General features: G+C 48.1%; 1 protein-coding gene across 1 annotated transcript; it reads right to left on the bottom strand.

The window, feature by feature from the left end:
- Window positions 1-45,035: 45,035 nt before the first annotated feature.
- Window positions 45,036-66,913, bottom strand: DIPK1C (divergent protein kinase domain 1C). Its single transcript, XM_065890432.1, has 6 exons — window positions 66,769-66,913; window positions 65,830-65,900; window positions 61,720-62,058; window positions 52,426-53,100; window positions 49,551-49,715; window positions 45,036-45,236 (listed from the first exon to the last, which is right to left on the bottom strand). Exons 1-6 carry the CDS (start codon window positions 66,911-66,913, stop codon window positions 45,036-45,038), a joined length of 1,596 nt encoding a protein of 531 aa, XP_065746504.1.
- Window positions 66,914-71,510: the final 4,597 nt, after the last annotated feature.

The following is a 71,510-nucleotide window of genomic DNA, read 5'->3' as shown; positions in this document are numbered from 1 at the left end:
TATAAGACTGCAATTGGCCATGTGGTCTCTTTTCCAGCAAACCCATTCTGGGTGCCTGGCAAAGACATAGGAGTATAAATGTATTGAAACAAATGTCAACAATGATATTTGGTCCATATTACAAATAAATTATCTAATATATAAAAAGAGGGAAACAGAAATGGAGCTTCTCTCCTAACTAGTATTATTCTGGCTTTCAAACATTTTAGAAATTTAATTTGCAAAATGTGATATAATTGTTGTGGTAAGATATTTAAAGAAACCAAAATCCTCATTAATATTCCACTGAAATAATCCTTCATTAAAAAAGAGCCAGCAGAGAGTCAAGTATAAGTTGAACTTAGATTTTTTTAGTGTGACTCACTGCTTTTGCTACTTCACTAAACCACTGCAATTAAAGGCAAAAATGAATACAAACTTTACTTCAAAATTGTAAATATAATTCTTGTTCTTGAAATTGTGCCCTATTAATTTACTGTATAGCTTTACTGAAAAAGTTTCTATTTTCCAGAATTATCTCTATTTTATAATTATTTTACCATTTTCATAGGGAAATACATCTGGTTTAAAGCCTATTTTGAGTGTGCCTTTCTCATTCTAAAACTAGTATGATAGATAACTAGTAGACTGCAGTAAAAAAACAGTATGTCACTTTGTGAGGGCGTGGTGAAAATATTTGTTTGTGAAGGTGCTCTTAATAAGGATATATATTTGGTCACTTGGTCAGTCGACCACAACCTGTACTCATTCTTGAAACCAGTCTTCCTCCTGCTCCGTGGAGCTTTAGGCTGCCTTCCTGCTACTGTCCACTTATCATGTCTCAGGTAATACAAACTTATTTTACTATTAGACTTAGCAAATCCAATGCTTAAGTAGTGTGTAGTATCTTCCAGTTCTTTATGTAAATTATCTTGATAGCCCCTCCTCCACTCCATTAGTGTCTGAAATTTAGAATTTATAGGAAAGTACTTCTTTAGATAAATATTAACTTATATGGCAAAGCCAGCTTATGTTAGAATCAGTCTATTTTCTGGTATAAAGTAGGTTTATTTTTCATCTTACAATATTTATCCTAATGAAAATTTACCAGAAAATATGTATACACATATAACATATAAAGACATATACATATATGTGTGTGTGTGTGTGTATATATATATATATATATATATATATATATATTTAATTTACTGTAAAGATAAAGTGATTGATTGATTAATTATTTACTACTCCATGTTCAGAGACGAGAGTCCAGACCAAACTGTTGTGCTCAAATTCACTGGAGAAATCAGTGAAGATTTTGGTTCATTATAAAGAAGATTTTGGTTCCTTGTTTTAATTTATATGCATTGTGGAATACCCCTTACCCTGCCCCAAATCATTCTTCACATTCCAATTGTATGTCAGTTTTAGAACCATTACAATTTTAAAACCATAAACAAATGATTTTGTTTGCCTATGTATAGATCAGCCATGGCATTTAAAAACCGAGTATGCTGAAATTAATGCTAAAAATCACCTTCATAGAAATGTAAAAAAGCTTTTTTATACCTTTCATATTTTAAATTTCACAGTATTTGTTGCTTACTATGTTACTATTTTAGTGATATTTTATTAGATATTACTATATTATACATTATATTATTTATATTTTATTTGTTGCTTACATAGCAAATAAGTAAAAAATACGGGTTAGTCAATGATTAGCTTTTATCTGACTAACCAGTTCACTAGCCAGTTCTTGCTTTCTTTTTCAAATTGCTCATCATCTGCTGTTATGCTGGAACTGACAATATATTGGGTATTTATTGATACTTAAGAATGGTCAGTATTGATAAATGCTTAAAGATGTCATGGTCATTATCTATTGATGCTTAAAATATTTATGCTGTATCCTACATAGTGTCATAGTGTCTTATTTTTAAATAAAAAAACTATTTCAAATAGATGTATTTTTCTATGTCAGAGTGACTATATAGGAATGGAAAGGCTTAGATAAATTACAGATTCTTTTACCTCTGTGGTTCCATTTCTTAACATGCATTTGCTGCTGGACCCACGTAAACTATTTTAGGTTCTCACCACTTTATAGAACCTTTATTCTCGAAGTCTTTCATTCTTTCATACAACAGACATTTATTTAGTATTTGGCATGTGCCAAGAGCTATTGTAGATGCTTGGGATATATCAGCGAACACTGGCAGGGAAAGACAGACAATAAACATAACAAATAAATAAATTATATAATGTATTAGAAAGTGACAAGTGTAGGAACAAAGAAAAATAGAACAAAGTAAGAGACATGGTTTAGGTAGGCTTCCTTGGGCAAAGACATGCAGGAGGAGAGGGAGTTAGCCACATGGATATCTGAAGGATGAGCTCTCCAGGTCTAAGGAACAACCTATATGTTCAGGGAGACATCAAGGAGCCCAGAGTGGCTAGAGTTAAATGGGCTGGAGAGGAGAAGCCAGGAGATATGACCTTATCAAGAACACATACTTTGACCCTGAGTGAAATGGAGTTGGGACCAGAGGGGTGACACATCTGGCGTAGATTTCAGCAGCATCATTCTGACTGCTGTGTTTAGACTAGACTGGGGTAGAGCAGAGTTCAGGAGAAGAAACAGGGAGACCCGCTGAGAGGCTGTTGCAGGAATCCAGGCAAAGATGAAAGTGGCTGGTAGCAGAGGAGGAGGTGAGAAGTGGCTGACTCTGGATATGTTGTGAAGGCTGAGGTCCACAGGATTAGGGATGTGAGAGAAAGAGGTGCTGAGGAGGGCTCCAGGGCTTTTGGCTTGATCACTTGGGAGGATGGAACTGTTATCAACTGAGATGAAAAGGAGCAGGCTTTGGAGTAAGAGGAGGACTGAGGATTGACCATTTCATAGCATGGAGGTCATTGATGACTCTGACAAGCAATTTCTGTGTCATGATGGAGGTGAAAGCCTGACTGGGTGAGTTTAAGAGAGAAGGGGGGCACGGGGGGGATTGGAAATCACGAATGTAGACTGCTCACTTGAGAACAGTCACCGGTGGACTTTTCTAACTCATTTTCATTTACTCCTTAACAATATTATCCTATGATTCCCCCTTTCTTGAAACACTGTTCTCCCGTGGCGTCTGTAATCTTACATCTCTGGACACAATTTTTCTGTTTCCTTTACTCACTGGCATTAAATATCCCAAAGACCTTGAAGGATAAACAGTGGTTATGCCTGACACATTTGGGACACGGGAGGAACAGTAAGGATATTCCAAAGAGAAGAACTAAAACGAACAAAGGCCCGATGAGGTTACATGTGTTTAAGGAACAGTGAATACTGATTCTGGTGTGGTCAGCATGTGCTTCATACGGGGACCAGAATGAGTGTAGACTGGACCACGGTGATCAAGGAGAGTTTTAGGCATGTCGAAATCATCTGGAGACTATTCCAGAAACCTAATCCAAGGAGCAGAGAGTGGAGAATAAGACAGTACTAACAGACCTAGAAATAGCTGGTCAGGGAAACTGGCTGTGGATGGCACATGCTGGAGAGGTAGGCTCAGAGATGAAGCTGGATTTTCAAACTTGACCAGTGCAAGAAGAGCATTCCCCTTTAAAAATACAGAAATGAAGGAGTGGTACGGAAGATGTAACAGGAAGATGACTGATTCCGTCCATCATAAACTGGGTTGGACTGAATCAGTAGACAACTAGATTAAAATTCAGGACATGGTATCGTTTGGGGAGTCGTCCACATAGAAATGTTAGTTGAAGGCATGTGTGAGCGTGTAAGCAGCAAAGAGAAGAACACAACTGACAACTTTGAGGACAGGATATCAGTGCATAAGGAGTGGGGGAGAGGGAGAAGGTGCAGAGAAAAGCAGTCAGGATAAGGTCAGAAAGCAGAGGTGTGGAGTTCCAGAGCCAAGGAAAAGGAGGGTGTGTGGTGGCAACATTGGTGTCAGTAAAAGCCCAGGAGAAGGAGGCCTGAGAGGCAGAAGGCTTCGGTCTCAGAGGTCCCTAGTGGCTGCTGCGGTGCAAGGGTGAAGCACAGAGGATGGTCAGGTGTGCAGGAAGCAAGTGCTGGAGTTTTCTGTGAGAAGTTCGGCTGTGAAGGGAGGACGGTCATTGGAAGAGATGGCAAGATCAAAGGAACATTTGTAATCTGAAACAAAAGTGCAAACACTTCAAAATAACCAGAAAAAAAAGAAACGCTGAGAATATAACAAATTAATAGGATTTTTCAATTTTAAGCTTTTCATCTGTGATTTGTAAAATTTCTGAAAACTGCTACCACTAAATATTAACAGAAACACTCATAAACAGTTGATCATCTTAGTTTATCAGCTTGTGTTTTTAAGAATGCTCATGATTGATTTTTTTTAATATTACATGTATCTTTCATATGTTTTCTGCCAGTGAAACTTTTCCTAGTTTCTACAAAAAATAAAATGCATTAATGTTTTATTGCATTCCACAGAGATCATCCTTGCTGCTTTATATTATTAAATTTCTGAATTTAAATATTCAAGGAATATTTTACTGTTAACATTCAAAGATGAAAGAAATTATATATAGTATGCAAGTAATATTTTGTTCCCCTAGCTTTTATCCAGAGGATCGTTAGGAATTATTTACATTTGGTAGCCTACATTCCTGTATAAAAATCAGAAATCTGCAGTCATATTCAAGGAGAAATCTGGCAAAACATAATTGGCTCTGTGGTTTATTATATATCTACTTATCTCATCATTTTGGAATAAAATATTTAAATCTCTGAAGAACAGGAGTTAAGCTGCTTTAAAATAAAATCCTGGGTCTTCATGTAGAGGGAACATATGTCAGTATAATCATTTAGCTAAGATGAATGACATAATGGAATCTTATAAACATGCTGTTTCAACCATTATAAGGTTTTATTGCTAAGAGTAAAAATTTTATATAAATAGTCTTTTTCAAATTCATTTCTAGCTCTGCTCCTTACCAATACTGCCATACTGAAAAAAAGAAATAAATATGGGACTTTTATGAAGCAAAGACAGCCTCACTACCCTCATTTCCCTTTGGTTCTCAACTTGGTAAATTCTTGTTTTAGTCTGAATCAGAATTTGAAAACTAGCTTCCTTTCTGGAGTTCCTGTTTTTGATAATGGCAAGCTAGGTTATTCAAACTAACCCTCTCATGGAAAGCAACTAATAATGCTGGATGAATTTTTTTAAGTTCATGAAAACATCCAAGAACCAAAATGACATAAGGAATTACAGTCTAAACACTAAGAAAAAAACAGAAAGGTAAACAGAATTCAAAAGCACTTTTGCTTATAAGATATATGATAGTCCAGAGCTGAAACTAAGCTGTTTTGATGCCGTTGAGGAGTGAGGGGAACAGAAATGTAAAAGTCCAGAGCCTGCAAAGACGCAAAGCCTAACTGGAGTGCCCACCACACACTGCAGCACACACACTTTGCCGGGATCCTGAAGCCTGTGCCCATGGCAAAGGTGAGCCGCCAGTAACTAGCTCCATTCTCTTCACCCCCAGCAGGCCACCAGGGTGCACCGCCTTAGTGGGAGAGGAGTAGGCAGAAAAACATCCCTGTAAAGGGGCCCCCAGTGGATTTCTGCCCAAATTTATATCACCAAGGTGATCCAAGAAACCTCAAACCAAGAATTTAGTTTAAAATAATATCAGAAATATAAAATTATCAGAAATACCAAAACCTTTAGGGAGAAAAACTAAACTTTATTGAATTATATTAAAGAATATCCAAGTAAATGGAGAACTATGTCACGTTCATAGATTGGAACTCAATACTGGAAAGATTGAATGTGATTTTGTTCCAAATTTCAACATGTTTGTTTAAAACTTGATAAACATTATAAAATTGATACGGGAATGCAAAGGCAAGAATAAACAAAGGCTCTTAGAGAAAAACAAGAAGAAGGGAGAACTTGCTCTCCAGATAGCAAGATTTATACAAAGTTGTAATAATTAAAATGGGGGACCTCCCTGGTGGCGCAGTGGTTAAGAATCTGCCTGCGAATGCAGGGGACCTGGGTTCGAGCCCTGGTCCAGGAAGATCCCACGTGCGGCGGAGCAACTGAGCCCATGCGCCACAACTACTGAGCCTGGCGCCCCTAGAGCCCGTGCTCCACAACAAGAGAAGCCACCGCAATGAGGAGCTCACACACCGCAACGAAAGCAGCCCCCGCTCACTGCAACTAGAGATAGCCCACATGCAGCAACGAAGACCCAACACAGCAAAAAATAATTAATTTTTGAAAAAATAGCCAATATGATACTGGTATGCAGATTAACAAACCACTGGAACAGAGTCCAGAAATGGGCTGATACATATACGATTTCATACTGTCACTGTTTATAATAGCTCAGACACAATCTAAGTGGCCATTATGGATCTTCCAAACATAAAGAAGCAAGACATGAATGAGCTTCCATTCATCATGCGTAGTCCAAAAACAGGACAGATTCAGCCATCCTGTTTAAGGATGCATATATAAGTGTAAAAATTATAAAGAAAGGCAAGAAATTGTTTAAAAATCCAGTATAGTAGTGCCTCATGAGGGAGGGAAGGAATTATGACTGGGGCAGGTAGATGATAGGGATGGTAGGGAGGTCCTTCTGGAACAGTGGTAGTATTCATTTTACTTCCTGTCCTGGGTGCTATTTATTTAAGCATTGACTTTATAATTATTCATTAAACTGTACCTGTATGTTTATGCACTTTTCAATGTGTGGGTTATATTTCATGTGGTGTGTGTGTGTTTTATTTTGAGAAAAATAATACCAAAAAAATACCCTCACACAGTGTAGAAGCCTGAAGGGTCTTACCTTTGGGGCTGTAAGGTAGTAAAATGGGGCTGTAGTTCATAACAATTGCATTCTGACAGTTCTCTGAAGGATGGTGGTCGCCCAGGGCTCTCAGAATGTAACAATGGCTTGAAAGCAGAATGAGGGGCTTTATGGGGGGTTGTGGGGATGTGCAGTGAGGGCAAAGGGCAACAGGAATGCAGCATGAATTGTGGGGTCACAAGGTTGTTTAGTCCTATGAGGCTCACCTTTTCCTGCCTAGAACAATGTGGGGTTAGGATGTTTCTTCATGGTTTTCCATCCAGCAATTCAATTTCTAGAGGTTTATGTCGACAGAATCACTGGATAAGAAATCAACTATGTTGGTTGCTAACATTGTTTTAGATGGTAAAAAATTTGGAAACATTACAGATACCCATCAAAACAGTATTATGTCCTTATAATGGATCCCTACACACTATTAAAAACTATGCCCATGATAAGTGGAAATGCAAGTTGCAAAACTGTATGTGATATGAACTGATTTTTATTTTGTTAAGTGTGTGTAGTCATAGAAAATGGAGAAATACATGCTTAACTATTAAAAATAGTTTTCTTTGGAGAAAGGGTAAAATACGGGCGATTTTTGCTTTCTATTTTATACATGTCTGAATTGTTTGAATTTTTAAATAGGTGTTTTATAATGAAAAGTTTTTTATTTTGGAATAAAAAATATGTTTTATTGTCATTGAATGCAGTATAAGTGCACCTGTAAAAAGGATTTCATGGAACTAGTTTTCATTAGACCTGCTAGGATGCAGCAGTTCACTTAGCATTTTCTTCCTTTGGAGGTGCTTGATGAGTTTGTTTTTGGATGGTAACAGACTGCAGTTAGAAGACTCGTAACATACATTGAACACTCTTTGTGTATAAGGCAATATTCTCAATGCTTTACAGTAATAATTCATTTTCCTTCACAATAGTCCTTTAAGGTACACACTGCTCTTGAGTCTTACAAGCACTTGCACGCTCATTTGCCCGAGGTACAAACCTTTCTTCAACTAGTCATTCTCAGTCTTTTCTCTCCTTCACTGCTCCCATGTAAACTCACCCCCTTTAGGAACATTTCTCATTTCACTCAGTGCATCTCAAGGTGGAGGGTGAGGGTTTAGAGGTGATGCATGGAACTTATAAGTTTGAAAAAGCCCTTCAAGATCTAAGGTGTGTAGGAGGGGAGATCCTTCCCCCTTCTCCTCTCTTTCCCTTGAAAATCACTCTTCATTGGTTTGGGCCAGCACCCAGTTTACTGCTCTGAGAACTATTTGAGAAACCAGTGTAAATAGTTATCAGCAGAATATTAGTTCATTATGGAGTCATAATCCTAGGTGAGAATTAACCTGAAATGTAATCCAGGGCCTTAACAAAGGCCCTCAGTAATCTTGAGTACAGATAAACCTGTGACTTGAGTGAGTTCCAAAAGCCACCACCAGAGATGACAAAAGTGAAGACAAGTTGAAGTCTGGTGTTTTCCTGCCCGTAGCTGCCAGGAAAACACCATCGACTGGCAGTTTGTGACAAGGGCTTAGAGGTGTGATAGGATCAACAAGCTATGAAGTCCCGCATCCTACATACACTACTCTCTTTGTGCCATCTGTGTCCTGTAGTAATATCTTTCCTGTTAATTGGAATTGCAAATAAGATGTTAGATATGAGGATGTAGGCACGCACAAGGCAATGCCAGTAAAATGTTAATCAACGACCAAATTTAAAGAGGTTGGGAACGCGTTCAAATTCTGGGCTCAGAGAACCATAAAATGCACCAGCCTTTGGGCCTGCCTGGGACCATTTTGAACACTTGGGCTGAGCTGAGCTGGCCTGGAAAGTGCCACAGAGCCAGTGGGGCTACAGGCGTGCCTTGGAGAATGCAATGGGTTCTGATAAACAGAAATGCAGATGCAATAGAAGATTCTGAAACTGGCAAATCCAAACGTGTTTAGGGAATTGGTTGGATTCACACGCAACTTTTCGGAGCACAACACATCTATTGTGTGAATTGAGGTGCGTTTATACTGTACAACTCCATCTCAGGTGGCAGAGAGGCTGGATAGCACCTCAAATAAATGCACAAAATTCAATCTGTATGGACCTACTGTGGGTCCAGACAGATGAGGCCTCAAAATGCCTTTCAATTGCTACTGGTTATTTGTATCAGCCTGGATAAGGGTTGTTAAAGGACTGGTACAGTCTTCATAACAGTGGTTCCCCAAACCAGTGCCTTTGGTCTTCTTTTGTCAAATTGAGTTTGGGAATCCCCAACAGATAGAATCACTGACTCTGAGGTTCAGTCTGAGGATGCCAATTTGGGGTTGGAGCTTGTAGCACAGAGTTTGGGGAGCACAACTATATCTCAGCCAGCGACACAATCGAGATGATACAGCTGAGCTCTCTAACGAGGGGCACCTGTTTAACGTAATGGGGGTACATGTGGAAGCTGCCTTCCCCAATGGCAGCAAGACTTAGACTTTCCAATTCTGTTCCCAGGCAGAGCGCAGGCCTGCCATTCAGACAAACGGTGCTTACTGTGCCTTCCTGCCCTCTATTGTGACAGAGTCTGAAACCTGGGAAGAAATGACAGACCTATGATTTTCACAATTTCTTAGGATTTAATTGGTGTCAAAGTCTGTTCCTGTAGTAAAATAGGCTGTTTTCAAGAAGTATTTGCTCAGCTTCTTGTAAGGAAACTTAGTTCGTCCTCCCTTCATTTATCATCTGACACCCACCAACAAATCCTCTCCCCTTATTTTTCACCTTCCTACTCTGATCCCCCAAAGCCAGCAATTAATCTTTTTTTTTTTTTTTTGCGGTACGCGGGCCTCTCACTGTTGTGGCCTCTCCCGTTGCGGAGCACAGGCTCCGGACGCGCAGGCTCAGCGGCCATGGCTCACGAGCCCAGCCGCTCTGCGGCATGTGGGATCCTCCCGGACCGGGGCACGAACACGCGTCCCCTGCATCGGCAGGCGGACTCTCGACGACTGCGCCACCAGGGAAGACCAGTAATTAATCTTTGACTTCCCCTAGACAGTGAGGAGAAGGAGTGAATCCCAGTGCAGCCAGCACACCTTCTGTTAGAAAGCTGGAGATAGCCGGGCCCCAGGGCTGCAGGGAGCTGCATTTCTGGGCTAAGTCCAAGGAGCGTTGCTGCATAAAATTACCCAGAATCCAGACCAGGGCCCCAGACTGTCAGCGTGGAAGCCGGGAGCACTGAGGGGCAGAGAGCAGCGGCAAAGCCAATGTCAGAGAGGACCTCCTTCCTCCCTGTGGGAGTGGTCATCTGAGAGCACAGACAGCGTGCTTCTAATGATTGCATATCTCAACTATCCTTTTAATTAGGTGTGAAAATTACAAATGGCAGAAGGTTTAACATTTGGGCTTTGATTATTCTGATTTGCTAAATAAAACCACCAGAGAATTATCTAAGGGAAAAAATGCCTACATTAGAACAAGTTAAGCCACCCAGTACAGTTTCTATAAATATTTGTTGAGTGAATATGTGTTTTGTGTAAAATACTATATAAGCCATATAATGCATTACAGCGAGTTTAGAAAATAAATGGAAAAAAATTACTCATAATCTAACCACCATAACACAGCTATTATGGGTTTTGTCATTTTTCTTTTACTTTTTATGTACATTTTGTTTCATTCTCATCATGCAGTTTGATTTTTTTTCCAGCTTAACTTTATACTGTGATCAGGGTCCTATGTCCTATCTATCTATCTATCTATCTATCTGTCTATCTCCTGTAGGTTCTTTCTCTGGAGAACCCTTCTGGGCACAGAGATCCTCATCTTTCTTCCTCCATGGTGCTCTCAGAACTCTTAACACCAAGCCTAAGTCCACCAGGCAAGAGACTGAAAAATACTTTTCTAGGGACTCTAACCAGCTCAAGAGGAAAATCCTAAAACACAAATACTGGTGTCCCAGGTTCCCAAGTTACAAAGCTCAGCAAATCTCCCCACAGTGAGCCCTAGATCCACAAAGCCCACCCAAATCCTCAGAGCTACTGATCAGCTTCTTAGTCCCTGATCCTTAAACCTGAGGATCACCAGACATCTGCCTCTCTGACATAAAAGATGGAGAGCAACAGACAGGAGGCAACCATGTGGAGGAAGCAGAGATTCTGGGGGAGGAAGAAAACTTCTTCACAAATACTATTATTAGCATTCTCAGAGAGGTAAGGGAAAATATTTCACTGTAAACAAGATACTGTTTTTCAGGAAAGGAAACCTCAGAGAACAACAATAAAAAAACTCAGATATTAAAATATGATAGCAAAATGGAAAACTCAGTAGAAGAATTAGAAGGTAAAAGTGAGGAAATATCCAGAAAATAGAGCAAAAAGAAAAATATGGAAAACCAGAGAGAAAAGATAATAAAATGGAGAATAAGTTCAGGAGTTCTAATATCTAAAAAGGAAATAGCTATATATATTATAAGATATATATAAGAAAAGAACACATCAAAGAAGTAATTCAAGAAAATTTCCTAGAAGTAAAGGACATGAGTTTCCTGACTAGAAAAGCCCACTGAGTACATAACACAGTGGATGAAATTTCCCATCATTGTGAAATTTCAGAACATTGGAGGCAAAGAAGACATCCTACAAGCGTCCAGAAAGAAAAAATAGGTGACATACGAATGACGAGGAATGAGGAAAGCTCCATAACTCAACAGCAGAAGTGAAAAGACAATGGAGTCCAATTCTCCAGCATTCTGAAAGAAAAATAAATTTCCAACTTAGAACTCTGTGTCCAAACTGTCAACCATGTGTCAGAGAGATCAAAGACATTTCAGGCATGCAAGGTCTAAAATAAATTAACTCCTGTGTTCCCCTTCTCAGAAAGCTACTGGGCCTTACAAGCCGAAAATGGGAGGGGACCTCCGAGGGCTTGGGAAAACATTTATCCCAGTATTCCCAATACTATTTCCCCCACACCCTGTCATGTGGTGTGGGTGGGCTTATCTTGGAGGGGGCTGAAATTGGGAGAAAGTTTCCTTGTGAGTAATATAAACTTTGGTCAGAAATGTACACCTTTCAGATTGGCTCATGGCCAACAGGCCAGGACTGCTGAAAGAAGACCAGCATCTCTGAGAAGAATTTTTTTTTTTTTTTTTTTTGGCGGTACGCGGACCTCTCACTGTTGTGGCCTCTTCCGTTGCAGAGCACAGGCTCCGGATGCGCAGGCTCAGCGGCCATGGCTCACGGGCCCAGCCGCTCCGCGGCATGTGGGATCTTCCCGGACCGGGGCACGAACCCGTGTCCCCTGCATCGGCAGGCGGACTCTCAACCACTGCACCACCAGGGAAGCCCTCTCTGAGAAGATATTATCATCATCTCCTTGTACAGAAAAGGAGGCAGGATAGCATTGCCAGCGAGCTGCAGAGCCAATATTTGAAACCAGGTCTGTCTGACTCTTTCCACCGTTCTATGCTGCTTCTTTACCTTGAAATTTCTTAAAGGCCCCTGTGATGGTTAATTTTATGTGTCAACTTGACTACATCACAGGGTGCCCAGAAGTTTAGCTAAACATTATTTCCGGGGCTGCCTGTGAGCATGAGATTGGTGTTTCAGTGGGTGGACTCAATAGAACAGATTGCCCTTCCCAAAGCAGGTGGGCATCTCCCAATTTACTGAGGGCCTGGATAGAACAAAAGGCAGAGGAAGGGCAAATTCTTTCTCCCTCTGCCTGACTGGTTGAGCTGGGACATCTCATCTCATCTTCTCCCAGCCACGGGTTGGGGCTTATACCATCCATTCTCCTGGTTCTCAGGACTTTGGATTCAGACTGGAACCACAGCACTGGCTTCTGTGGATCTACAACTGGCAGACGGCGGATCATAGGGAGGCTACTATGCCTCCATAATTACGTGAGCCAATTCCTCATAATAAATCTGTGTGTGTGTGTGTGTGTGTGTGTGTGTGTGTGTGTATAATACAATAAATATATATTATATATATATATATATGCGTATATCCTATGGGTTCTGTTTCTCTGGAGAATGCTGACTAATATAGCACCTTTCTTCAAAAGAGTTCTGAGTTCTTTCATGAATGTTCTACATTTATTTCTTTCTACTGTATCCTGTGATGGGAATTGTGACCCTGCCCAGAGCATCCTGATTTACAGGGAGGTGAGGCAGAATACAGGTAAGCTGCTGCCCAGGGCAGTGGGGTGTTTCTGCTCCCTCCCACGGGGCTGGCTTCTCTCCATCGCTGGCTCACATCAGCCTCTCCCTGCCACGCCCCGAGCAAGTGCATTACTAATCCAAGTTGAGAGCATTGCACTTTCCTCTTTACGTGGAGCTTAAGATCAGAGGTTACTAGTCCCCCTACCTGGGAAATTCAAATACACATTCATCGCGTGTGAAATATTTTTAATTGGGTCTCACAATCACATAAAGAGCAGGAAAACGGCCAGACAGAGGAGAGGGGCCAGCAGAACCAGGGACATAAAGGTCAGGTCTCTCCCAATCATTAACATTGCTTAAGTGTCCGCAAAGAACAGCCGTTTTTGTTTTGTTTTGTTTTTCCCCTTGAACCTGGGCATGGCCATCCCAAAGGCGCCGAGCTAAAATAAGAGGAGAAAACAGGACTGGGCATATTGATGAAACACCCACATTTTATGGACTTTTTTACAAGGTACAGTTCTTACTCGATTTAATTCACCTTGAAACTTTACCATCGTGTGCTTTCAGGCTATTACTCCTCATGCATTATTGAGACCCTGAAGACAGCAGACAGCACTCGGGTTCTCCGTGCGCTGGGACTGGCCGGGAGGACTGCGCAGTGGGGCGGCGGGAACTCTGAGCAGCCCCTCGCTGCACGCACAGCCTGTGATCTCACCCGCTCCCCTCGGGCTTCGTGCCCCTCTCTGCGCATTCCCACACACTTGGCCTCCCTGCGCTTCCTCCTCTCCCACCCCTGCCTCACCCTTCGGCTTGGACACGGAGACTTGTCCACCCAGGCGTCCTCCTGTCCACCATCCCTTGGTTCCAGACAGGCCGCAGCAGGTGAGGCCCTCCAGTGTTGCCAAGTGCTTCTTTCTGTGCAACTCCCAGGTTTGCCAATGCTCTCAGGGCAAAGAATTCCATGCTGACTGTCAGCGTTCTGTCCCCTAACCTAGAAGTCAACTTGCCTTCCTCAACTTAACACAGGTGACAGACCCAGCTCAGGGAGGCCAGGGTCATGCATCCAGGATATTGATTTGGGCATCTCGTGTCACAAGCTCTGGGACACAGTGAAACGAGGCTCATGAGGGTCCTCCCATCAGAGCCTATGGCCTGGCAGCCCCTGATCTGTGCACAGGTGGCATCACCCACAGGGTAGGTGGGCACCTCGTACCTGGCGGGTCACCAGGGAGTAGAGTCATGGATGATACAGCTGAGCCCAGAAAGATCAGTCCACAGTGTCCAGAAGGGGAAGCCGGAGCCTGGAGGTCAACATCGCAAGCTGGATTTGCCCAAGACCACTCAGGGGGGCGCCAGGAAAGCAAGGACTAGGAAGCAGACCCCCAAGCCATGGGCGCAGGTCCTCCCACCCCACCGTCCTGCTGAGGCTCACAGTTAGCTGCCAGGAGCATCGTGCATTCGCTTCTAGGCCAGCTGCGGCGCATCAGGCATGTGCCAGGGAGAAGGAGGGGTGGATCCCAACACCCTCAGAAACAGAGGAAAGGAAGTGCTTCAGGCCTGTAACACACAACGTTTTCTTATCTCTTAGACTTGCAAATGTTTGCCCAGCCCCAGATCTCTGGGCACCTACTTACATCTATTATAAGAGCTCGCAGGGTGAGCGTGGTTGAGTACTTAGGGTTCCAGTTTATGTATTACGGTCTCATGTTTCCCAACTTGAAATACCACAGTTAATGTATCAACATTAAAAACGCAGTACTCTAAAAATAAAAACAAAAAAAACGCAGCACTCAAGGTATTTACTAATGTTTAATTTAATCTTACACATCTCTGGCACCTGGAGTAATTAGGAGCCTGGAGAAAAGAGTGACTAGCAATCACTCAAGTTTTAGAGGGCCCTGCAATCGCAAAAAGCATTTTTAAATGCTTTTTAAAATATGCGGACTTCCCTGGTGGCACAGTGGTTAAGAATCCGCCTGCCAGTGCAGGGGACACGGGTTCGAGCCCTGGTCTGAGAAGATCCCACATGCCGCGGAGCAGCTAAGCCCGTGCGCCACAACGACTGAGTCTGCGCTCTAGAGCCCGCGAGCCACAACTACTGAGTCCATGCACCACAACTACTGGGCCCGCGTACCACAGCTACTGAAGCCCGTGTGCTTAGAGCCCGTGCTCCGCAACAAGAGAAGCCACCGCAATCAGAAGCCCGCGCACCGCAACGAAGAGTAGTCCCCGCTCGTCGCAACTAGAGAAAGCCTGCACGCAGCAACGAAGACCCAAAGCAGCCAAAAATAAGTAAATAAATGTTTAAAAAATGCATTTCTCAGCACCTCTCCCATGAGAAGGTAGCTCTTCTCCAGAAAAGTAAAACTGGGTAATTTCCACAAAGTATTGTACGGGTGAGGGAGTTTAGAACTCTCCAGATTTACAGTCCAGGTTCACCTTGTGTAAAATTTAGAGGGGCACTTCCTCAGCACAGAGCTGGGCACAAACCCAGAATCAAGGGGTCACCCTCTGCAACTCATCCCATTAGCAACAGAAGAAGGAAACCCCTCACCCTGGTAGACTTTCGTACGCAGAATGCACAGATCAGTTGTATTATTTTTCTCTGACATGGTAAATCCTAACTTCCTCATACTTTTTCATGTCATTCTATAACATTAAAATAGTTTAGAGGGCCATAGTCTTTCAAATGACACGAATGTCCTTGCAGGAGCTGTGGCTCTCTCTCTTCGGCTGTACAATCAAAACAGCTGTGGATCTGAGGGTACCCTGGCGGTCCCAGAAGGAGCACAGCATAAGTCTGTTTCTCAATGTCCCTTATTTTAAAAGGGGGACGTAATGCCTAACATAAAAGGAATGCATTGCTAATTGTGGAATTCCATGTATCTGCAGGGCTTGGGGAGGCTGGAAGACGGATCCTGTCCTTGAACATCTCAACTCAGACAGTGCAAGCTGGCCCTGAAGATGACAACGGCTCCTACAGGCTAGACTCCTTGACTGTACCAGAGGAGGATGGTGCTCAAACGTGTCAGTCTGGGCTGGGACCCGCATTTCTTACACGTTCCCAGGTGATGCTGCTCTGAGAACCACTGGGCTGCAAGCACCTTTTTCAGGTAATCTCACGTGCTTGTAAAAGCACCTAAACCTGCCTTCTCTCTTTACTCACTGTGTTGACAAGCATCGGATTTGAACCATGGTGTGTGCTGCAATGCCCACCCGCAATATTGTGATTTACAGCAAAAATGTATATTTGGCCATTCGGATGAGAAACAGTATGAGAAATATATATTTGGTCATTCATCCACAGTTCCTGGCTCATAGGTCCCAAAACCCTTGGAATTCCCTGAGCGATAAGGGCAGTGAGATGATATTCGGTCTCTCGTTCTCAGTTCCTGAAAACACTTCAGGGAAGGTGACTTCTGGATCCCACGCAAGCGTGGGGGCTGGTTGCCATGTGAACCGTGTGATTAGAGAATGGAACTTTCAGTCCCACCCCCTGATTTCCTGGGAGGGGAGGGGGCTGGAGGTGGAATCAATCACCAGTGGCCAATGATGTAACCAGTCGTGCCTGTGTAATTAACCCAAGAGGACAGGGTTCAGAGAGCACCGGGTTGGAGAACACGTGGCGATCTGGGGAGAGTGGCGCCTGGAGTGGGCATGGGAGCTCCACAACCCCTCCCGGTACCTTCCCCAATGTACCTTTTCATTGGCGGTTGATTCTTATCCTTTAATATCCTTTTGTAATAGATCGATCTAGTGAAAAAACAGGTTTCCCGAGTTCTGTGAGCCATTCTAGCAAGTTAATTGAACCTGAGGAGGTGCTCATGGGGACCTCTGATTTATGGCCAGTCGGTCAGAAGCACAGGTAACAACCTGGACTTAGGATTGGCGTCTGAAGTGGAGGGCGGGCTTATGGAACTCAGACCTTAGCCTGTGGAATTTGATTCTATCTCCTGGTAGATGGCATCAGAATTGAGTTGAATTTGTCAGCTGGAGTCCAAGAATTGCCTGTTGGTGTGAGGGAGCCTCCACACGTGTGCTGGAATTGGGTCTGGGAACCCAAAAAGCATCCCACCCCCATATTTTCTGTATTTAAAGTGATTTAGGCCAAATAATTTAAGGGGGAAAAAAGTGTTTAAGGTGAAAAAGAGAGACTATGAACTGCTTTGGGTTTTGTCTTTAAAGAAAATTCCTGGGCTCTGGAACTGTCACCTTTAAGCTGGAATCATGTCCATCTATTCCTGTTGAGAATCTCACGCTCCCCAAGCAGTGTGTTCTTTTTCTGCTTCCTAATCTTAAAACTCACACTTCCTAGACAACTGCTGAGCTTATCTTGTCTTTCCAGCCACTGAATTATTTAAGGGCTGTTACTGATTTTTTTTTTAAAGGAAGAGCAGAGAAATATTAAAGAGCCCCGTCTACTAGAGGAAAATGACAGCAGATACAGAAATGATTTGAAGTTCGAGCACATTTCTGTGCTTTAAAAAGCCAGTTCCAGGCTGGCCCACTTGCCACACAGTGACCCCTGACTCTACCCACAGCTGCATTTGGGGAACAGAATCAGAAGAAACATCGTCCCTCAGTTAGCGGTCCTTCTCCTCCCTTTCCACTGGTAAGTTCTGGAAGTTCCTCATGCAATCAAAAAACGTGAAAATGAGCTGGAAGTTGATAATAGAGAAATGAAGATAAAAAACAGAGGAGGCGGAGGGAGGGCCATGGGCCCTCCGAAGACAGCACAGCCGTCATTCTGTGCAGGGAAATAAATGTTCAAGAGAAGCCATTTATCAGACTCAGTCATATTACACTTACCAGCCATCCAGCCATTGGAGGTAGTGCTGCCTGTGCTGGACTTGGGGGTGAGAAAGGTGGAAACTAGAAGGACCAACACAGGCCTTACCTTCAGGGTCTTACAGTACACGGGGAGGGGCCAGAATGATGGCCCCACTAACACGCACCTACCTAATTCCCAGAAACTCTGAGTATGTCACCTTATGTGGCATAAAGTACTTTGCAGATGTGATTATCATGGAATATTCGTGTGGGTCCATTGTAAGCACAAGGGCCCTTCTAAGGGAAAGAGGGAGGCAGGGGAGTCAGAGAAGGAGATGTGAGGATGGAGCAGAGGTGAGAGAAAGAGAGAGAGATTTGAAGATGGCATGTTTCTGGCTTTGAAGATGAGGAAGGAGCTGTGAGCCCAGGAATGAGGTGACCTCCAGAGGCTGGAAAGACCCAGGATCCCCCAGAGCCTCTAAAAGGAACACGATCCCACCGACACCTTGATTTAGCCCGTAGGACCCATTTCAGACTTCTCCAGAACCCTAAGATGATTAATATGTGTTGTTTCACAGGTAAAGTTGGTGGTAATTTGCTCCAGTGGCAATAGGAAACTGATACAGAGGGACAGGGAATTAGAAAACGTCAAGCAGCCCGAGGCCCACACTCCCAGCCCAGACTGGAGCACCAGCCTGAGTCCTGCACCCCCAGCCCTGATCAGGGCCTGGGCACGATAATTTGTTCCCACCTGGGGACTGGGGGGTTGGACACCGACCTGGGTTTCCATTTGTAGTGGAAGCACCCTGCCCAAGGGTTTTCTTCACCCACAAAACATGTAGTTGGCCCCTTCACCTCCATTGTTGACCAAAAATCTTTAGAGACTTAAAAGGCCTTATGCTAATCTGGGTAGATTAGAGATTGTGGAAATTCCAGTGCAGTATTTTTCAGACCTTTCCCTACCACCCCATGGAAATGGAGTCTGAGAAACAGCTCCTCCAGGGAAGAACCCACTTAGGATTCTCCATCAGCCCAGGAAAACAGACTGCACAGCACCCGTGAGGGAGGATCTGGCTTAGGGACAGAAAGATTTATTAACAAGGGACACTCTCCAATAGTACTATGAATACTACATGTGGACAAGCCCTATATTAAGCATTCGGAATAGAAGAACATGATTTAAAGCCATTCACTGAATGAGCCAAAAATAATTGCCCAAGAGGCTTGGGATAAAAGCCAAGAAAAGCACAGAGCAAAGCCCACAGAAATACATGAAGCCCTGACATACATTTGCTTCAAAATTTGTAGCTTACCAAACAATTGCAGTTGGTCCTCCCTTTCCTGCTCCCTATTTAGAAGGAGACCAAAAGGAGGAAATACATGGCCCCCAAGTACAGGTCAGGAGGAGTGAAGAACTCCCAGTGGCTCTGAGCATAACCTTGGTTCAGCCAGTCTCTTTATGTGGCAAAGAGATCAGACTTATTTGCTTTGGAGGCTGCAATAGGAAGTGTGGCGACAGGAAAGTGGACCAGGTGTTACTGAACTCTACCTATCATTCGTTCCCCAAGCTGCCGAACACCGTGCTGGCCATGGGGACACACAGGTGCAGGTGGCAGTTCTGTGCCTTCCACACCCTACCATGTGATATAGGGGGTGGGAGTGGAGTGGCTGGAAAGGTGTAAGCCATGAATTATGATCTGAAATGTGGAGGAATGACATGCAGCCCCAGAGGGACATACCTGGTGAGCAACTGGTGGTCTTGTCTTACTCTGCAGACAGCCGGCCAGAGTGTGCAGGTTGACAAAACTTTGAGGGAGAGAGTGGGAGAAAAGAATGGTTGGCTAAACTTAAGAGGAGATATGAGGGAGATAAGAGGAGATAAGGGATGGGAGAGAAAAACTAGGAATGAAACAGCTGCTGTAGGGAAAAAGAATCTTGGAGAAAGAATTTTTTTTTAATTAATTAATTTATTTTGGCTGCGTTGGATCTTCGTTGCTGCATGCGGGCTTTCTCTAGTTGCGGCGAGCGGGGGCTACTCTTCGTTGCAGTGAGTGGTCTTCTCATTGTGGTGGCTTCTCTTGTTGCAGAGAGCAGGCTCTAGGCACGTGGGGTTCAGTAGTTGTGGCACGTGGGCTCAGTAGTTGTGGCTCACGGCCTCTAGAGCGCAGGCTCAGTAGTTGTGGCACACGGGGCTTAGTTGCTCCGCAGCACGTGGGATCTTCCCGGGCTAGGGCTCAAACCCGTGTCCCCTGCATTGGCAGGTGGATTCCTAACCACTGCGCCACCAGGGAAGTCCCGAGAAAGAACGTTTTAAAGAGGATTTTAGGAGTTCATGTGATTTGCGATATAATATCCCTCTCCAGCATAAGTAAAATCAACATTACTCATCCATGCTGCTGGAGTTTGTGAGGGAATTTTGGGGTGCAAAGATATGCAAGTGTATCACTTAACATTAAATTTAGGCTGCATATAACAGGAAAATCCAAGACCTTTCTAACTTGGGATCAGATGTCATCTGCAAGCTCCTGCTCGGAGCCCAGCACTAACCATGCAAAGCCCAGGCCCCTGACAAGACCACATGCAGGTGCTCAGGGCTACGCTCATACCAGGGCCTGACTCATGAGGGAAGGCGCCGTCTTGGAGGTGGGCCTTCCTGCCTGTTCCTGCTGTTTCGAGTTTGGCTTTCTAAACTCTAACCCATAGAATCTGTGAGCATAAAAGAAGTTTGGTTTTTATACTACCACAGCCGTAGCAACCATGAGGGAAAATAAACATATTTATAGTATGTCTTTGAATATATGTAGATCTTTGAACACATGTAGATCTTTGTAGGTCTTTGCGCTTATTTAAGTCTCATTTATGTCCCTTCTTAAAATTATGTCTTTTGTTCATAAAGGGTGTACACATCTTTTATCAGATTTATCACTAAAGACTTTTGTTGTTGCTTTTGCTATTATAAATAACATCTCTACCAAGTACATTTTCTAACCATTGTTTGCTTCTAGCAAAAAGACTAACTTTCATATTAATTATATTTAACTCTTAATTGATTGATATGTTTTATTCCTTAATTCATTCCTTAAATTCTTTCCAGTATTTTACATATGCAATCATGCGATCTAAAAATACTGACATTTTTATTTCTTTCTTCTGACTTTTATAACTTTTATTCCTTTTCCTTGTAATGTTGCATTGGCTCACCCCTGCAGTTAGTACAGTGGATTTATTTCTGCCGTGTCATTTTGTTTTCTGTCTGCCTTCCTTTTTATTTGTCTTCTTACTTCACCATTTCTATTTTCTATTGGATTTATCAAATTTTCTTTAGTTCCCCTCCTTTTTTTCTCCCGATCGGCAAGTTACAGCTTGTATTTCTCATCTATTTTAACATGCATTCTTAAAAAGCAATTTCTTTTAAACGCTCTAAATGTTAACCCCTGATCTATATGCCCCTCTGGGCAGGCCCAACACCCTGGAATAATCTTCCTGGCTCACTCTGAATCAAACTGCTCTGAAGGACAAGGCATCAGGAATAGCTTCAGCCTTTTCCAGTCTAGGAGATTCTGGTTTCTGGAGCTCTTTCCAAGCAGTAATGCTAGGGAAGACAAGATGATGGGCGAGATGTTATATATTGATTTATTACCTAATGCTGATTGCACTCAAATCATTGATCAGCAGTACCTGGCGATTGCCTCTCCCTTTCCTACTTAATGGTCACAATATTTTCAGAAAAGTGGTTAGCAGAGATTGACCTCTGACGAGTTGCCACTAGACTCCCAGTTTCAAATGTCTTCTACCTAAAAGTCCATGATACATCCCCCAATCTTTCACTAAAATACTGGGGAGTGTAATCATCAAGGTTGCCATTCTCCTTAGCTAAACTAAACAAACACAACTCACATTTTCCTAGAGTTGCATCCAGGTGGTCAGAATCCATTTCAATATTTATTATCGAAACAGGAGACTGGAATTCCAATTTAATAATAGGACAACAGCTTGACTTCTCCCCTCAAGGTCTGGCTGACTTGAATTTCCTAATTTAACTCCTTTAAATTTTAGTAGCTAAGCTAAATTCCTTTCTCTCCCTTTGCACAGTAGGTTTCTCCATCAATTAAATCTTCTGCAATTAATTCTTCCCACTCAGACTTACATTTAGTTAAAATTTCTATCATTTTCTGGAACAAAACCACTCCCTCAGAATGTCTTCATTCCCAAGTCCTTTCCATTTCCACATTATTTTTTGTCAGTTATTTTAGTTCCACCTTGTTTTCAAGTTTCTCAAAATTCATCATTTTTAACAAACTGGGCCTTGCATTGCCCATTGTATTTTAGGGGTTCCACTTTCTTCTCATTACCCCTTAGTAATTCTCTCAGAGAGGGTTTGGCCTGGCAAATGTCTTAGACTGAAAATGTTATTTTACCCTCATTCTTGAATGGTAAGGTAGCTGAATATAGAATTCTAGGCTGACAATCATTTTCTCTCAACATTATTTACTGGCATTTATAATGACTGATTAAAAGTCTGTTTTTCGTCCAATTGTCATTCCTTTATAAGGGACGTGTGATTTTTCTCCGAAGGTTGTTTATCTTTAATATACCATCGTTTGTTTATGATGAGTCTAATGGGGAGTTGTTTTTATTTTTCCTGTTCAGGACATCGTGTGCTTCTTCAACTTGAAGACTTAGGTCTCTCTTAAATTCTAAAAATCCTCAGTCTTTATCTTTTCAAATTGTTTATCTTCCCTGTTGTCTGCATTTCTTTCTTCTGAAGGAAACCTTGTGGGATCCTTTCTTTCTGAGCCAGTTGATATATTCTGTAGATATGGTGAAAGTTTTCATTCTGTCTTCCATGTTGCTTCTCATATCTTCATTCTCTTTAACTCTCTGTTCTGTAAGGTGACTTCTTCAGATCTATTTTCCAATTCGTTAGTGATCTCTTCAGTGACATCTACCTTGTTCTGTTGCCCACTATTGAGTTTTCATTATAATAACTGTCTTTCTTATTCCTAGAGTTTCTACTCGTTCCTTTCTAAGTCTTCCTGCACTCGTTTCATTGCCTCCCCTCCCTTTCGAGATTTCAAGCATATTTATGATGATGTCTGTTCCAGATGGCTCTGTCATTGGTGCTTCCTGGGAGGTTCCTTATCCCAGTTGCTACATCTGATTACTCTCAAGTGGTAGTTTGTTTCTTCACATCATGTGTACTATTTGGCTGTGAAATCAGCTTCAGTATGAGCTGTCTCCACATGCAGCCCTGCACCTACCCTGGGATGTGGGAACATCCCTTGGGACTCCCTGGATTTCATCATTTCCGGACCAGATTCACATGTTAATTTCTCAGCTGAGGGTTTCTGCACCTCATAGGTGGTGTGATTCAGACTCTAAACCTGCAAGTAGCCCAGAACTCTGCTGACTCTTTTTGCACACATGACCCAGAGTGAGTGGTGTGTCTCTGAGCCATGTCCTCAGTCAGATGAACAGAAGTTTCTTACCCCTGCTCACCCCCAACCTTCAAGGTGATTAGCTCCCTACTGTAGGGTCCTTCCCTGGCTCCCCAGTGAATGTCAAATCCCAGCTCTGTGCCGAGAGTGGAAGAAGGGCACCTGTGTCTCCTCTCCTTCCTTCTTGCAGGTGGAAGCAGAGGTCCGAGAGCCTCACTAAGTTTCCATCCTGGTGCTCAGCTATGGCTTTGAGTTCCCTTCTTTCTGGCACTGGGGAATTTTCAGCCTGGATCAGAGTTTCCAAATGTGTTGTTGTTTTATCAAGCACTTTTGTGTGTTTTTGGAGCGGGGCCATCATGGAGGGGGGTGGTGTCTCCCATATCAGCTCCATCCACCATGTGTGTGTTGACCAGAAGTCTGAGATCAGGGGGCAGAGTTGGAATTTTCAGTTAATAAAATAACCAAGTCCAGCTTGATACGAAAATCCAAGGATGCTGTCCTAGTGCCAGCAGTTCACTCTTTAAGCCTGAAAACTGCTCTGCTCCCCTGGGCTGTGAGGAAGGGGCAGTCTGTGCATCTCCCTTGAGTTCCGGGGTCCAACACTCTGTGCCCAGCCTACGTACTCAGACAGCAGCAGCTGCTGTCTGCTTATGCTTCACAGATGTCTCCTCTGTTGCTCCTAACTTTCTGAAGTCCGTGTGTTTATAAACCCCACTTAAAAATGCAGAGACTATGACCCAGTGAGATTAAGTCACTTGCCCAAGGTCATTCAGCCAGAAAACAGCAAAGCTGGGAATTCTATCTGAGGCTTGTCTGAGCCCCAAGTCCATGTTTTTGACTTCTACTGCTCTCTGGAATCTTCCAAATGTTTGCTGAACAAATGAGTGTAGAAGAAGGGGACCTACTCTGCACAGCCTCAGTGATAAAATGAGGTTAACGGGCAGAAGCAGCTAAATGGAAACTTACTTCGATTCACATTAGAAATTTTTATACCGGTTAACACATCCAAATGGGCCTCCTTGGATGGTAATGAGCTCCCGGTCATTAGAAGAGCTCAGATATTGACTGGATAACCTGCAGAGATACTGCCAAAGGGAATTCCAGCCATCAGCTGAGCTGAGTGATTAGACTGGAAGGTTTTAGGTCCTCTGCAATCCCTGGATTCTGGGACTCTGGGACTCTAGCGAAAGCTGTTTTCACATCTATTCAGAGCCGGCCATTCACTGGACTATAATGCCTCTTTGATCTAATTGATGACCCAAATAGCTTTAAGCAGCTCTCAGCAGGTGGCCCAGCCATTGTGCAGGGTATCCAGTTCAGAGCTGCAGACACTGGGAGTGTTTTCTCTCTACGGTGGGCACGGCCTGGCAGCCCCCCAGTGTCAGGCTAAAGGAGATCTTTGGCTGGTAGGGCCCCAGCCTGTCCCCACGTGACGGTTCACGACCTCACCAGGGAGCAGAGGGGAGTAGAACTGAGAAGGAGAAAAAGAAGAAAAGAGAGAAGGGGGCAGGGAGGGAGAGCCTTTTGAAAGTGTTTCCCAGCAACTGATTTTGATTACCTTCCACCTTCACCCCTGCGGAAGGAAGCTCACTTTGCTTGTGCTGACTCAGGGGCTCAGGTGACAGTATTGATGCCCAGTTAGTCCCCAGTCCAACGAGAGAGATTAGCTCCCTGCTCTGGGGTCCACAAGGCAGGACGTGCCTATCACCCAGGTTGAGGGCGAAGCCCCGAGCGAGCGTGACTGTCCAGCAGACTTGTTTATGAGCAGGGTTGCTAGATCTAGCCCCGGCACTTTCTCTCAGCCACACACAGAGCTCAGTGCCCTGTGTCTGAGTCCCGCGGGACAGGGCCTTAGTGGGAGCAGTTATGGTTCCTCCACCGTGTCCTCTTATGCTGGCTCAGCCTCAGTGTGGCTCCATGTAGCGCCTTCACCGTCGGCCTCCAGGGGCCCTGGCCTCCATCCCTCCCCTCCTCCCAGGGTCGTTGACCTTGGGAGTTCAAGGGGAGGGCCATAAATGTTGCCATGGCTCTTGTCTTAGGAAGGCTCTCCTTCCTGAAACCTGCACATGGACTGACATTCCAGAATTAACATTTTAAAGAGGATATTGCTATGGTCTGAATTCACAGGTTGAAACCTACCCTTTAAGGTGATGGTATGAGGAGGTGGGGGCTTTGGGAGGTGATAGGTCATGAGGGTGGAGCCCGCATGGATGAGATTAGCATCCTTATAAAGAGACTCCAGAGAGCTCCCTTGCCCCTTCCACCTTGTGAGGACACAGTGAGAAGACGGCTATCTAAGAACCCGGAGGTGGGTCCTCACCAGACACCGAATCTGCCTGGCTCTTGGACTTCCTGCCTCCAGAGCTGTGAGCAGTGGAACCCCACTCAGTGGAACCTGTTCTCTACAGCAGCCTGAACGGATGCAGACGGCTATAAAGTGCTGACGACTTTATCCTGATCAGTGCTCATCTTCAGATCCGGGCTTTACTCTAGACGACTGCCTACAACTACTTAAATAGCGAACATCTCCTTCTGCTCATGGAGCCTAAGATCTCTGCACTAAAAATCAGCTTTTCTGTGTCATCTTGATCCAAGCGCTGGGACAGACCAGGAAGGAAGAACCCTAGAGAGAAGTAGACCCACACAGTTCCAGAGATGGAGATTCCCATCCTCCTGCAGCGCTCCCTGCCCCGGGGGCCTGCTGGGTTTGTCCCTTGCAAAGTACACTTTTATTTCTTTCAGGTAGATGTGGTCTTGTGAACCACTCAGGAACCATTTAGGAGTGGATCCCTGTGTTTTTGTGGGTGAGACTCATTTGTAATCCGATAAGCTCTCCAGGCAGCAGCTAAAGGGCTGGTATTGACCGAACTCCTTAATGATGCAGGTGGGCCCCAGTCGGTTTCTCAATCGGCTCCTAATGGCCCTGTAGCATTGTTCGTCTTGACCCTGCAGCCTGGCCTCGGCTTTTCCCTGACTCCTGTCGTTTGACTTGGACGAGAGCCAGGCCCCTGGGCCTCTCTCCGATGTTGTTGGTGTCTAGCCACAGGGCCACTTTCTGGCTAAAACCTCCAGAGCACCAAGGCAGGACATGGAAGGCCCCAGATCAAGTCACTGCACATGGAGGCACGAGTCCCCTGGCTACTTTAGCCCAGGAGCCACAGCCCCTTCAAGCAACTCTGCAGGCCAGACCTGAGCCAGGACAACAGGCGGGAGTGGCAGCTAGAAAAGGGGCCCCGGAGCCCCGCTCCCCAGCTTCAGAGCCAGTGTCAATGGGAGCGTGTCCCCCACCATGACCGCGTTGCTCGGTTTGGGTAACAGTCCTTGCGTTACCGTGTTGTGTGAAGAGAGTCGTCCATACAGCCGAGAGACAAGTTAGGCCATTCCTAAGTAGGAAAACCGAGTGCTGGGACGGGAACAGCCGTGCATGGAGTGCTCTGGTTTGGAAAACACTGTCACAGTCGTTTCAGCACCACCCCTGTGCCAGGCACTGTGTAGCGCTGGGGAGCAGACAGCCACTTGCACAGGCCCTGGCAGCTTGGCAGGCATTGTGCCCAGTGCCCTTCAGAGGCCACAGCATCCGATCCCAGATGAGGAAACTGAGGCACACATCCACGAGTGGTGACATGCACACTTCAGCACTATACCTTATTGACTTCAGACCCCTATGAAGTTTGGGGGCACTGGATTCTACCTAATAAAACAAAAACAAACCAACCAAGAAAAACAGAGCTCAGAAAGAGGCAGTGTTCATTCAAGGTGTTGGACCGCACCCTGCAGAACTGCAAGCCTTGTAGTTGCCCAGCCTTGAGACCAAAGAAAGAGCCGGGAGACAACAACAGAGACGTCAATGGCTTAGTGGACAGGGGACCTAACACACCCAAAACAAAGGGTCCTGGAGCGACGCCCCACCATTTACGGTAGACGGCAGGCAGGACATGGCAGCAATCTTCGCTACTCGGGGAGGAGGCTACAGTTTACAGGGGAACTGATGTCAGGTGGGCTCATCAGTTACCAGGGAAACCAGCAGCTGGGGCACGTCCCACACAGCCCCGCAGGTTAATGACCATCAGGGCAGATGTTTCCCTTTAATAAACTAGCTGGTTGGAGTCGTTCTGGCCTGGGGATTAGAACAGTCACTAGCTGGGGCAGGGGACAAGTGGTTCCTGTGAGTAGTGTCGGTGAGGCAGGGAGTGGTTGGGCAGGGGATGTACAGAGAGCAAGAGAACAGCCATCTCGAGTGGCCTGACCCCCGGGCCAACAGCAATCTGGGTGCGGGTCTTCAGCGCCCCAGGCGGCTCCCCGCGGCCATCAGACCAGCCTGCGGCGCTAACCCAGGCCACTCCCACGATGGGTACGCAGGAACCAGGGCCAGTCCTCACGAATCATCCCGGCATCCTCCTTAAGGACACAGACTTGAGAGGGTTCTTTGAGAGACTCCACCCCGCTCCCCAGGGGCCCTGCTGGCGATAACCTGCCCGGGTTCTCCTCTTGGGTTTGTGCCGGTCCCACAGCGCATGTGCCCTTTGGGACACTCTTGAGAGAAGAACACATTCCCACACACTCAGGGTCGGGGGCACGGGCGCTCACGTCTAAGTCAGTTCCAAGCATTAGCAGGTCAGCTCGAAGGAGCTTCTCATCTTAAATGACTTTATTTGGTGTCAAAGAGAAAAACATTATTATTCAAGTATTGCTTTTAGGAAAAGAATGTCTCTTTTTAAAATACAGTTATTTAAGTTCCGTGACCTTCTATTCATAGTCTTGAGGCACTTTTTAAAAATACTCCCTTCCCTCCGACCTCATCAGAAAGACTTGTGGACAGGCTCCCGATGATTTGTAATCTGCTGGTCTCCATTTCAATATTTGCAGCTGCGACGCTTAGCAACTCCCCCCATCGTTTGCGTTAGTGAACTCTTGCTTCACAGAAGAATAAAGTTTCTCAGAGCAGTGTGGTTTTAGGTTAAAAGGACAAAAGAAAACAAGTGAAAATTGAGTATCTCCTTTGGGAACTTGATAGCTCAGCCCAGAAACGATCTTCGGAACAGGTCGAAGCAATGATGATAATAACTACCATGTGACCCAAGACGTTCACGACCGTCCTTTCCCGCGAGCCTCACTGTCACACGTGGAGGTAAGCAGAGCAGGACCCTCAGGCACATCCCTGCAGAAGCTGGGGGGCCTTTGTCCCTGGGGCTTTCCTGCCCTTCCCCTCCCACTCCCAGCCCTGAGCTTTGCTTTCTAGCCCGGGAGTCCGGAGTCCACTAAATTCCTGGGGAACCCAGCATCCTCTGCCTTTGTTTGCACAGCCCAGGCCTCCTCTCAGCTCTACAGTTCTCCTTCTCATCAAACAAAATGCTTATCACTCCGTGCAGCTGGTTTGGCTTCTAGTTAGGAAGTCAGTGAATTTGCTAAATGCCTGCGTTTGGTCCTCCACTCAGAACAGTGTTGGGGTGTGCTGACTAGTGACCACCCCCCCCTCCAGAGGCCCACATCCTAATTCCTGGAACCTGCGAACGCTTCCTGATGTGACAAAAGGCAGATGTGATCAAATTAAGGACCTTGCAATGGAGAGATTATCCTGGATTACCTAGTGGCCCTAAATAATCATAGATGTCCTTAAAAGAGGGAGGCAGGGGCTTCCCTGGTGGCGCAGTGGTTGAGAGTCCGCCTGCCGATGCAGGGGACACGGGTTCGTGCCCCGGTCCGGGAAGATCCCACATGCCTGCGCGTCCGGAGCCTGTGCTCAGCAACGGGAGAGCCCACAGCAGTGAGAGGCCCGCGTACGGCAAAAAAAAAAAAAAAAAAAAAAAAAGAGGGAGGCAGAAGGAGATCAGACTATGGCAGAGGAGGAGGCGAGGTGATAAGGGGAGGTATGCGGCCACAAGCCGAGGGGAATCGGCAGCCACCAGAAGCTAGAGGAGGTGAGGAAAGGGATTCTCCCTGGGGGCTCAGGAGGAGCCAGCCCTGCCGACACCTTGACTCCAGCCCAGGGAGACTGATTTTGGACTTCTGGCCTCCAGAACTTAAGGGAATATACTTTTGTTGTTTTAAGCCACTAGATTCGTGGAAATTTGTTACAGCAGCTGCAGGAAACAAATGCAGGTGTATGATATGATAGTTTACACTCCCGGAAATGCAGTATTTGCTTCCGTAGAAGCAAGTCCTTGCAATGAGGGATTCATCTACAGGTGGTGGAGTGTTCGGCAGGAGAAGGGCAGATTGGTGAGGGGCGTCCTTCAGCCAGCAGACCCTGCCTCAGCTCACTAGCATAAGGCTGGCCCCCCCGGCCTCCACAAAGGACTGCACCAAGATCACTTTGAACAGGCCAGCGCCAGCCAGCTTTTAAAGACGTCCCACTTGATTGTTTTTCTGTACCAACATTTGGCAAACCAACCTAGCTGATCATCAGAATCACACGGGGAAGCTTTTGTAAAAGGTCGGGGGGGAGGATTCCAGAGTCGCTGCCAGAGATTCTGGTTTAGAAGGTGTGGGATGGAGCCTGTACCTTTGCTGTCTTGGAGAGTCTTCACGCTCAGCCAGCTTGGGGAAACACTGCTGTGCGTGCACCAATATTCCTTCTTCTGAGAGCATTGCCTCACTCTATTTTTATAGCTAACTGCGCATCTACTGCTTTCCCAGATCAGATAATACTTAAGAAACTGTTTAGTCACGCTGAACACCCCACACTTCTAGCACTCAGGAAATGCGTGTTGCCTTGATTGCCTCCTGAGGCAGGATTTCACCATCAGTTCCAGAGGCTGGTAATGGGCGCGGCATGGAAACCCTTCATCTCGCTCAGCTAAGTTCCCTATTCTTTAGTTTGTCTGGCTTATTCATCCAAGGTGTTTATTGAGCACCTGTTACGTGCCAGGAACTCGGAATATAAAAGTGAATTAACACATACAAATCCCCGCCCTTTAATCCACACGGGGGCATCCCATCCTCTCACCCACCAATCTGAAAGGCCCCCTAAAGGGGTTGACCACTGTGTCTGATTTCTCCTTTCAAGGATGAGGAAACCCAATCCATCCTTTTATTCTTTGACCATCTTCCAGTCCAGCCCTGACTGCAATCCACCCATCAACCTTATGGCTCTTTTCTGCATCCCCCTCCAGATTCCCCTTCTTCCTTCGTGAATAGGTGGAGCACAGAGGATTTTTAGGGCAGTGAAACTACTCTGTATGATACTGTGATAGTGGATACGTGTCCTTGTACATTTGTCAACACCCATAAAGTGAACCCTAATATAAACCGTGGACTTTGGTTATAATGATAATGGATGCTGGTTCATCAGTTATGACAAAAGCACCACTCTGGTGGTGGGGGGGTTGATAGTGGCAGAGTCTGTGCTTTTGTGGGACAGGGGGTATATGGGAACTCTCTATACTTTCTGCTCAGTTTTACTGTGAACCTAAAACTGCTCCAAGAAATAAAGTCTTTTTTTTTTTTTTTTTGGATGTCATGGCTTGGTGTAGAGCTAGCATGACTCAGTTCAATGCAGACTAGTTCCTGCAGCTCATACTAACCCATGTTATCCCAGCTGGCACCTGGACTTTTTCTAGAGGCAATGCAGATTTTAAAGCCGAAAAATGATGAGATTAATGGGTTTTAGGAAGATGGTTGAATGGGGATTAGTTGAGCTAGCAAGGAATCCGGGGACCCATCAGGACTGTGTGGCAGGCCTCCTCCTGCCTCAATGCTCCCAAATCATTTACCTTAGAAACATGCGGGACCAGCAGAATTCTTTCACAGGCCCAAGGAAAACTCCAGTCTACTTTCTCTTATCCCTGAATTTTGCCATAATAGATTCTAGGCATCCTCGTTTTGAGAGAGGAGGAAGCACCTTACCCGTGCTGGGTTATTAACAGAGATGAGTTCCACCCATGAGTTAGTGAACTTGGTCAGGAAGCCTTCAGGGTAGAGCTGGCATGCATGGCAAAGCACCCATGTATGACTGGTAGATACTTGGCCACCCTCCTTAGGAATGAGGGATAAACTCCAATCATTTTACATTAGGCATCCAGAAAGGGTCTCATACGACTGTTGGTCTTTCTCTATGGCATGCTTCTCTTTCCCTGCTCAAATGTCTGTCTCCACCATTTTTCATTTACTTTTTTAGTTTTTCTTTTCCCAACCAATTTCTTTGTTTAGGTCTCACTGAGTCTTCTTTTATTGATTCCCATTTATTTCTTCCAAGGAATCAGAAAGCTTAATGTCAATTTCAATTTCCGAACCTGGGAGCAATTGAGAAAAGTGCTTTCTTCAGATCAATACTTCCTCCTGACTTGACATTGAGCTATTAATGATTACTTGGTGTATGATTTCACTGGGAAAAAAATAGGAGCCAATAAATCCATGCAATCAATGGATATAGAACTAGCTGGTTTTCCCTGAGATAGGTTTTATGGAGAGGCCACAAACGCTCAAAAGAAGCCGAAAGACACTCTAGTTCACTGCACTCCCATTATCCACTAAGCTTATCACATCCAGAAATTAGGTCCGTTTGGCAAGAGTCCCTTCGTGACTTGTTCTGCCAGCTGTGTGTGGACATCTCTTTTCCTCCCTGTGATGTCGAATGGACGACTTTGCCGTCCACGTCAGCAATTTACTCAGCAATTATAAGTTATTTACAGTCACTAATTGACTTGTTGGGGCCCTTTCTTATTGGACCAAAAAGGTTTCGATTGTTTCCACTCTAGGTGTGAAGTGCAGTTATTCCTCTAGGGGCGCCCCCGGGTCCTTCTGCAGCTGCTCCTCCGTGAGCACCCCTCCCCCCCAGCTTTCTCCCCGGAACTCCCTTCCTAGACTTGGGGACACTACATGCTCCTCTCCCAGGCAAAGCAGAGGGAGATGCTGGCCTGCTCCCCTGCCTCTCTGCCCAGCCCCCATTTTGCGTACCACCTCCTGTGAAGTTGAGGAAGAGTCTCCTGAAGGGTTTAGAACAACTAAAAGGAATCACACGGTGGAAGAAGGAGTTATTTTGGGTTTTCGTGGGGTTTTTTTTGCTGCTTTGGGTCTTCATTGCTACACTTTCTCTAGTTGCGGCGAGCAGGGGCTACTCTTGGTTGCGGTGCGCGGGCTTCTCATTGCGGTGGCTTCTCTTGTTGCAGAGCACAGACTCTAGGTGCACAGGCTTCAGTAGTTGTGGCTCGCGGGCGCTAGAGTGCAGGCTCGGTAGCTGTAGCACATGGGCTTAGTTGCTCCGCAGCATGTGGGATCTTCCCGGACCAGGGCTCAAACCGGTGTCCCCTGCACTGGCAGGCGGATTCTTAACCACTGCGCCACCAGGGAAGTCCCAAAGAAGGAGATTTTTAACAGTACGAGATGGCATCACCTCCATAGGTCCAAGGGGAAGAGCACCCAAAACAAGCTAAGACCTTCACAGGCTCACCCCTTCTCTAGGCCACAAAGCTGCCCCGGGCACAGAACCCGTCCTCAACCCAGGGCTGCCTGTCCCCTTGCTAGAGTTTGCCTTCAGAATATGCCCTGAGGGTGTTATTGATGGAAGAACAGGCTAAGCTGGCATGGGCTCCCTCAGTGGCCCCCTCAGGCCTCTTCATCCTTTCCTTCCAAACATCAAGCTGGTACCAACTGGTACAACATACGGACACACACACGTACACCCATGCGCACGCACACAAACACGTGCACACCCGCTCCCAAATTCAACCTCAGTGAGGAGTAACGGAATCACATCCAAACAGAGGAATGCAAACATTCTCCTAAGAACCCCACAGTTTTCAAGGTCGTGATGCCGCCAGAGGGGTGGGTGCGTTACTGCATCTTGTCTTAGTGTGTTTGCTCACCGCCCCATCCCGCCAGCACCTTTTCAGATTATGCTTCCTTGGGCTGGAGAAATGAGCCCATTTCTTACAAAGGCATAGGGGGCTGGACCATCCTCTCCAGCTGGGGAAGAGGGGAGGGAAGTGGGAAATTGAAAGGGAGTGTGATTTGTTCTTTCACTTATACACGGAGGGTTTGCATTTTAAAAGGAAACTTTCAAGATGGGGAGAAGGGTCAGGGAGGACCTCGCTCCTGTTCCCCTGACTCTTCTCATCTCTCCTCTCAGGAACACTGAATGCTCTGCAAGCATGTTGGCCGAAAGGCTCCACCAGTGCGTTTATGAGGACTTGGCACCCAACTGTGAAAGGTTTCCAGTTCCCGTCCTGATCTGTCATTTCTACTTTCTGTACAAGCTATTTTTTAAGGAAAGACTATCTATCTTAAATACAGTACATAGATAGATAGATAGATAGATATAGATACATGATGGATGGATCCATGGATCGATGGATAGCTAAGATAATAACTTCTGTCTCCTAATCTAACACATTCCAGCCATTTCCTTAGAACAGGTGCCTAAACCTTCTGGCTGTTTATTAGTTGAAACTGGGCCTCCCATTTTAATCTTCAGACTCAGCTGAAGAGGAGCTTTAGCGAAGCTGGATAGGAGACGGCTGCGTTGACAACTTCATCAGGGATCTCAGGCCTGCGTGTTCTCAGGAAAACCCACGTTAGAACTTATCCTGAGCCCACGTGGACCCTGGGAATTGGCAGCAGGAGCAGCTGTCTTCCGAGGCCCTTGCCGATGGGCCTGAAAATTAGTTGCACCGCTGGCCTCTTCACCCACCCTGCCGTGAACTTGCCAAGTCACCATGTGGTGCTTCCTGTCCTCCCGTGAGCCCCTCCCATAATGGTCCCCCTGTGGGGAGGTTCCAGTCCCTGGAAGCTTTGGAAAACAGAGTCACAAAGATGGATCCAAGGACAAAGGTATGGCCAAGGCGCAGATGTGCTGGTGTTCATTTCCAGCAGACTCCTGCACACCAGCTAATGCTGGACCCAAACAGATGTGCTTAGTTATCTCTCTCCTCTGTCCAAAAAGTATTTCCGAGATGACTATGGTACAGCCTTTGGGTTTGAAAGGAAATATATTTTCTGAAGAATCCTTAAGCAGAAAAATCAAAAACCAAACCAAAGCAAAATAAGGTATCAAAGGCCCCAAATATACTTTTGGTGAATTACCTTCAAAGTTTTACAAACCTGCTTTCTTTGTCTGCCATGTCTGTTTTTTTCTCCCTGTATCTTGAAGATTTTAAGAAAAGGCTTCACAACGCCAATGTCCTTGATCAATTATGTTGTAGCACCAATCAGAAACTTGCCACATTCTTGTGGAGAGAGAGGGATTTGAAAGGCGCGTCTTTTATCTCTACTTATATTTAGGTATATAGTCTACTTGTCCCCCCAAAATAAAATGGGTTAATTACTTCAGAAAACTGCAAAACAAAAGAAGGCAATATCAGAAGTAAAGTCAAATTCCATCTGGTCAACATAATCGAGTAAATAGTACCTTGAATTTGAAAGCATTTCAAGAATGAACAGTACATTCAAATAATGCAGTTTTCTCTCAAACTACGAGCATAGCCTATCATAGACGCTGTGTTTATGTAGGACCGTATTCATAAATATAAATTCTAAGTTTCAGAAAATACGAAACCAAGCCCCTTCCATGAAAAGAAATATCCGTGTACCCCTTATGTTACTCAATAGGTAGCACATATTTTGAGTGTAAGAGCAGAGTTGCTTTGCTTCCCAACTCACAGAACAGTTCTGTACTAAGGGTCCGAACAAAAATAACCTTGATTTTTATAGACTTGTATTTTTTTCTAAGGCCTTGGCCCATAATCTTATTAAATTTAACAGTTTAAAATAAGTTTCCCTGGGAAACTTTGAAAACTGACTCTTGGAAAACTTTGAAAACCTTGACTTTTAAAATATGTATTTGTTATGAATTTTTAATTACCAAACATGATTATTACCAAAAAATCAGAAATAATGCAGAAGGATATAATTTAAGAAGTGAATATCTATCCTTCCCACCCTCTCTAAGAGATAATCACAATTAGTAGTTTTGTGTGTAACTTTTAGAGTTCTAAATACATATATTTGTATATACATATATTCTCAAATATTCGTATATACACACATGCACACAGAGGTGCTTTTTATTCTTTAACAAAAATTGAAATGTATGCTAAGAGATTAGATCTTAATTGTTCCTGCCACAAAAAAGAAATGGTAATTATGTAACATAATAGAATTGTTAGCTAACATGATGTTGGTAATCATAATATAATATATATTATATGTTGAATCATATATATTATATTATCAACATGTTGTATACCTTAAACTTACACAATGTTATATGCCAATTATATTTCAACTTAAAAAAAAATTGCATTGTAATATACCAACTGTTCTGTAGCTGGCTGTTGTCATGTCAGGATTTATCAAGGCTGTCTCTCCTGGGTGGTGGAGGGCAGGCAGGGGGGGGGCAGTGAGCCCCGCAGGCTCCACCCCAGAGGGAACAGAGCAGTGGGGTCACCAGAGGCGTGTGCTACAGACGCTGGCCTGAGGACGCGCTTTACAGAGGCTGCTGGAAGTGTTCATGCCCCAGTCCGGCCTGGGCCCTGCTGTCCCCACCGCCTGCTCCCAGATGCCAGCGGAACCAAGCAAACAAGGGGCACACCCCTGCCCTCAGCAAACTGGGTTGTGAATACCCCCAATGACCCAGATGACTCTACTTTTAAAGTTACGCATTGTTATGCTATTAAAGAAGAGAATTTGGCCATTTTCCCTCCAAGCGTCTGCATAAATCACTTGATTATGGAAAGCAGAGCACTGTAATTTGTTTTCCAGGCTACAGCCTTTCTTGGTGGAGTTGCTGCGTTAGCTTCACGCCCCTGTCTTCTGGAGTGTTCGCAGCTCTCATCACTCAGGCCAGCCACGCTTCAGGTCTTTACAGATAGCTTTGCCTCTTTGCCCTTTCACCGCTGTCTGTGGTAGCTAAAGCCTCCTGTTCTAAATGATTGGGATGCCCTCACTAATAAGTAGGAGGGAATCGATTGTTCTTTCAAAGAAGGCATCTCCTCTGGAATTAGACAGAACTCCACCTGCAGTGGGCATCCCCTCCCCCGTTTCTCTCAGACTCTTCCAAACAGAGCCCGGGAGTGGGGGGCCCGTCATGTTGGGAGAGGGGCCTCATCGTGTACCCGGTGTTCACCACAGCACAGCTGCCCCTGGCCGTGGTCCCACTCCCGCTGTCCATCTGTCAGTATCTTTCAAAACCCACTCGGAGTGATGATGCTTCTCCACCGCAGCAGGACAGACTGGCACACCCGCCTCCATACACCACCTGGGGAGATCCGAGCTTAACCCCGGGACCTAATGCTGCAGCTCCGGGCTATGTGCTTTGTCCTACACTCCGAGCTCCCGTGACCGCAGTCCCATCTTAATGACCTGGTACCTGGATCACGACGCCTAATTGTGTCCTGTCCTCGGTGCTCTCCATCCCGGACAGAGGGGCAGGGCCGGAGGCAACCGAAGACGCAGCGGTGAGAGGGGCCGTGATGGGCAGAAGCAGCAAGAGAACGTCCCAGCCTTCAAAGAGAACGGGGAGGCCCCTAGAAGCCCAGCTTCCATGGCAGAGGACTCAGAACCGAAACCACATGGTACGATCGCTACAGTTATCCATACCACCTGGTTTTCTTCCTGCCAACTGAGCCTGGGAAGGCAAGCATCACACATGGTAGAGCTCTCAGTCCTTGGTCATGGGCCAGTCACACTTGGGCCTGTCATTCCTGTGTTTTCTGATGAGAAGGTCGAACCCCATCATCTCAGGAGCAGCATCTGGCAATGACTGCTGCTCAGTCTGAAAGCCTTGGAGCCGGACAGCCTAGGGCCCAGGCATCAGCCCCAATCGTGTACAAGCTGCGTGAATTCAGGCAAGTTATTGGCCTTTCTACACCCTAGGCTGCAACTCTGGGTTATGTGCACGTTAGTCATCCAGCCCTGTTAGGATCGAGATGATTAGATGACATAACACATGTGAGGTGTTTACTTAATGCCTGACCCATAGTTAGTGCTGAAACAATGTCAGGCGCTCTTGCTGCTGTGACATTTTCTTCCCATGTAAGAAGCTATGGTGCTGTGAGTGAGTGCAGAGAACGTGGTGGATGCAAACGGGATAAAAGGGGCATGATTTTGCAAGGTCCCGCCTGGTCCTGCTAAGCATGCCAGCCTGAGGGAGCCTGCGTCCTGCAGACACAGACCTCCTCCGTGCATGCCACTGGGTCGTCCGTGCAGGGCCACTCTGGGGTCTTCACTCTTTGCCAGCCCCGTCCTACCAAGCCTGGTGGTTGGTCCAAGCCTGCATCCTAGACCTCCCAGGAGTTTGGGCTCAGCAACGGTGCTCCTAGCGCCCTGAGCACCCTAAACGTCCTGGAGATGCAGATGCAGAGAGATTCTGCTGGTCCCCCTGCAAGAGCAGCCCCTGAGCAAAGCGTTTACTCGCAGTCAGCTCAGAGGCCCCTGGAGCTCCCTGGAGTACTGGAAGCCCCACGCATGACGCGTAGGTGGAGTTTGATGAAGCGTTTGATCTCTGTCCAGTGATGGCCAAGGTCAAAAGACTGAGGGTTTTCTGCCTTGGACAGAATTCGGATTTGACCTCACATATTGTTCTCTCATCTCTAACACGAGCTCGTTCCAGCCTCAGTGTTGAGATGAGAATTAAGCCCATGTTCGCAGAGCACCCACACGGCGCGGGACCCTGCTCTACAGTGGGCGTCGGGGAGGGTCACAGGAGCCACTGCTGTGTGCAGAGTCCCCACCAAGCCAGGGTCCACACTGCCTCGGCCCAGCAGCCCCAGAGCAGGCACGAGTCTCAATTTGCAGACAGAAACAGTCATACAGCATCGTCAGTGTGCATAACGCCACTGAACTGTACACCTGAAGATGGTAACTTTTATGTATATTTACCACAAGAAAAGAACCTATGGAGTGCATCGATTTTACTTGTCAAGTCCGAGCTACACGTTCCTGCCTGCTCTTTGCCTCTTTCTCAAGCGTTGCTGTAGACATTGGCCTCCTTTAGGAAAACGTGTGGGTATGAGGCGAGGTCCCAGGTGCACAGAACTGCACAGAACGTGTGGGAAAGAATCGCAATAAATCAGAATCGCCTGTAAACGCTTTGTACTTTGCCCTCCTAGAACTGAAAGCCTACAGCGTTAACACCCGTGGAACAGGACTCTCTGCAAGGACGAGGGACCAGAGGGCCCCTCGGCCCCTCTGCTGCTGCAAGCGCCCTGACCCCGAGAAGCTGTGCTCATGGGATGCAGTCTCCCCTCCCCTCCCGGGGACCCAGCCCCACCACCCACAGAGAGGCTGCCCCTCACAGGGCAGCCCTCGAGTCCCCTGGTCTCTGCACAGCAGAGCACCCACAGGGCCCAGGGTCCCAGGGGGCTCTGGGGAAGGCTGGCTTGCAGGGGGTTCAGCCGAGTATTTTCAGAGGAAACAGCAAGATTAAAGATGTGGCAGGAGCAGAAGGTAAGCAGGAATTTTTTATAGTGAGTCAAAGTATTGATTCAAAAAGCACTAATTTGGAGACTTCTGTAGCTTTCTCAGAATGACATGCCTCCTTGTTAGACGTCTCCAGTTTCTTCTCCCTGCCTTCAAAGGCCTGTCAGGAGGCTGGAGAGGATAAAAGGAAAAGTGCTTAGAGAGAAGGAAAACAGTAGCAAAGAATGAAGTTTTGAAAGTGCCGAAGAGTCTGGAGAAAGGAGGTTTGGGGATGATACGCTGCCTTCCGTTCGGGGAAGCGGTGTGATGACGCAATCCGAAGCATTGCTAATGAGCAGAGCCTAGCCCACTCTTTCTGGCTCTGAAACCGTGTGGTGCCTGCAAGACGGGGTTTGAAGGAAGGCGAGGACCCAGGTCAGCCAGGTCCTCTCCAGATAGGCGGATATTTCTAGAACACCCACAGGTACCCTGCGCAGGAAAGGAACAGGTGAGAAGGGATGAATGGCCCCGAGTTTCTCATCATCACCACTGGAAAACCAAATCAAAATGCCCACAGTCTTCAGAAATGTGAGGGAGGAAACGTGGTCCTGCTAAGAAGAAGGGGAGCCAAAGCAACCAGGGAGAACCCTTCCACAGCCACTGAAAACAGTCATGCAGTTTCTTGAGATGTGTTTTTAAATGTGACAGCTGGTAAGTGTCCTTGACTCTGCTTGTCCCAGGCCAGAGATTTCTTTCAGGGCACGTCAAGCTTCGGCAAAAAAGGTGGAGTGAGAGAGAGTAAGTGAGTTAGCACGATCTCAGTGGAGTTGGGGGGAACCTGTCTCAGCTAGCAATCACACAGCAAGTGGGTGGCTGCATATTTTCTGTCCTGGCCCTGAGCAAGGGGCATTCTCTTAGGGCTGTGAGAGGGAGGGAGCAAGGAGCGGTCAGAGGGGGCGCTTCCCAACGAAACGGGGACAAAGTGGCACTTCTTCGGCCAGGACAGGCAGCTGAAGGGCCAGGGCGCGGTGCTTCTGGACCACCAGTCGGGAGTTTGGTAAACGGGCTGGTGACAGTTGGTGTTAAGGAATCGGAGTTGGAAGGACAGAAGTCGTACCTCCGTGTCTATTATGCAAAAGTGATTGGTCAGCAGGCCATTATTTTATGTAAAGATGATCCTTTGTAGAAAAACTGACTCAACACCCTGCAGCTCAGAGGAGCTTGCTGGAGGAAACACCTTCTGTAGGCATCACACTCCAGCCAAGGCCCCTGGGAGCCAACTGGTAACGGCCTCCGCAACGATAGACTTAGAAACTATCCTCAAGCTTTTGGGGTGCATCGGAAATCATGGGGGTTGGGGGCAGCCTCAGCCCCAGAGACCTTGATTCCAGACCCAGGAATTTTCACTTCGAAGAAGCCTCCAGATGATTCTGGGACGACTCCCAGAGAATCACTACTCCACAGTTTTCCGTCAACCCATCTCGTTCAGATGGAGCTGCCATGGTGGCAGAGGTTCCAATGTCTCTGTCAGCAGAATTTTGTGACTGAGACCCTGCTTTGCGCCAGACTGGGTCCAAAGTAGAATTCTTCCCTCCAGGATTGTCTGGGGCCAGTTCTCCTTCGTAGTTGCAGTACGAGTGGCTTTTGTAGAAGTTGTAATAGTGATCGAATCATACTCGTAACCAGCTACACTTTCAGCGTGACTTCTATGAGCCAGGCCTTACTCTTGACATGAGAGAAAGAGTTCTTTCAGTTGCAAACTGAAAAGATGAGAGAAAAACTGACTTTGGGGAGTTTAAAAGATAGCAGTAAGTAGAGATGCTTTTTATGCCTATCAAGGAATGAATGCCTTTTCCCAGCTCTGCTCCAGCCAGCCCCACAAAGGGCTACATCCAGCAGACCCCACTGGCCTCCACCCGCTTCTGCTCTGTCCTGCTCTTTGGGGAGCCCTCTTCAGCAGCATGGGCCAGAAAATGGATGAAAACGCAGGTATTTTTACAGGGAAACATTTGCATCTGTGCATGAATCTACGCTGCCAAGTTCACAGACTGTTTCACCTACTTTATCTCATTCAGTTCCCTGAAGAACATTTATGTCACATTTTGCAGGTGAGAAAATTGAGGCAGAAGGTAATTGTCTCACCTAAAGTTACACAACTAGTTAACATGAGAACCAGAACCTTAACCCCAGGCTTCTGGCTCCAAGTTCGGGAGCCTTCCAATAAGCACATACTTACTTTCATTCAAATGCCAGGTCAATTTGTATATCCTGACACACAGCAGTAAAATAAAGCTGGGCCTAAAGAGAGAAAATAATTTAAAGCGGCTGAGAGAAAATTCACTCCTCTCGTGAAAACCTATCCAGATGACAAGCTGCTTTGGAACAACATAAAAATGAAGAGTGGGGTGTTTCTCACAGTGCTTTTCTCCAGAAAGTTCTCTAAATGTGCTTTGTTTCCTTGTTCTCCAGAAATGTGCTGACCAATCACCTTGCAGTTGCCAAGGCAGTTGTCATTTCCATTAAGCATATCCCTTTCCATAAAACGACTTGGTAAATGCTTTAATTGTGTACTTTTCAAGTTAATACATCTTGAACGTCAGAACTGACCATTTGTCCTGACTCTTGTTTCATAACTACAATGCATTCCATTCCTCCTCTCAGGTTTCTATTGGGGAAAATAAAGGACAAAGCGATCAAGTGAGCCCAAATACCCCAGTTTAGTTTCTTAACCACGAAGTGCCACAAGCATCTCCCTGATCCCTGCACGCAGCCCTGGCTACCGTGTCTTTCTGAAGCATTGAGCTCAGGGCACTGAGAGCAAACGGACACTGCAGGAAAGCGCTGCGCACAGAGGCCTTCGCAGGGTCAGAGCCTCCCAACACGCGGAGGCACAGGTGCTAGCTGGGCGTCCGCGCTGTCTGCACTGGGAAGCGGGCCCTAGGAGGTGAGGGAGAGACCGTTCCCGCAGGCACCCCTCCCACCGGCTCAGACTTACTGGGGAGCAGCTGGCTCCCTTCTTCACGGCCAATGCCATTACCAGCAGCTTTGCCCAGGAGGCACCTTGGGCACTCACAGGTAAGTGGGAGTTGGAGACCCTGGCAGCTCCGGCATTGCTCCACTCACACCCTAGCAGGCTCTCTGCCACGCACCCCGGCACTGCTGAGCCCACCGCTCTCAGGGAGGGTCAAGGACAGCGTCCAGGGCAGGGCAGTCCTCTTAGTCAGCCCAGGTTGCTATAACAAAATACCATAGACTCGTGGGAAATACAGGAGATGCTGGCAGTTTTAGAAGAGGAAAGGGAGAAAGGCTGAACCCAGAGCACCACGAGGAAGAAGCAGAGAGAAGGGGGTGCATGGAGACTTCTCCCAAAGACAGGAAGAAAAACCGGAACTCCTCACCCATCAGGTGCCCCACCAAGGGACTCAAAGTGGGCCCAGCAAATGCATCGGCTCTTAACATTTTCCCATGGGATTTCTCATGAAGCTTCACTTCAGCGATCTTTAAGAGGAATGAAATACAGTCCACTGGAAAAACACAAGGAGTAAGATTGAGGCCAAAGTCAAGTATCAACGTCTTCAACACAGATTTCAGGACCCAAAAGGTGGGAGAAATCACGTATGTTACAGAGCCAGAGTGGCGTTTTTCCCCTACACTGCAGTTACTAGCACAGTAAATGTTACAGTTTCTTTATGTTCCTTGGTTTCAGAAGTTTCCAGCCTAACTCTCCCACCCCAGCTGCTCAAAAAACAGCTTCCAAATCAAGTTTTTAAAATAGCTGCTCTTCCAATAATTTAAGTTAAAATGCTAGGCGTTTGTCCTGGGTGTTCCCAGATGGCTGGTGCCGAACATGGGGGCAGACCCATGGGAGGCAAGCCTAGAGGACTTCTTGGAGGTGGCACATCTGTGAACTGCTTACTGCTCACTTCCTGTGAGGAGATAAGAACTGAGAGGAGGGTTAGAGACATTTGTGGCCACTTGACGTCGTCCACGCCTCGTGGAACAGTTCAGGCATCACGCAGTCATAGCGTGTGGCCTGAGCTGCCAACAATTTCTGTGCGGTTAAGGTTTGTCACCTGTAATCCAACAGGGCATAAAATCTGGAATCATTTCATCAAAAGATCATTTTAACTGTAAGTTATTAAGATAAATTGTGAAAATTGACTTCTGATGAGGGTTTATAAATGAATAAAGCACTTACTTGCTGTAATTTGGATAAAACTTTAAAAGGAATAAACCGTGCTTGCTGAGCTCACTTTATAATCTCTTCGAGTCCCGTCCACACAGCACTGAGCGTGTTTTGTCTACTATGCATGTTATTAAAACAAAACATAGAAATATTTAGGGAGACATTTTCCCCTACAAATAAGGTGGTTGTTTAATCAGATAAGCAAGAAACAATCTCACTTGTCACATTGAAAATATTAAATACAGATACAGTGTTTGTTTATTGTATTATATAAAAGTATTATTTTGCAAGGGTTTGAAAATTGAAAAAAAAAAAAACAAAAAACAAAAACTGAATTCACCACAGTCTAAGAGATACTGCCATAGAGGGAATTCTCCAGGCGGGATGGGAAAGGGGCGTGGTGTGTGTCTGTGTGTGTTTGTGTGTGAGATGGGTGGTCAGACGCAGGGGAAGGAATAAACTGCAATTTTCAATAATAAAAACACTATTGTGTTGGGTAATTACATATTGCACAGCCTCCATGACAAACAGAAACATTTGTTTCCATTCTGGTTGAAGTGAAAAGGAACCTTTTCGCTCCGCTGCCTGGGCGGTTAGCTCAAAGGCCAAGGAAGGGCTGTAACCCCAGGGCAACCACAGGAGACCCATGTGCCCTCACAATGCAAAAGACGACTGTTTTGAGGGCACAGACCGCAAAGCCCCTGGGTCTCCCCCCCTGGCTGTCTATTTCTCACTGTCTTCGTGGGAACCTTTGGCTCAGAAAGAGAACCTGCCCTGAGGGCCCAGAGGCTCGTTAAGACCCTCACCACTGCAGACACAACTTCGAATCGGGTGCAACAAGCCTCTGCTGGGAACACCACAGCCAATTCTCTTTTTCTTTTAGAATCTGCTAATCCAGGGCCTGTGCTCAAACTTTAGTTTTAGTTTATTTCTGCCACAAAAGTGACAGATGTGGATTTTTACTGCCTGCTAGGCAGAGTGGGTCATTCATATATTTGATTAGAGGAGGCCATTGATGAAATTCAGTCATGTGGAAAATGCCAGTGGTGATGGGAGAGGGAAGGGGTCCTTCCAACCAGAGTGTGGGGAGTCACAGAGTTAGAATTGGGGGGCCTTAGACTACACCCCCCAACACGTCCTTCCGCAGGGTGAGTGGAGGTACAGCTGAACCAGCATACATAGGCAATTGCTCTTTGTCTGCATCAGAAGGGGTTTGGGCAAGGAAAAAAGAAATACTTGGAATTTGTCAATTTGTGATATTTTAAAACTTCAGATTAATTTGTCTTCTCCTGTTTGTAAACCATCAACAGAATCCCTAATCCTCTCTTGGCGTCTTTCTGGGTTTACCTTGAGGGTGGCCTGTGGTGGTGTGCTGAGCTCTCACCCTCCCCAGATGTGGACTAGGGCTGTGTCCCCCCCAAGGTGGACAGACCTCTGGCCGGCTCCACGTGCCCGACCCGGGGAGTGACCAGCATGCAGTTTCCTCCCGTTTGCTCTCGCAGCAGAGCCGCAGCATCAGGAACGCCCTGGAACCAATTCTGCCAACAGGTGACACGGGGCCTGCGGCCTGGTCTTCGCTGGAGCGGCAGAGTGGCGCTTGGTCACAGACAGGCACTGAGCACAGGCCACCTGGCCCGGGCTCTGCCTTGAATTCACCAAGCCTGCAACCCCTGCTCCCAGGGAGGATGTACTGTGATAAGAGATGAAGTGCTCCCTAAAAGCGATGTTACAATCCGTAAAATCCATTCATTCCTCAAAATGAAAAACACCGTAAACTGTGCTTTCACACCCTTGCCAGTACAAACTACAGTTCCCAGAGATGAGACTTGGGTTTTTTATTGTTTTCATTTCCAAAAGCAAGATGACTCTTCTCTGCTAGCGAGGCCCGCGGTGCCAGTGGCTACGCCAGAGAAGGCACCTTCCCCACCCAGAGGCGCACAGGGCCCACACCCTCACCCGCTCACACACGCGTGCACACACGTCCACACACCTGCACAACTTTCACGGCCACGTGCGCACTCACCCTCGCGCATGCGCGTGTGCGCGCACGCAGGTGCGCTCTGTGACGTGGTGACGTCTGCAGGGCGCCGGCGGGGCTCTTGCTCCAGCACAGCGGAGCCTCCTTCCGAGAACCCGGCGCCGGGACCCCCTCCCTTGTGTCACTTCGAAGGGGTGACGGGCAAGGCCCGGAGGGTTCCTCAAAGCAGAGCAGAGGGAGGAGGCGGCTGAGGGACGAACGGCGCCGGGCGGCCCCCTCCGCACACAGTAAGCGTCCCCGAGGCCCTTGTCCGCGCTGCGGACGCGCTCCCTCACCCCGCGGGGGCCGCGGCTACTCGTCCTCCCGCAGCTCCCGCAGCGCGGCCTGGAGGAGGCGCCGCAGCTTCGCGAGCACGCGGGGCGCCGCACCCTGGGCCCCCGGGGCCGCGCACTCGAGCACCGCCGCCCGCAGCTGCCGCCGCAGCGGGGCCGAGACGGCGGGGCTGCCGCGGGACGAGGAGAACCAGTGGCGGAGGATCTTGTCGCAGACGACCTGGGGGAGGGCGGGAGGGGGCGGTCAGCTCAGGCCCGGGGGCCTCCTGGAAGGGCCTTTCCTGGACCCTAACCCGCCCAGCGGGGAAAAGGCCACCCCGGGTGTGGTGGAAATGCCGAGGGGGAAGCTCCGGGTGACACTCAGAAAGGACTGAGGACACTGCAGCAGAAAGTCACAGGCGGGAGCTGCTGCGTAAGGAGTGGACCCTGGGCCGCAAGGCTGCCAGCCCCGCCGTCACCGCACCCCTGAGGGCGCACTTTCTTATCCATAGGTTGGTCACGGTGACAGTCATCGCCACCTGGCAGGGTTGTCCTGAGGGCCCCAGGACACGCTGGTGACGAGGGTTATGCAAACGTGATAGTACTTTGAGGCTCACTGAAAAAAAGGTATATTGGAAGGGAAAGGCTGCAGACTCTTTCTGAGGAGGCTTTGAGATGTTTTATTTTAGGAGAAGTAAAAATTAAGCCACTATCTCACAGCCTTTAGTTCTCCTTGGGTATGAAATTCACTGAGGCTGAAGATCTCTTTAAATTCTCCATTTAAACACACTGTCTGTTTTACAGCCGTCATGGTTTCCTCCCTGTTGGATGGAGCGCTGCATAATTAATATTCTGCTCCATTTTTCTATGTCACACTTTATATTAGACTCAGTTAACAAATGCCTCAATTTTATAGAGCTACTGTTTCTATAATTTTGACTTGTGTTTCCCAACCTCTGCAAGACTGAGGATTCTGTTTAAAAACAAATTATCTTATTTCTCTTTTGAGTTGATAATACATTTTCAGGGGCAAACATGGAAAATGTCCCAAAAGATAGGCTGTAAGTCTCCATCCCACTCCTCATAACCAGACACTCGGCTCCTGGCTCTGAGAGGCAACCACTCCCTTGAATGTCCTTCTGGAGAGTCTATAAATATACATGCATTTCCTTTTTCTTTTACTTTACATGGATGGGAGTATATTGCACTCACTGTTTTGTAGCTTCCGTTCCCATTTAATGAAATATAAGGGAGAGCCTTCCAAATCAGTCCTTATAAGGATATTCCATTTGTTTTAATGGCTGTACCTCAAATGCATATCATAAATTATTTAGCTAGTTCCCTACTGGTGGAAATTTAGGTTGTTCACTAACTTTTGCTATTATGAAAAATGCTTCAGTACATACCTTGCAGATATCTTTTTCATTTTGCATATGACTAAATTTCTGGAAATGAAATTTCTGGGCCAAGGGGTATGCATATTTTTTGTTTTGATAGATATTGCCAGATTCACCCCATAAAAGTTGTACCGAGTTACACTCTCAGAGCAGCGTATGACAAGAATGCCCTCAACAACACGCGTCGTCTTTCTTTTTTGTTAACTGATGAATGAAAGTGGTTTAATTTGTATTGCTCTTCATATCAGTCAGGTTGAAAGTATCTGTGCTTCCTTTCCAGTGAGTGGTCAAGGTGATGTTCTTTGCCCACATTTCCATCAGATTGTTAACTTTTTTCATATTGATATGTAAATGCTCTTTATATATTAAGGACATTAACCCCCTGCTTAGATTGGTTGCCTGGGGAGCAGACTGTGAGGTGGAGGTTTGCATGCAGGGATTTATTGAGGGGCATTCTCAGGAACCATCTTTCCATGGAACTAAGGGAGAAGGAAAACTTCTGGTACTGGAATGGCCTACAGAGTTTTCCTTATAGAGGCCAGGGGGCTGGGCTTTGCATTTCCCCCCTCCCCACTGACCAATCACTAGACGCTGCCCCTGGGATGTGGGGTTACTGTGAGCCAAGGACGATGCTGGGGGATGCCGTGAGTCTCAGCAGCTCTGAGTCTCAGACAGATAAGGGCTGTCTCTGTCCTCTATGCTCCTCGTCTGTAAGAGCAGTTGCAAATATTTTGCCAATTTTCTCATTTAACCTTTAAATTTGCTCATATTTTTTGTAACTTTGTTTTGTTTTTGCCATGTGGATTTTTAAAAAAATTGTTAAATGTGTCAGTTGTTCCTCTTATAGCCTCTGAACTTTGTTCTGTACTCAGAAAGGCCTTCTGAACTCTAGGGTAGTACTTTAATTTCTCCCAGTTTTTTTCTGGAACATTCAGGATTCCATTTTTTAGGTGTAAGTATTTGAGCCATCTGAAGTTTAGTTTGATATAAGGAGTGGACCAGGAGTTAATGTGATCATTTGTTGTTCCTGAATACCCACTTTACCAGCATCACTCACTGTATAACCCAGCTTCCCTCTCACTGGCCTGAGAGGCTGCCTTTATAACACACTGAATACCCATATGTCATTAGGTATACTTCTGCAATTTTTAAAAATTCTATTCCTTTGATCTGTCAATCAACTGATGCAGGGCAGGGATTTTTTTTTTTTTTGAGTAAAAGTGTAAGTTAGAAAAGTAATACATACCACCGTAGAAAATTTATAAAATATAGGGCAAAAGGAAGAAAATAAAAATTATCTGTAATCCTATCATCCGTAAGTAATTGCTTTTGACGTTTTCATATCTTCTTTCCCAATCACGTACTACTTAAGGAAAATGAGATCATGGGTAAATACTGATTTGTAACCTGCATTTTTTCGCTTAATGAATGCTTCATATTTTCTCATATCCTTAAAGGAAGCGAAATTTCGTTTCTAGGTCTTTATTCAAAGGCAATAATCAGAAAAGGTGCACAAATGAAATTGCTCAGCCAAAGAGAGTATTTCCAACACTCATGCACCCTCCAGAGGGATGTAGAATTTTACAATCATGTTAACAATACAGACTCTTACCTCGATTTCTCTGAAGCCTCACCTGTTAATTAATAGCATTTTAACAACTATTCCCAATAGTTAAAGGTAAAAAATTATTATCGCTGGGTTTTAACTTGCATGTCTTTGAATAGTAAGATTAAATATTTTCCAGGTTCTCTGTCCGTCTGCACTTCAGCTCCCGCGTATCTGTCATATGTTCTTCTCTGGCCAGTTTTGTGTGTGTGTACCTCTCACCGCTTAACGGCTCTGTAAGAGCCGTTTATATATTAAGGATACAACCCTAGTCTCCAATTATGCTGCAGAGGGCAGGTGTTAGTGTTTCCGCTTTGTGGTTTGAGGTCACAGGGTGGTTGGTGCTCTAGTGAAAGCATATTGTTCCCACATCTGGAGAAGAACGATTGCGCTGCAGACCCACCGAGGGTGTGAGTCCACGTTAAGTTGTAGAGGCTGCCGAGCCAGGGCCTTGTTCGGCCTGGTCCAGGACCCCCAGGTTAACTACACAACTGTCCAGGTCTCCCCAGGTCAGTCCTCTGTGCCGGACTCAGCCTCAGGCTCTGGCCCCCTCACCAGGTGTGCACCGGGGTTATATTGGCCTTATGGGCTGGAGGATTGTACACAGACTCCACAGACTGTGGTGGAGGTGAGACTGCGGAGTGGACCGGCTAGGAGAATGGAACACTAGGAAGGCTGAGGCTAGAGCACAGATCAGCGGTGGTGGAGGTGCGCCCAGCTTCCCTGCTATGACCTCTTCCTGGTTGTGGTCAACACCTGTGAGCCCAGCTCATCCACACCCACCTGAGGGCCTGGAGTGAGGGCCGGGAGCAGACAGCGTCTGCCGGAAGAGGGGAGATGTCTTCCCAGTGCAGGGTTCTCCAGCCCCACACCTGGGTCTCCCTCACTCTAGACTGGATCCTAGAGCTGGAAGCCAGGATGCGTTCCTACTTATCACTGGTCTCCTGGATGTGGGACCCATGCACTTTCTCCTTCTATTAACCACCTGCTGGCCTAACCTCTTGCCTGTCGGATCTGTGGTGTCGCCCACCCTCTCTGGTTTGGCCAGTTTTCAGGACTGCTTTGCCCTTTTTCTAGATTTATCCTTGGTGAATCAGTCTCTGGGTGCTCATTCTGGGTGTGTGTGTGTGTGTGTGTGTGTGTGTGTGTGTGTGTGTGTGTAGATGTAGAAACTAGACCTAGAGAGAAGGGCTACCCAAGTCCCCATGGCTCTGGGGGACCCAGTAAAGGCTGTGCTGGGAGCACCATCCATTAGCCCCATGGGGTCACTTGGCCGACAACCTCCAGGGTAGACGACTAAGAACAAATGATCCCCGTCTCCCACCATCCCTGCCCTTACTGGACACATCGAGCCCAGGTGACATGGCAAGGGTGATGACCTTCAGCTACATCACCGGGATGTCACAGCGTGGCAGGCAGAGGCACCCAGAGAGAACAGGGTCCCCCCCGAGAGAGGACAGGGTTCCCCCCCACAGAGAGGATAGGGTCCCCCCCCGGCAGAGAGGACAGGGTCCTCCCCCCCCCCCCCAGAGAGGACAGCAGCATTGCTCACCTGCAGGTTGCTGTTGGTTCTCTGGGCTCCACACCTCTGCACTCGTAAATCACACTTTGAAAAACAGTCAAAGAAATTGCAGTCTTCATCTCCCGTGCAGTTCTGCTCAAGAATTTCCCTCATTTTAGGTTCAAAAAAGGCCATGTCCACGTCAATAGCCACCACCTGTAATTGAAACAGCACACGCCTCTCAAGAGGACCCCCAAGGCCCAGCACGGAGGGAGCCCTGCAGTGCCACCCCGCCCCTGTTCCCCTTTGCAGGTGCAAGTGTCACAGAAATCTACCAGCAGGGAAGAGGGGCCAGGTTGTGCTGGGGGCATGCAAGCCACCGGCATAGATGGTATGGCAAGGCTTTAACTGCAAAAAGGACCTTTGTGGTCACCAGTGAAAGCCTAGAATGTGGAACTAGTATCACTTTTCATCTTTAAAAGTCTTCTCAGATTTAAATTTGAATATCTGAAGTATCTTTAAAATGAATTGGTTTCCCCTTCTGTTGCTTTATCACTTTGGTTTCTGACATTCAAGGCTCAGGAACACAAAAGCTGTGAGACACAGATAATCTATCCCTATGAATATAAGCAACAAAAGAAAACTATATTCAAGGGACAGGTGGAGGGTGTGATGGTGAGAGTGGGGTGGGCAGTACGTAGGTCGTCTGTTTATGCTGTCTGTTACCTGAGGTGACTGGTTTCCAGCTGTGGGGAGCTGGGGGAGTGCAGGGAGTGGCAAAGCCAAAGTTCTTAAATTAGGGTCGATACATATGGACCCTGGTCCAGCAGCATCAAAAACTAAGTCCCACTATCAGCATGAAAATGTGATGAGCCGCTGGAATTTCAGATTTATCTTCCTAGTGTCAACCCAAATAGACTTCAAAACCAGAAAAAGAATAATGTCTAAATTATGCAGATGTTCCTCCACCATCTGAATTAAAAAAAAAAAAAAAGATGAGCTCAAACCTGAGAAAACCTGGACTCTGCCCAAATCGAGCAGTGTATAGCTTCAAGGTATTAAAGAGCTACTAGAAGGCTCGATGAGGCTAATGGAGTCTGTGGCATTTCACAAGCCTCCACAGATCAACCTCAAAATATCAGCCTTCTCCCTCTGGTAGCGTCTCAAAAAAGTGTTCATTTACATCTCAGTTCTCTGCAAAGTGAGGAGGCACATTCCCAGGTTGTTGTTTCTGTTTTTTCCTTCAAGATTGATGCCAGAATGCAGTAAAGCTTCTTGGGGATTATTCAGTAAAACAGAGGAGGGAAAAATACTTTATTTCAAAATATGTGGAGAATAATGAAAATAGAGAACAGGGAACTTTTCCCTATTTAACAGCCTCGTCTAATTACTACTCCAGGCTCTGCAAACAGAAATTATCATTTTAATCAATTTTTCCTATCTTATTATTCAGACAAAAGAAATAGCTCATTTCATTACTTATACCGGTTAATACACTAGAAATATATGCGGCTGTGCTAATGAGTCTGTTGTCTTTCATAATTTATTTGGGGGGCTTACAAGACACTTCTTTTGATAGTTCCTGGCCATCTCCCCAGCTTCCCCTGGGCCCCTGGTGGAATTTCAGCTCCCTGTTACTTCTGTCTTCTGGCTCTGATTGTTCCCTGTTCATCTCCCAGGAAGAGCCAGGTTATTTTTTAATTTTAGTGTGTGCTGTAGAATGGATTACAGCTCCTGGAAGCATAACTCCATGCACCTAAAATAAGAACAGGAACAAAATGAACAGAAAAAGCTGCCTGAGCTTTCTTAGATAACATCGGGAGAATCATAAAATTTTTCCTGCACAAAATTACCTAACTTGCATCATTTTCAGACATCGGCCTAGAACGGATTGACGAGGATTATTTTGTTCTCCACTGAAAAGTGTGCCTCTAGAGCAGGAAACGTCATCTGTTTGAAAAGAGCACTTTCTGGCAACAGTTTGGGAGCAAGAAGTAAAGATGTTTTCCTAGTTCTTTTGCAACCGCTGGACAGATTCTCAAGACCCGCAAGGGGGGACCCGAGAAAGTGAATGACCGCGAATCATCGATTCTTAACACGTTACCTGAAGGACAGCGCTCCTTCCCCACTGCAACACGGACCAAAGGGGGAACCCTCCTGCTGGTCCGTCGGTTCGCTAGTTCTCACACTGAGCGTGCATCAGAATCACCTGGAGGGCTTGCTTTTAAAACACAGAGGGCCGCACCCCACCCCGGAGCCCCGGGCCTCCTGCTGCTGCTTCTCCACCTCGGTCGTTCTTTGTAGGCCTGCACTGCCTGGAGTGGGACATAGAATTCACCTGCCTTCTGCAGAGCCTGCAGAGGCTGACGTGTCCACCCAGGCAGGATTCTCCCTCGTGTAAGGCACCAAAACGCCAGTTGTCCCTCTAGAAGTCTTACCCACAGAAGGGAAACTAGAACGTCTCCAGAGGAAAGTATTAGAAAAAGTTGCCCATCATCCTAGAGCATGGACACCTTGAAAACAGTGTCCCCCTACTGAGCCTTTGTACAAAAGCCCCCAAAGGCCGTCCTCTTTCCTCATCCTCCGAGGCTCCTTGTCTCCTGAAGACTGTTTTCTGCACAATTTGCTTGCTTTCAAAATAGCCCTAAGACGCGATGTCGCTTTGGAGAAAACAGAGCAGCCCTTAAGGACGACAGACCACGCCTCCGGCTGCGAGCGGCCGTCCTCCCAGTTCGGCACCGGGCAGGCGCCTCTGTTCTTTAAATTCTCTCATTCCCACTCGGAAGGTTTGGCAGGTCGGAGCTGTCCTGGCTAGAAGGCTGCATAACGCTGCTGGGTCTCCCCCAATCTCAGAAACCCCCTCGTTTAGGACCACCCGGACCCAAGTCTGCCCTCCACGGGCGAAACACACGCCGCAGCCACTCACCGTGAAGTCGCTCCTGATGGCAAAGTTCTCGGGCTTGACGTCGCAGAGGTGCAGGCGGTGCGAGAAGTCGTGCTCGAAGTGGCGGACCATGTCCAGGAAGCTGAGCGCCACGCCGCTGAGCGCGCGCGCCTGGGCCCGGCTGCCGCGTGCCGCGCCGTCCAGGGGGAAGAGGGCCCGGAGGCGGGGGCTGCCCGCGGCCAGGTGCTCCACGGCGTAGAAGTGGCCGCAGGAGCCCAGCACGGGCGGCGCGTGCGGGCTGCGGCCCCGCAGCAGGCTGAGCAGGACGAACTCCTCCTGCTGCAGCAGCGCCCACAGGCTGGCCAGCTGACCCCGCAGCCGGGGCCCCCGCCGCCCCAGGCCCAGCCGCCCCAGGCCGCCCTCGGCCAGCTCCAGGCCCAGCGCGCTCTTGACCTCCCCGGCCGCCAGCAGGAGGAGCTCTGCCTCCGGGAAACCTTGGCCGCCGGCCTCGGGCTGGCCTTCCAGGAGGCCGAGCGGCGGGAAGCTGGAGAAGGCTTCCTCCTTGGACTTGAGGACCACGGGCCGGCCGCGCCAGTCAGCCTGCAGCACCTTCTTGCCCCGCTCGTAGTACAGGCAGCGCCGGTACCGTAGCTGCCCCGCCACGCACAGGTCCTCGCACAGGTCTCCGCCGAGCGTGCCGCCCCGGTAGTCCTGGCACTGGAAGGAAGGGGACAGTCGGTTACACCGTGGAGGGGCAGCGAATAGACACAAGGCTGGTCCCCGCACCCAGCACGCTCCTAACAGCTGTACAGACCATCTTCACCGGAGTGAACCACGAGGCTACTCGGGTCAGAGAGGAATTATGAAGTCAAAGGTTTGAGAGCTTCCCTGCTGGCACAGTGCTTAAGTGTCTGCCTGCCAACGCAAGGGACACGGGTTCGAGCCCTGGTCCGGGAAGATCCCACATGCCGCGGAGCAACTAAGCCCGTGCGCCACAACTACCAAGCCTGCACTCTAGAGTCCGCGAGCCACAACTACTGAAGCCCGTGAGCCGCAACTACTGAAGCCCGTGTGCCACAACTACTGAGCCCGCTTGCTGCAACTAGAGAAAGCCCGTGCGCAGCAATGAAGACCCAACGCAGCCAAAATAAATAAATACATTTAAGTTAAAAAAAAAAGACTTGGGGCTTCCCTGGTGGCGCAGTGGTTGAGAGTCCGCCTGCCGATGCAGGGGACACGGGTTCGTGCCCCGGTCCGGGAAGATCCCACATGCCGCGGAGCGGCTAGGACTGTGAGCCATGGCCGCTGAGCCTGCGCGTCCGGAGCCTGTGCTCCGCAACGGGAGAGGCCACAACAGTGGGAGGCCCGCGTAACGCAAAAAAAAAAAAAAAAAAAAAAAAAAAAAGACTTGAAAGAGCGCCTCAAGTTTGTTCTCCATCAGGCCCAGGTCTTAGGAAGCAGGTCTCTGCCCTCCCCCACTTCCAGCTGAGGTGGGTGATGCTGGCAAAGGCCTTTGGCAGCTGCGTTCAGTTTCCTTGATTGTCAGCGAAAGGGCTGGGCCAGGCCCGTGGTTCCCAACTCTTGGCCTCACGTCAGGGTCACCCAGAGAGCTTTCAACCCCCGCTCAAGTACAGGTCAGCCAGACCTCGGGAGGTGGGTCCCCGGCGACCCCAGGAATGGCCCTTCCTCTAGAACCTCTCCTTGCACCCATTGTGGTCGCCGGGAAGTGGTATGGCTATAAGGCCAGCAGGCTCTGGGGGACTGTGGGGTCTGGAGAGCCCACTGCAGGAAACAGGAGGCAGGAGAGGCCTCGTGGCTGGCAGGGCAGGCACCGGGCGCCTGCGGAAGAAGAGCCCTGCAGGGTAAATTCCAGAAGCGGGGGGTGTTCGGTTCCTGGGGGTGGTGAGGAAGGCACTCAGGGACCCTGAAATGGGGAACTTCTCCTAAACGTCAGGCTCTTAGGCCCTCCTGCTACATGGGGGACCTGGTGACCCCACCACGACACTGCAAGCATCCGTGCTAAGAATACAGTCCAGCCAGGCCCTGCCCTTCAGACCTGCTAGAGGGGGAGCAGGAGATGCCAGTGTGAAACCGATTGAAAGGGAGGATTATTATTCTGTTCTCTTTCTTTTTTATCTCTTTCAGGAAACCTAAACCTCTGGACCCACGTTTATTAGGGGTTGAGCCTATTTCCTGACTCTACCTGTTTCCCCCCAGATGCATCTTCCTCCCATGTGGGCAGAGGCAGGTCAGGTATGTAATTATATGCTGGCCAGACTCTCTGCTTGTTCTGTGCTGCTCGGCTTTATTAACGCCAAGTAGGTTATATACAGCTCCTTCAAGTCGGAAAAGATACCTCCAATGCTTGGATATGTGAATAATCCCCAAATCCAAAAAGCTCTGAAAACTACAAGTTTTTCCATGACTCATTCACCATCATGGAGTGGCAAATCCGACTGAAAAGATGAGAGCCTATTTATGGTCTGAATGTATTTGACCTGTGACTTTGCATATACTTCGCTGCAGAGTTATTCATCAGCTGGATTTGTCTGATTACTGGTGCTGCCTCATAGGCAAAATAGAAGGTATATATATATATGCTGCATATTATCTAACACCCAAAACAGTGTGAATTCTGAAACAGGCCTGGCCACAGAGCATTGGGTAAGGGATTGTGGATCTTTATAAGTACCCTCAGTGACTTGTTGAAAGCATATAACCAAAACGCTTATTAAAAAGATATACTGGGCTTCCCTGGTGGCGCAGTGGTTGAGGGTCCGCCTGCCGATGCAGGGGACGCGGGTTCGTGCCCCGGTCCGGGAAGATCCCACATGCCGCGGAGCGGCTGGCCCCGTGAGCCATGGCCACTGAGCCTGCGCGTCTGGAGCCTGTGCTTCACAACAGGAGAGGCCACAACAGTGAGAGGCCTGCGTACCGCAAAAAAAAAAAAAAAAAAGATATACTCCCTGTTCTTAAAACAAGTATCTGAAGTTCAGGGACCGTTTCAGGCAGTAACTGGACAACAGCCCAAAAGGACCAAGGCAAGCCATCAGACCTGACCCCCAGCTTCCTGCTGAGGGCCTCCCACAAGCTGCTTCTCCTTTGCCGCGTTAGATCTCGGCACCGCACCGTATTGGGTGGTGGGGATGTCACGCTTGCCAAACCCAAAGATGCATGCGATGGTCCCCATCCTTGAGTCTGGGAGTGCACCCTGTTTGCCTGGGGCTGGCTTTTTGTCTTTGGAAAACAGACAACCATAATGCAGCTGTATTGATAAACACGCATGAAACTGTTGTAAATACACTTGATGCTGTGTACATCTTGCAATTTAACTTAACACCATTTTGGTCAAATGCCATCCTTTTACCTTTCATCCTGGTACCTCTTTCCAAGGCGTGGGGTCATAAGAGGAGCATCAAAGGATCAGGACCCTCTGAGTGACTCTCTCTGCTTGGAATTGCTTCCGTATCACGGTGCCTCGGAAGAAAGCATCAGCTGATTCTGGTTCCTCTGAGACCTTTCAGGGTAATCTTAGAGGTAAGGTGGGAATGCAAGGTTTAAATAATTGAGACTCCCAAGAGTAAAAAAAGGTGTGAGTGACGGAAGTAATGTGGGCTGTTCATTTTACTTGCTGCAGCTTTGTCCTATCTTATCTGGTATTTACAGAGTTTCACATCTCTGTAACAAGCCTGACAAGAAAAGGCAACATTTCTTTCTTTCTTTTTTTTTATAAATTAATTTATTTTTGGCTGTGTTGGGTCTTTGTTGCTGCGCGCCGGCTTTCTCTAGTTGCGGCGAATGGGGGCTCCTCCTCGTGGCAGTGCACGGGCTTCTCATTGCAGTGGCTTCTCTTGCTGCGGAGCACGGGCTCTAGGCACGCGGGCTTCAGTGGTTGTGGCTCGCGGGCTGTAGAGCGCAGGCTCAGTAGTTGTGGCGCACGGGCTTAGTTGCTCCGTGACATGTGGGATCTTCCTGGACCAGGGCTCGAACCCGTGTCCCCTGCACTGGCAGGCGGATTCTTCACCACTGCGCCACCAGGGAAGCCCAACATTTATTTCTTGATTGCCTTATAAAGCCCCTAAGCCCTTTGAGTATATCCAAAATGGTTTAATTCAATTCCATAATCCTTTTTAGAGTGTCATCAGATCTGTAGTTTAATCAAAGGTGTTTTTGTATGAAGGACAGAACAGAACTGGAAAAGAAAGAAAAGCAGATGACACAATCGAGTTTGGAAGGAGGAGGTGGGCCCTGAGCTGTGAGCTTCAGAACCCTGCTGTGCTAGTCCGTGGGGAGAGGCATGGGGAGGGCGAGATAGGGGCATGGGCCCTGGCTGGGCCACTGCCCCGGAGCGGGGAGTGCCGAGGGTGTCAGCTGTGACTGCCCAGGGCCTTCACCCTCCTCATCTGGAACTGCGGCCGAAATTGTCACCACCTGTGGGCCCAGAAGCCCACTCCACACCCTGGGGGCGAGGAGTGGCCGCGGGCAAGCTGCCTCAGGCGCACCCAGCCACCTTCCAGCTAACAGTGCTGTGTGCGAGCTGAGCCACGATCCAGCCACAGGTGCCGGGCTCAGGCTCAGGCATCACAGAGCGAGGTGGCTGCCTTTCAGACTCCTCAGATGACAGGGGAGTGTGAGCAAGAAAGGCACGTGGCCAGGCTTGGCTTTGGGGCCAGCTGGGTTTGCCTCTGGGCTCAGCCTCTCGCTGGCCTGTGGCTTGTTTCCAAGTCTGTAACATGGGATGATGACACTGTGTCGTGGGAGACCTGACAGAACGCTGCCCGCTGCAAGGGTCGGACCCACCTTCCCTGGGAGGCCGCCCCACCTGCCAGTGGGAATTCTTGCCTCCTCTGCCCCAGGTTCCATTCAATAACCCCCGTGAGCCTCCGTACCCTCCCCTGCCCCCGCTGGCTCCCCACAGCATGGTGTTTTCTACGAAACTGTACCGCGTCGATGAAATCGAATTCAAATCGAACCCATACGAGATTTGCCCCTGCAAATTTAGAAGGCAGTTCCAAACAGGAGTTGCAAGGAAATCTGGCATATAGTCTGCTGACTTTGGAGGGGAACATTACCTTTGGCTGTTTTTCTGAAGGTCCGCATGTTCAGGTATAGGCATGCCTCCAGATGGCTGGCAGCTTGTAGGGAAGCTGCCGATCAGGAAGGGTGGGCAGTGGGGCTGGGCGCCCAGAGCCCTGCCGGGCCACCAGCTACTGGAGGTGTCCTAGGTTTCTGACCTAACTTTCCGTGCCCCGGCTACCTCGTTTGTCACGGGAGATCGCAAGGGTAGTTAGTGCAGAGCTGTTCCTTGTCGTCCCCCTTTGTGATGAAGCCTTTTTGGCACATCAGTCCCTGCTCTTCTGATACAGAATGTAAAATTCATCCACTGTGGCTCTTCTGGTTACCAGATCTCCAGTGAGTTCTGTAGGATCTTTTCGTATGCCTGTGCTCGCTAAACTCAGAGAAAGACTTGGCTCGGCTTTTAAAAACCAGTAAATTTACAGGTTACAAGTTTACAAGCTAGTTAAGCAGCGTCGTCGTGTTAGAGACAAGAGTGAAATTATCTTAGCAGCATGTCCTATTGAGGTAGCTCATTTTTTTAAACTCAATAGAAGTAATGTACTTTTAACTCCATTTAAAAAAAAAATCACTTTCCTCTGGATATGAGGAGGCCCTGACTGCCATCTTGAACAGCTACATTTCTGTACCCAAATGTGTGTGCATACAAAATCCACAGGTATCAGATTTTAAGATAAGCTGGAAAAAAACCAAGTTAATAAAGTCTCATTATAGTTAACTGGCATTTTTTAAAAATCAATGAAACTCACAGCGAATTCATATTTCTTAGAGGTTGTGTGCAAACGCACACTCCCAGCAGCCCCAGTTCTTGTAGAAAGCGTTCTCAGTGGTGGTTACTTAGAACCTCCCTCTCTGGCTTGTATCTCGGTTCTCAGGCAAAAACAAAACCTGTCCTCTCTAGTCTGGGAAACCGGTGACAGGGTCTCAGAGGTCATGCCCAAGGGCTGGGTTTTCTTTTGTGTGTTTGTTTTTGTTTTTAAGGAGAATTAAGTTCCTATGCGGTTAGCAGCCCTCCTATCTCACATGGAATTCCTTCATGGAGCAGTTACGCTGTGCGTTGCAGAACCTCAGAGCAATTAGCCAGGCCACTCTGCAAGCCTTCTCGACCCCTGGACAGCTTAGAAGATAGAGATTACAAACGTGGCCAAATCACTCAGGAAAGCAGAGTCATTCCCTGCTATAAAATCTCTCTGGGTATGTGCCCTGGATGCTGTAGTCCCACTGGGACCTTGGGTTTCTATCAGAGCAAAGAAAGATAAGCCTGCCCTGTTAAAAAGAAATCCCAGATGTAGGCAACCAAGTTAAGTCATGTCAAGACCTAACCACCCGGAAGGGACTTAAACCTTCTGAATAACAGAGAGTCTGTGGGAATCTTTTTGAGATGCTTTGAAAGTGATGTGCTATGGCAGGGTTAAGTATGCCCAGTTGTTAGTTACTTGTGGTTTTCAGTATTGGAGGAGCCAGTTCTGTCACGGGATCTCTACTATCAGAGTCACATCCTGGCTCCACGACACAGTAACCGTGTGCATCGGGACAAGTTACTTCACCTCTCTGGGGCTCGGTTTCGCCATCTGTGAAATGGGAGGAGTAAAAGTACGTACCCCGCAGAGGCTGAGATTAAATGAATTAATACGTGTAAAACTACTTAGCACAGAGCCTGCCCCGAGTGAGCCTCAGCGGGCACCCGCAGCATACGTCCCTGCCGCCCTGGGAGGCGCTCTGCCTGCAGAACCGGAAGCCGGGCCTGTGAACGGTCAGACCCAACGCTAGTCAGCCTGGCACAGCCTGCTGACACGGTTCCCTGGGAAAGTGGGGCTCTGGAAACCTCACAGAGATGTCTTGATTACGGGGTGAGCTGAAAAGCCGCAGGAAAAAGGAGGGCTGCCGTCTGCCCAGAAAATTCTGAAGCTGGAAGACCTGGGCTCGACTCTGGAACCAATCCAGTTGGCTCTTCCAACACTCTCTCTTGAGACTGGAGTGTGCTGGGCCCCCTCCAGAGGTGGGGTGAGGCTCGGGGGGGCCCCAGCACCCATGACTCCCCGCTCCTAACCAGCCCCTCAGCTTCATCCTCAGATTCTCCACCTGCCTGGCGTGAGGGCCCGGGAACGTGCTCAGAGGTTCACAACTCCCTTGGCTTTGCCCAAGGGAAAGGGGTTCCCTCTGGCTCAGCTGTGGCTCTTCCTTTGGTGCTCTGGGATTCAGAGTGAAAGCTAATGAGAGTCTGGAGGCCAGTCAGAAAAATAACAGCCAGTTTTATTATTAAGGATAAAAGCCAGGCAGAATGAATTGAAAGGACCGGCGGAGCTGAGAGACAGAGGCTCGATTCAGTCCTGGGAGGCCACAGTGCCACAATGCCAGCCTCTGCGTGGCCGCCAGGGCCCGGCAGAGTCTAGGATGTGGAGACTGGGGTCCTATTCAAACCTCAGTCTAGTTCACAGTGTCCTGGGTGAAAGGGAGCCACGGTGCTGTGTGGGGTTCCCGCCAGCAAATCCAGAACGGAGAGGGTAGAAAGGGAAAGTCAGGTCCTGAGCAGAGCGTGAGAAATGGCGGCCTCAAAGGGGGCCTCCAAATGATGCTCCCCACAAAATCAGGTCATTGAGAACCGGTCAGGTGAACTTCAGGCAGACAGACAGACATGGTATTTCAGATTGTTCTTTTGGCAACAGAAAAGATTGGCTGCCACAGGAAATATGTTGGTTCAGCCTCCAAAGAGAATTGGTTTTAATTTATGAGCTGGAATGCTGGGAAAGTTATGATGAGCAATGACTTAAGTTATACTAGGCTATTTAATTTCCATTAGGCCTTCTCTCACTTAACCAAAGGTAAAGAAATGAAAAAATAGTGTTCGTTTTTTATTTTAATCTAAAAGACTATTATATTATTTTTGGTACATGGATAGTCATCCTGGCCAAGCTATTCATTTTATACTACAATTAGTCAATCAGTCTCCCCAAAACAGAGGGGAAAAAGTCTTTATCAGTGAAAGGAATTTTTAGAGGAGTTATTGAGGAAAATCAATGAGCTCTTGTAACTTAAAGAAAACTTGATAGAACGTCAGTGTAACAATGAACAGATAAATGGATAGATGATTGAGAGATAGGATGGAGGGAATCGATGTGTATCTCACCAACGTTATGATCAATTCATGAGGACACGTCAGACTCAATTAGGGAAAATGATTTGGTCTAGCTTGTCCATTTCACCTCATTCCTTTAGTTTTTCCAATCTCACTTAAAAAAAAATCATTTACTTGAAAGCCTTTATGCTACCACGTTTTGAAAACCTACAATCTCAGAAGGCTCACCCAGATGTAAGCAATTGGACTGAAAACTTCCCATGAGTTTCTTGAAGATCTCTTAGAAAATAGATCATTTTTCACATCACATACTGAGATGGTCAGTATTTTAGGAAGTGAATAATCACTCAATCAGTGTAACAATAGTTGCTGTTACCTTCACCTTGGCCTTCCTTTTAGGGATTCCTGCCTTTATCCAAGTCTCCTGATGCGCCTCATCTTCCGAACCAAACAGAGAGACCAAAGAGCAGCCGGCGTTCGGAATCAACTAATGCGCCTCTGGGGCCCAGAGCGCGCAGCAGCAGCCTGCAAGCCCAGGCGTTTCTTTCTCTCCCTAATTGCCGGGCTCAGCTATGGAGCCCCCAGGCCCTCCCCTGTACGGAGACCCCGCTCGGACCCCAGGGTCCGACCGCCTCCCTCGCGCTCCGCTCGCCTGAACGCGCTGTCTTGGGTCCCGCAGACCGCGCGGGGGAGAGCCGCGGCTCCGGGGCGCAGCGAGGCGGGGGCCCTACGAGCCGTCTGCATGGGGCTCGCCGAGGTGCAGCCCAGGCTGGACTCGCCGAACAGCGGCTGAGCTACCGAACGGCGAGTCCGGGTCAGGGGCGTGGTCTCCCCGACCCGAGCCCTCAGCGGCCCGCGCCCCGAGCCCCGCTGTCCGAGTCGGGAGACTGGGAACAGACCCGAACACTTGCTTTAGGAGCGCGGGCTGGGGGCGGCGGGAGAGCAGTCGGGCAGGAAGACTCTCTTGGGACAAAGGATCAATTTGGGCGAAACGGGGGGAGACATCCCCGCCCGCGCACGGAGGACTCCCGGGATGGAGACCGCATCCCACGCACCGTGTCCGGGCCCCCTCCCCTCGGTCCACGGCTGTGCTCAAGTCCCCGGCTCCCGGGGCCCGCGGAGGGTGTCCCAGTCCTGCCCCCGGGGCGCGCGGCGCGGGGCAGTGCGGCGGCGGCGGCACCTACCAGCGCGGCCAGGATGCGCCGGCTCTTCTCGTCGGTGCAGCGCTCGGAGAGGACGCCCGGGTGCGCGCGGAGCAGCAGCGCGGCCGCCAGCACCCAACCCGCGGTCCACGCGACGCAGACCAGCAGCGCGCCCCGCCCGCACCACCCGGGCCGGCCCCGCGAGCCCGCCGCCCGCGCCCGCGCCATGGCCCACCCGCCCCGCGCCCAGCGCCCCGCGCCCCGCGCCCGGTGCTCGCGTCTGGGCTCGGCGGCCCGGCGGGGGAGGGGCGCGGGGGAGAGGCAGAGCGGGCGGAGGGGAGGGGGCGCGGGGAGAGAGGCAGCGTGGGCGCCCGGCCCGTCCTGGGGGGCGGGGATGAGGGGGTTGTCCCGCGGCAACAACCCGCGCCCGCCCGAGCAGCCGGGGTTCAGTGGGTGTCCGCGCGCGGGACGCCCTGCTCCGCCCGCCGCACGTCGCCACCGTTTGCACTTTTTTTTTTTTGCACCTTTTCCCCAAGAAGACCAGCTCCTTCCTGGTACCGACTCTGCGTAGATTCAGGCTCGCCCCGGTTTAGACTCCTGGCTCCACTGAGGACAAGCTCTCGCCCCTTCTCCGGGCGGCTGCTCGGCGCCCTGCACTCTCTTTTACAGACCCCCGCCCCTCGGACCCCTGGGCGCCCTCGGCTGCAGCCCTGACCCCCCATCCCCCCACTTGGGTCTCCTCCGAGCGCTTCCCGGGGTGAGATCCTGAGTCGGGGGTCCGGGACAGTCTGGGAATGTCGTGGCGGCCCCCACCCGCCCTTCCCAGGCAGCTCCTGAATCCCACCGCCGTCTCCCAGGCTGCCAAAAACTCCAGGGCGTCCTTGCCAGGGGTAAAGAAGCGCCGCACTCTTTAAACGTTTCCCTTCCCCCTGGCGAGGAGGAGTCGTTCACTGGATGTATCTAAACCTGTGTTTCTGTGTATTTGCAACGTCCTCTGGGGAGCAGGCTTCCATGTTCCGTCGCAGTCGTCGTATGAGGTAGGCAGGAGCCCCGGCCTTCAGAGCTGCCCCTGGTTCTTTCCAGCCCTCCCTGACCCCACCCCAGCTGCCCTCCGCTCCCTAAAAGCGTTTCTCCCCTAAACGGAGAGCCAGGGCGGGGGAACTGTCCCAGCCAAGGCCTCTGAAAGCTGCCCCCGCTCCCGCATTCACTCAACAAAAGCTTATTCATAGGCCTGTTGTACAGCCAGCCCATCCCGGGAGGTCAGGCCCTACCTGACCGCCCTGCACCTAAATTTCACATGTTCCCACCCTCCACCCCCAGTGAGGGGATGACAGGAATTACTCTCACCCTGATGGAGCATCCTGTAATCATCCCTGAGGAACTGGCTTCGTAACCTTGTCTATTCTGCAACTTGCTGGTTTAGCTTTCAGTTTCGTGGCCCACTGGTGAAGTTCTCCAGGAATTATGAAGCATCCAATTAACAAATGCTCAGCCCTCAGGAACACTTTGGGTACACCGCAGCTATTCCCTAATGCAACAGACACGGGATTTGGGGATCACTTGGCTGGTAACAGTAGTGCCTGTTCGAGTTCCTTCTGTGTGACCGTTTCTCCCACCTCCACCCTACCAGCCCCCCCCACCCAGGGCACACCCCACCAGAAGAACCACGTGGGAATATTTCCCTAGGCTGGCTCTACGAAAACTTGGTCTCTTCATTTAAAATATTGCAGTTGTGGAGTAAAGGAGGCATCCTAGGACGCTGCTTTAAAATCTTGGCTTGGGGCTTCCCTGGTGGCGCAGTGGTTGAGAGTCCGCCTGCTGATGCAGGGCACATGGGTTCGTGCCCCGGTCCGGGAAGATCCCACATGCCGCGGAGCAGCTGGGCCCGTGAGCCATGGCTGCTGGACCTGCGCATCCGGAGCCTGTGCTCCGCAATGGGAGAGGCCACAGCAGTGAGAGGCCCGCATACCGCAAAAAAAAAAAAAAAATCTTGGCTTGATGGTGTAAAGCTGATTCCCTGTCCCAAGAATTTTATTGGGAGGGGGCAGGAATAGGAAGAAAAATAAGATACAAAAGTGTTAACACTTCTCCTTTAAAACCTAAGTGTGCAAACCACAGGGGAAAAGCAGAACATGAAAGCAAAATTAATATTAGGATTTGCAAGGTAAGTTCTACTTTCGTAAGTTTTAAAAATACATTATTAATAATACTTCTTTTGGCATTTTTATAAAGAAAAGTATACCAAAGAAAATGATAATCCCACAGTAAAGAGATCCTTTAAGCATTCAGCATATTTTAAATTGAAATATAGTTGACATACATGAGCATCGTTTTAAAACAGAAGATATCGTACTCTCTAGAGCCAAAACAAAATGCTTAGAATGCAGAACTTACGCCGGCTGCCACCCTCTAGTGCGGTTTGTACACTGCACAAAGCCGCGGAGGGGTGGATTGGGCTGAAGTCCACCAGAGCTCACGCCACCAGGCCCTTTTCCTGGGTGCCCCATCCGACCAGAGGGGATGCCTTTTTAAATGACCTGTGCAAAGGGGGCTTTTTTGGGGATTCACAGGACAGTGCCTTACAGGCCAGCTGTACCCTTGGTACTAGATATTCCCCTAGAGCAGCAAACAACTAAACAAATAATTACATTAGCAATAAAACGTGAAGCTCTGGCTTAACAAGCAAGGTAAAACGAGTCTGGTCTCATCTCCCAGGAGCCCAGCGTGCTAGTAGCACCAGCCGTAATTCCCAGGCAGCCTTGGCAGGGCCTGGCAGGGAGCCTGCGAGTCCGGACTAGGGGACAGGCAGAGCTGGGGGAGTGGCTGGGCTCAGTGCAGCCTTCACATGGAGTTGATCTGAATAGTCTTTGACTCCTTCAAAAAACTGTATGAAATCCAAGAGCCACTTTTCCCCACTCCCTTACCCAGACTGTGAAAACTGAAGTCATAACACTAGAAATGGCTTGCGTGCAGTGACCCTGCCAATCATACTCTGGTCACACAGATATTCACAAGGTGGTTTTCCTTTGTCTTGAAGGAGATGGAGACGTGTCTCTTTATAACCACACGAGGCAAAAAGTCCTCTGAGCCAGTGATAGGGGCCCGGGGGTCCAGGGCCCTGTGCCCACACTCAGGCACCGCTACAGCCAAGCAGAGGGAGTGTACTAACCAGGGTGCGTCTGCTTTAACTATGCACTTAGACTAAACTGTATTTGTTCACTTACTTCTTCCATCAGACCAGAGGCTACTTGAGGGTAAGGACTGCGTCTCCCAGCACCTAATCTGGTACCTGGATCAAAGGAGGTCCTTAAAGACCTGCTAAAGAAATGAGTGGAATATGTATCCTAGCTTTTCCTCCGAAAGATCAGAAAACTTCGAGCACCCTGGACTTTTTCTTGAGAAAGTGCTTTTAACACATAAATATTTCTCTCTGATTTCCTGAGGCTAAATGGAGCAATCCAGGCACGTCACAGGGTTGGGAATACGTTTGAACGTACGCTTTGGATTCTGAACTCATCTATTGGCAGTTGAACTTGTCACTGAGAACAGAATATGAATATTTTGTTTATAGGCCTTTCTTGGAAGAAAAGGTAAAATTCTATAGTTTCGGCTCTGATTATATTAGACAAATGGGTTTATTAGTGCTCCATTCTACTGCATTTCTATGAGCTCATAAAAGTATTTTTCTTCCTGAAAGGACTTGGACAACAACAAATACCCCTGTGTTTGTATAGTACTTGGTATCTTCCCAGACATTAGCTCATACAATTGGCCTAGCAACCTGGTAGGGTGGATTGAGTGAATGTTGTTATCTAATATTTCATAGAAAAGGGTAATGGCCTTTTTTTTTTTTTTTTTTTTTTTTTACTGTCATCTGTTAGTGGGAGTGACAGGGTTAGAGGCTGACTCACCTGCTTCTAGGTGTGATATCCTAACACCTGTTTCCATGTCGGAATTGCCCACCTTACAAGTGAGGGGTTAAAATGTTCTATGCATCTCACAATCATTTATTGACGTATCCTGCCTCAGGCCAAGAAAGTTTCAAATGTTTATCAGCTTTACCAGTCATTTGCAAAATTACAGTTGGAATAGGATTCTAGCTCATGCCCAGCTTTGCCATGGTCTCTGTGGCCCTCTCCCAGCAGTGGCGACCACATTTGCACAAGGGTCAAAGTGCAGGAAAGGGGAGGCCACCTTTCGGAAGGGGGCGAGTTTCCGATCACCTGCGGGGTTGCGGGGTGAGGGAGGATAAGCCTGAAGAAAATGAGAGCCAGACAAACTTGCCTCCCCACTCAAGAGCATCTCCCCTCAAACTCATCCCACACTTCAGCAAGTTCAGCTACTCCGTGGTTGGGGTCTTACTTTACCAGATGCTTACCTTGCTTTCCTCCGAAGCGAGACCAGCCTGTTTTAAAGTGAGAGTTTTGTTTGGAAAGGAAGAAGTTACTTCGTTGTCTGGGGCCAGCCTCGGGGTGAGGATGGGAGATCTGGGTGTAGGTCTCACTGGGAGCCCTTTATAACCGGAAGCCTGGGTTCCAAGAGCCGAGGAGAGAAGAGCTTAGAACGGTTAGCAGAAAAGTGGGGCTTCTCCCACAGTTTTGCCTAGACTCCCCAAATCATCTAGTTCATGAAGATCAATAACTGTTTCACCCTGATTCGGGAGAATTAAGAATAGGTGAAGGATGCGGGCACAGATGTAGTGTTAGGATTTCCTTTCCCGCATGGTTGCTAACAGCAACAGCTGGAAGTTACCTCAGTGTGTGTCCCAGGGGTTGGGTTGATAAACGGTAGTCATCCACCGGTGGAACCATGTGTACTGTCACCAGAGGTTGGACATGAAGCCTGTGTTGATAGGAAAGGTGTTATTGGAGAAATGGTCCTTTTTCCTGGCCCTGCACCTTCCCTTCTCAGTGCACACCCCACGTCTTCTTAGGGAATCACACCTCTCACGCTCAGTCCTGTGGTTTGTTCCGAAATGCAGCGGTGCTGAGGGCTTGTGAGAAAGCCCACTGAGGAGAACAGAGACACAAGCTCCCAACCGCAGGGTTGGTCCGGGGCTCCCAGCAGGCCAGCGGGACGGAAGGGACTCACTTCTCAGCGTTGTTGGAACCGTAGGGAAAGAGGAGGCTTCTTCCCCCTGAGGGTGCCAGTGCCGGGCTCTGAGGATGCGGGGGCTAGAGGGCCATCGCACGAGGATCTGCTGGAGGATGAGGCCAGCCTCGAGGAAGGAGGGCATGGGTTGCAGAATTCCTCAGGACTTTGTGTGAGCGCCTGACTTTTCAGTTACCCAGTGGATAGATTCCCTTTGTGGCTGAAGCACATTTGGGTTGGGTTTCTGACATTTACAATGGACAGAGTCTTGGTCAGTAGACATTCATGATATGTCATGGAGTGAAAAGGCAGGTTTCAAAACATTATGTTCCGTCTTAGTTTTTAAAAGCATACCATATACTTATTTATAGACACAAAAAGTCTCGGAAAGAGACATCACAATGTATGTTATCTCTAGCTGGAGGAATGACAAGTGATTTTTCTTTTCTTCTGTTAATTTTCTAATTTTATGTAAGACAGGCATGCCTTATTTGTGTAATGAAAAAGCGTTTTTATTTAAGGAGATGAATTACAGGAAGAGAAGCAGACATCAGGGCTCTGGGATCAGCAGCTTCTAGTCTCAAGAGCTGCTGTGATGCTGGACGTCTGAGAGGTGCAGCCCTTGGCCATCCTGAACCACTTTGTAAGGGCTAGTTTGTCTTCTGTGACCTCTCAGCCTTGTTCCTTTTTCTGTAACAATGCTTACCGTGGTAGGAGTTCATTCAGTCATTCACTCATTCACTCTGTAAGCACCGCTACTCTAATGTTAAAGACGTCAAGATGAATGACACAGGGTCTCGGTCCTCCTTTGCTGGGAGCAGATGCTCTACAGCGTGGAGTTCTCTGCAGAAGGATCTGCTGCATCTCTGCTCCTCTCTGTTCCTTCCTGACCCCCCGGGCCCTCTGAGCGACCCTGCCAAAGGACAGGTCTGGGGCTGCCGTTGCCAAACCTCTGCTGGACCCAGGACCACGCGCTAGGCCTTGCGCTACACGCGCACACGGGGATCCCGCCAGGACTGGAGTGGGAGCCCCGGCGGGGAGGGGCTGTGGGCCAGGCCACGGGATGATAGAGGTTCTTTTCTGTTTCATCCTTGTCATCTTGCGGGAGCCAGAGAAAGCCTCTCACCGTCTGCCCGAAACTCAGGAACGGCTCCCACCCTTCCCAACTCCTGCCTGGAAGATGAGGGGACACAATTTCCTCCTTCCTGAGGGCAGGTAGCCTCCTAGACCAGAGACCCTCCACACCTTAGGTTTTCAGATTGCTGGGCTGTAGTCGTCGTCATTATTTTTTAACAGATTAATTGAGACACGTTTTACATACATGAAATTTCCTCCGTTTTAGGTGTACAGTTCAGTGATTTTCAGTAAATGTACGGGGGCTGTGCAACCACTCACACCATCCGGTTTGGGAACATTGCTGTCACCCCAGAAAGATCTGTCTCGGGCACCCATTTGCATTTGCTGCCTGTCCCCGCCCCCAGCCCCAGGCAGCCGCTGATCTGTCTCTGTAGGATTGCTTCTCTCTGGACGTGTCAGCTAAATAGAATCATATGACAGACAGGTGTCTTTGGCTTCCGGCGTCTTTCACTCAATTTCATGTTTCTGAGGTTCACCCGTGTGGTAAGAGCATCAATCCTTCATTCCTTTTGTATCACTGCATGATACTCTATTGTATGGACAAGTCACGTTGTTTATCCATTCATCAGTTGCTGGACATTTGGGTTGTTCCCACTTTTTGGCTGTTGCGAATAATGCCATTATGGACTTTTACGTACACGTCTTTATGCGAACATATGTTTTTATTTTTCTTGAATTCGTAGGGATGAAATTGCTGGGTCTTATGTAAATTGACCTCTAGCTTAAGGAACCGTCAAACTGTTCCAAAGTGGTTGTACCATTTTACATTCCCCTCAGAAATTACAAGGATTCCAGTTTCTCCACGTCCTTGCCAACAGTCATTATATTGGTTCTAGTGGCTGTAAAGTGGCATTTCATTGTGATCTTAAAGTGCATTTTCCTCACGAAGAGTCATCGTCTTATTTTCCGTGGCCAGAAGTGACCCCACGATTTGTGTGATCACTCTTTCCTTGTCCTGCAATTCGGTCCGGTGATGCTGGTTAAAGGGATGTGAGCTAAAGGCCGGCAGGCACTCAGCATGGTTTCCTGAGCTGTCTTGAACGTGAGACTCTGGAACCACCCACTGCAGTCTTTGCTGTGCTGTTTTGCTGGTGCCTTTGCTGTGTGTTAAGGTTGGCCTGAAATCTTTGCACAGAACAAATCACTGTGTTCCTTGCAGGGTTCGCCTTGGTCGTATAAGCCTTGGAGTTTCCTAACCCCCCACACAGTTGCACTACATTGTTTGGGACAAACCTTAGGAAATCTCTGCCCTTCTTTTGGCCTCCTTTCTTGCATTTTCATTTCAACTCAAGACACAGCTGCTGGTTGGGATTTCCCTCCAGTACGAGGGGGGCGATGGGACTGATCACACTCCTCCCTCCCACCCGGAGCGCCTGCTCCAGCCCACATTGTGTGTGCGGTGTTGTCTTCGAGCAAGTGCACGAGAAAGACCGGTATCACGCCCATTACATTCCCGTGAAAGCACCTCGCGGGGCAAACATGCAGCCTGCGATTTGGCCTCGAGACTCCTACACAAGGGCTCTTAGGAAAGGGTGACATTTCCAGAATTTATTTCCCTTTTGGCGAATGACATGCCGCTCTGCAGGGAGCGTGCTCCACCCTAAAGCATGCCTGAAATAGTCTGCAGCTGGAACTGCTCACCTAGCTCAGAGCTGGGTCCTGTTAAGGGGGTCTCCTTCACCAGCAGCTGAAAGCAGAAGGCCCTCAGCTCTGGTGGGTCCAGGTTGCTGAAGTCGGGAGAGCCTGATGCCTTTGCCAGATACGCGTCCTGAAAATACCAATAGTTCTGGGATGAGATTCTTCTCACCAGGTTATCGGATGTCAGCCTATGAGAAGACACAGTGTCAAGTCACCCCCAGTTCCCCTCCCCTCCCATTAACCTTGGCTCTCCATGTGCTGTTGAGAGACAGCGGTGGCCTCGTGAGTGAGAAGGATCTCGCACTATTACATCCAAGAGGTTGTGCCGCCTGAGCCCCACTCCCCAGAAAGCATCTCCCGGCTTTCACCTCCTCAGGGTGGCGGGCTAGACGCCGAGGAATTCAAGACGAAGAGACACTGCTCTTCCCAGTTGGTGGGAGAACCAGGTTTGTCACACACACACACACACACACACACACACACACACACACACACACGTGTTCAGACAGTGGTGGGTGGAGCGAGGGGAGGGGAGTCAGGTGAGACCCTGAGGAGGTGGCCCTGTTGGTGACTCTTGAGGGTGGAGCAGGGGCCACCAGTAATGAAGGAAGACTCGGGCCTCCACGGTGAAGACATGGAGGTGCAGACAGAGGGCCTGGGGCGGGGCCCATGCAGCGGGGGATGGAACGGCCCAGCAGGCAGTGCATCACAGAGCGATCAGGACCCTGGGTCTGGAACGTGGCAGTCGGCTTCCTGGTCCAAGAAGGTAACTCATGGCTCTATTGAGGTGGGACTGGAGGCTGCCTTTGGGGAGAGGAAGGGCCTTCATCCTGGATGGAAACCTGGATGTGAGGCCTCAGAGGACCAGCTGAGACCTTTAGTGGCCCGCAAAGCACTGAAAGGGTGGTGGCACCCCGCCCCGCAACTAAGTCAGCATAAAAATAACCCTCAGCATAAATTAACTGCATGGAAGTCTAACAAATTTAGCTATTCCATTCTCACGAAATATCCAAAATAAAATTAAATACTTGCAACACATATTTTGAGTTTTCGTGCCATCCATGTGTCCTAAGCCTGTGCTCACAATCCCCACTGAAAAATGCACTCAACATCGTATGTGCCCAGCGGATTGCAAATTAAAACAACAGTAAGCTATCACTACACATCTATTAGAATGGCCCAAATCCAAACACCGACAAAACCATCCTTCTAGTGAGGATGTGGGGTAACAGGAACTCTTTGTGTTTTGCTGGTGGGGACGCAAAAGGGCTCCATCCACTCGGCAAGACAGCTTGGCAGTTTCTTACAAAAGTGAACATATTCTGACCATATGATCCAGCAATTACACTCCTTGGTATTTACCCAAAGGGTTTGTGTCCACACAAAAATCTGCACCTAGATGTTTATAGCAGCTTTATTCATGATTGCCGACACTTAGAAGCAACCAAGATGTCCTTCAGGGCTTCCCTGGTGGCTTAGTGGTTAAGAGTCCACCTGCCGATGCAGGGGACGCATGTTCGTGCCCCGCACATGCCGCGGAGCGGCTGGGCCTGTGAGCCATGGCCGCTAAGCCTGCGTGTCCGGAGCCTGTGCTCCGCAACGGGAGAGGTCACAACAGTGAGAGGCCCGCGTACCGCAAAAAAAAAAAAAAAAAAAAAAAAAAAAGATGTCCTTCAGTATGTGAATGGATAAACTGAAAGGTATATAATTCCCCATTGGGAAGCATCTTTTTATTGTGGTAATATATATATAACATAAAATTTACCATTTTAGCCATTTCTAAGTGTATAATTCAGTGGCGTTAAGTACATTCATTTTGTTGTGCAAATAATACCACCATCTCCAGAACTTTTGATCTCCCTAAACTGAAACTCTGTCCCATTAAACAGTAACCCCCATTCCTCCCTCTCCCCAGCCCCTGGCAACCACTATTCTACATTCTGTCTCTATGAGTTTGACTACTCCAG

This window comes from Phocoena phocoena, chromosome 13 (assembly GCF_963924675.1).
Source record: "Phocoena phocoena chromosome 13, mPhoPho1.1, whole genome shotgun sequence".
Taxonomy (NCBI): domain Eukaryota; kingdom Metazoa; phylum Chordata; class Mammalia; order Artiodactyla; family Phocoenidae; genus Phocoena; species Phocoena phocoena.
The sequence above is the reverse complement of the archived record's forward strand: the minus strand, read 5'-3'. Positions and strand labels throughout refer to the sequence as shown.

Excerpts from the sequence above, each read along its gene's own strand:
- DIPK1C (XM_065890432.1), bottom strand. The coding sequence starts at position 66,913 with ATGCCCTCCTTCCTCGAGGCTGGCCTCATCCTCCAGCAGATCCTCGTG. Across the intron at positions 65,901-66,768 it reads GGTTCCAACAACGCTGAGAA|GTGATCGGAAACTCGCCCCC; the intron begins GTGAGTCCCTTC and ends GCAACCCCGCAG. Across the intron at positions 62,059-65,829 it reads TTGACCCTTGTGCAAATGTG|GACGGGCCGGGCGCCCACGC; the intron begins GTCGCCACTGCT and ends CCCGCCCCCCAG.